This window comes from Prionailurus bengalensis, chromosome A3 (genome assembly GCF_016509475.1).
Source record: "Prionailurus bengalensis isolate Pbe53 chromosome A3, Fcat_Pben_1.1_paternal_pri, whole genome shotgun sequence".
Classification (NCBI taxonomy): Eukaryota; Metazoa; Chordata; class Mammalia; order Carnivora; family Felidae; genus Prionailurus; species Prionailurus bengalensis.
Genome location: NC_057354.1, coordinates 28362585 through 28422980, shown reverse-complemented (window position 1 = coordinate 28422980; position 60396 = coordinate 28362585). Strand labels below are relative to the sequence as shown.

The 60396-nt window shown below is 54.9% G+C and overlaps 2 protein-coding genes across 7 annotated transcripts; one reads left to right on the top strand and one right to left on the bottom strand.

Moving 5' to 3' along the window:
- The first annotated feature begins 4032 nt into the window (after nucleotides 1-4032).
- On the top strand, nucleotides 4033-22538 carry SDCBP2 (syndecan binding protein 2). 3 transcript variants are annotated; one of them, XM_043602709.1, is made up of 9 exons: nucleotides 4033-4218; nucleotides 11814-11886; nucleotides 12540-12594; nucleotides 13284-13384; nucleotides 18450-18608; nucleotides 19191-19366; nucleotides 19444-19585; nucleotides 21724-21815; nucleotides 22054-22538. In XM_043602709.1, exons 2-9 carry the CDS (start codon nucleotides 11833-11835, stop codon nucleotides 22106-22108), a joined length of 834 nt encoding a protein of 277 aa, XP_043458644.1. In that variant the 5' UTR covers nucleotides 4033-4218; nucleotides 11814-11832; the 3' UTR covers nucleotides 22109-22538. The 3 variants fall into 3 exon arrangements, with proteins under 3 accessions (XP_043458644.1, XP_043458642.1, XP_043458643.1); XM_043602707.1 differs by having other exon boundaries at nucleotides 4036-4218; nucleotides 19444-19615; XM_043602708.1 differs by lacking the exon at nucleotides 4033-4218 and adding an exon at nucleotides 8272-8637 and having other exon boundaries at nucleotides 19444-19615.
- Nucleotides 22539-23124: 586 nt separating this feature from the next.
- Nucleotides 23125-59410, bottom strand: SNPH (syntaphilin). Of its 4 annotated transcripts, none has more exons than XM_043602706.1 (6): nucleotides 59258-59410; nucleotides 58904-59011; nucleotides 34921-35017; nucleotides 34104-34214; nucleotides 30536-30685; nucleotides 23125-27502 (listed from the first exon to the last, which is right to left on the bottom strand). In XM_043602706.1, the coding sequence occupies exons 3-6, from the start codon at nucleotides 34968-34970 to the stop codon at nucleotides 26332-26334; spliced, it is 1482 nt and encodes a 493-aa protein (XP_043458641.1). In that variant the 5' UTR covers nucleotides 34971-35017; nucleotides 58904-59011; nucleotides 59258-59410; the 3' UTR covers nucleotides 23125-26331. The 4 variants fall into 4 exon arrangements, with proteins under 4 accessions (XP_043458641.1, XP_043458638.1, XP_043458639.1 ...); XM_043602703.1 differs by having other exon boundaries at nucleotides 34104-34313; nucleotides 34921-36354; nucleotides 59258-59387; XM_043602704.1 differs by having other exon boundaries at nucleotides 34921-36354; nucleotides 59258-59387.
- Nucleotides 59411-60396: the final 986 nt, after the last annotated feature.

Genomic DNA, 60396 nt, shown 5'->3' with positions numbered 1-60396 from the left:
CCAGAAAGGATGCAGGGAGTTTCTGCAGGGTTCATCTTTTTTTTTTTTTTTTTTAACGTTTATTTTTGGGACAGAGAGAGACAGAGCATGAACGGGGGAGGGGCAGAGAGAGAGGGAGACACAGAATCGGAAACAGGCTCCAGGCTCTGAGCCATCAGCCCAGAGCCCGACGTGGGGCTCGAACTCACGGACCGCGAGATCGTGACCTGGCTGAAGTCGGACGCTTAACCGACTGCGCCACCCAGGCGCCCCTCTGCAGGGTTCATCTTTGATCACATTTACAACAGTAATGGATCCTTTTCTCACTTCAGCAAGGCAGTAATCCGATAACATAGATACTAGAATAGTCCAAGTTTAGTTAGCCCTTCCCATGAGCCAGGCATTATGCAAGTACTTTATCTATGCTAATAAATACAAGGTGAAATTTTTCTCCTCATCTCTCAGGTGGGGAAACCGAGGCCCAGAGAGGTAAAGTCACTTGTGTAAGGTCACGTGGCCCGAGTAGGGATTTAAATCCAGGCAGAGTGGGATTCCGCATCCATACAATAAGATATCACCTTGGGGTATTGTGAGGGCGTTAGAGGTTGGGGTCTCCGGCAGGTGCCTGTGTTTCCAGGAAAGGGGCTGAAATGGTGGGTGGGACCAAGCGGGGTACAAGTGCGAGGGAGTGTGGGACATCAGCCTCCTGGACCTCTGACTCCCTAGGGCCGCCAGCTACCACCTCGAACATCTATGGCCAGTTGCGCAGGAATGGGAGACTCTGAGACCAGGCAGCTTTCTTCAGTTCACAGCCAAGGTCTGGCCTTACCACTCAGGCTGTGTGGCCCTGGGCAAGGTACTTCGCTCTCTAAATCTGGGGGCCGCTGGGAAGAATCGGAGATGCCCAACATGCAGAGGAGCTCCACAGACATCTCTGGCAGCCAGCATTCAGTGGCGTGGGTGCAGCGGCGGGGCGCCGCCATCCGGAGTCCACGCAGAGGGTAGGGGCCCACAGCTGGTGCTTCTGTCTGCTCAGCAGCCATTCCTCCTTCTTCCAGGAAGAGAGAGCGCCTGCCTTTTCACTTGAGCCAGATGACTTGTGTTCCGGTAACTTACAGCCAGACCGATCCCACGAGGAAGTCAGAAACTTAACATGTGCGGAGGGAGCTGGGTCTTAGGCTGGCAACATCTAACCTTCAGGATGAGCCTGTAAAGCAGGTACCGCTACTTTTATCGGTAGATGTGGAAACCGAAGCTGAGACAAGTGTACTACGTGCTCAACGTCACAGATCTGGGCCTCGGATCAGATGCCCCAAGGCAGCCCATCTGCTAAATAAGGGTGAGCCACTGCATTTGTAACTGATGGAGGGGGCATTCGTTCATTCGGCAAATACTTCAAAGAGCCTACCGTGCGCCAGGCCCAGTGCTGGGCCCTAGGGACAAGAGCCCCACAGGCCGGGCCCCTCCCCTCCCGGAGTGCCCATTCCAGACGGCACAGAGGTTTCACCCCACAGGCTAAATCCAGGTGGCAGTGGCTGTCTGCGACGTCTAGGCTCCGCGGAAACGGCCGGCAGGGCGCTGTTAGGGGGTTTCTGAGCATACAGCTGCATATTGGGATACCCGTGTCTTAGACTTTTGAAGACTGTTCACACGCATGTGTAACAGCAGAACTGTATCCTGGCCGGAGCACAAGTTCCCATTTTTATCCTGAAAACAGCCGCTATAGACCTAGTAACTAGGCCCTGTCCTCAGGGAGCTTTGGGTTCAACTGGCAGCCTGACGTACACAGGAAGAGTCTGACCTGGAGCTCAGAGGCTGGGAAGGCCCCACGGATGCGGGTGACCAGGGTGCCCTCCTGGAAGAGGAGTGGTCTGGTGGGGCAGGGGAGGCGTTCCAGAAGTAGCAGGCAGGCACAGGTACGGACGTGTGAAGTGCACGTGAGACGGGGGGGGGGGGGTGGGGGGTGGGGGGTGGGATTCCGCCTGAAAAGGCAGTAACGGGACAGGCTGTGGAAGCCCCATGTCCGGTCTGGGAGTTCAGTCTTGACCCTTTGGTAGGGAGCCACTGAAGACTGTGGGCAGGGGCATGACCCCGAGAGATCCTCCTGGGTAGCTGGATGTGGGGAGACGTGGGAAAGGGGGGTGGCCAGGACACCGCGGAGCGGAATGAAGCCCCTGCACGCAGGTGGGGGTGAGGGGACCCGAGTTCTTGCCCCAGCTCTGTGCTGACGTGCTGTGTGACCACAGGCAAGTCCCTTACCCTCTGGGTTGGCTTCCTCTCAAAGACCCTTTCAGACTGTGACCGACTGAACTGAGATGTGTGTGTGTGTGTTGGGGGGACGGTCACGTGGTTCATTTAGACTCGCTATTTCCTACTTTTCTTTGGCCTTGAAGACCTGGCCTGGTCCATCCCCCATGGCTTATTGCTTCAGACCCATATGGCTCAGCCCTCAGGTATGTCCACGCCTCAGCTTCAAGTGGCATTTGTCTCACTGAAGAGAAAACATGACCTTGGAGCCATTTTCCAGCTGTGTAACTTGAGAGGCACTTTGCCTGTCACACCTACCTAGCAGGGAGGATATGAGCCATTGAGACGATGCCTTTAAAACGCAGGGGGCAGTAAGTGCTTGATTAGCGGCAACTGCCTTTCTTGCTCCGGTTCCTGTTCTGTTTCCTGTGTAGGACTCTTGGCTGTAAGCCCCCCAGAGGCTGGTGGTGTCTCCTCCGTGGGGCTGAACACCAGCTGGGTCCCCAGTCAGGATGTGACGGACGCCCAAGGCTAGTGCAGCTCTGCCCAGGCCCGTCATGGGGACTGTGACGTGAGCCTGCCTGTCCTGTGAGCGGTCTCGATACTCACCCCACCCTGGGTGGGTGCCCTGCGTCATTCCTCACGGGACTGCCCAGCACGCAGGTCCCCAGGCCCTCTCCAGGCACCAAATGTGACAGGCACCTGTGTCCAACCAAACCCAATAGGACCTGAATTAATTTCCTCCCACTTTGCTATGTGATTTTATTTGACTGTTTGGGGGGATAGGTAATACAGTCGGATCTTTCCAAATTTAAGAGGTACCAAAGAATGTACTAGAAAAAAATCCCCTCCCACCCCAGCACACGGCTTTTGTTGCTCTTTCTGGAGACAACCTATCTAAATTCCTTTTTATTTTTATTATTTTGAAAAGTTTATTTATTGTTTAAAAATGTTTTTCTTATGTTTATTCAGTTTTGACAGAGACAGAGCGCGAGCGAGAGAGGGGCAGAGAGAGAGGGAGACACAGAATCCGAAGCAGGTTCCAGGCTCTGAGCTGCCAGCACAGAGCCCGACGCGGGGCTCGAACATATGAACCATGAGATCATGACCTGAGCTGAAGGTGGAGGCTTAACTGACTGAGCCACCCAGGCGTCCCTAAATACTTTAAAAACAAACTTAATTTGCTCCCCGCCTTACAAAAATCATGAGCATTCAAAGCAAAAACTAACTTTAAAAGCAAACCCACCCCACCCTTAGCACCTTGGAACACATACCCCGCCATCCAGACTTTCTAGAATTTTAGGACATGTCCTCCCAGACTGTTGGCAACGCATATCCGCTTTAAAAAAAAAAAACAAAAAAAACCCCGAAAACCAAACACATTGATTTCTCAATATCTTGCCAGTGTCTCAGGAACATTTCCTTGCTGTCTTCCCTTAAATGACATTAACAGTTTTGTGAGCTTCTGAAAGCATGGATGTGTTTAACCAGACCCCAGGGATGGGCATTTGGGATTTCCGAATTTCCCTGTGATAAGCAGTGTGGTGATGGGACCTCAATGCCTAGTTTATTATAACACATTCCTAGAGGGGAAACGCTGGGTCACAACTTATGGCCATTTTTTAAGACCCCGGATACCCATCAAACCGTCTTCATGTTCAGCAGGATGGGCGTCCAATCCGATTCCGATTTCCTCAAGGCCCAGAAGTCTTGGTTCCTACCCCTCCCAACAGCAGCTGTGTGCCCCTGACCCCGCCTCCACATCTGCACTAAGGCCCAAGCCGTGCTCTGGGCCTTGTGACCTGCCTGGTTCACAGGCTCATGGGGCTCTTACCTGGGTTCACCCGGCTGAGTCAGCTGACAGGGGGCGGGGCGGGCACCACCCTTCCCAGAGCCAGAACCTGGCTGGGACAAGGGCCACCACCCTCCAGGGAGGGGAACAGACTCTTGGCAGTAGCTGGAAAAGGACGTTCGGCAGCATCTGGCCGGCAGGTAAGAGCGGGGGGCCCGTACTGACTGGGACCGAGTCAGGCTTGCTCTCCCGCTATCCTGACCCTCCTGGGTTCCCAGGCAGCTTCCTTTCAAGGTGCCTCCCTCTGGGAGCACAGTGTGAATTGGCGTCTCCTTCTCTGACCCCAGCCCTGGGTCAGTTCGAGGGCCCAGTGATCTTTATCCAGACACGGTGAGGGCTGCGGGCTCCTTCTGACGGCCTGTGCCAGTGTTTGAGAGATGGGACACCCCCCCCCCCCGTTCCTTGAAGTGCGCTTTTGGAAGGCCAGGCAAAGAGTGGGTTTCCACAAGGCACTGGGAGTGCAGGCCTCGGTTTCTGTTACTTGTTTCCTCTGTCTGAAGCGGTTTCTAGCAACTTCCCTACCACGGCAAGGAAAAAGCTGCTGGGGAGCTAGGCCAGTGGCCTGACCTTCTCAGAACTGGTTTCTTCCTGTGGAGACTGGGAACCCCCCACCCCCCACACCGTCGGGAGAACTGAATGAGCTCATGGCCGGGAGGGGAGAGTCTGTGCCCTCCGCACAGCACAGTCTCAGAAAATGGTGCTTCAGGCGAGGCTGCCACACTGGCTCGTTACCTGGGGCGGCCCAAACTAAAACAATTCTTTTTTGTTTTTACCTAGTTTTTCTTTGTCTAAAAATGTTGATTTCCAAACCAGTAACGATTCTGACAGCACCATCGCTGCTTACCGGGGCTCCCTGCGTCCACCCCTGCCCCTCTGGTCTGTTCTCCAAACGTCGACAAGAGGGGGGCCTGTTAAAATTTAAGTTGGACCATGTCCCTCTGCTGCTCAACGTTTTCCAGTGGCTCCCATCTCAGCAGAGTAAATGGTAAATCCTGGGGAACTGGCCTGCTCACTCCTCCTGTGACCTCTTTCTTCATCACTGCTCCCCCTCCGAACAAGAACGAGGACTCCAGTCTCACCAGCCAGATGACCTCGAAACAACAGGCACGCCCACCTCAGGGCTGCTGCCGCAGTGGCCACGCCCTCCACCTCATCACTCTTCCTGCTCTTCCCTACCCCTTTAGGCTTTTACACAAGTCACTTGTCACCCCCACCTGGCAGTGAGGCCCTTCTGGACACTCCACCCTCCATCCTGCTTTATCTTTCTCCCCATCACTTCCTACCACAGCAAACACACTTATCCAGCTAGAAAGAAACCCTCCTCAAGGACAGATTTTCCTTTTGCTCCCTGCCTCAGTACCTAAAACAGCCCAAGGACGTAGCTACTCAGTAAAGGTCCCGAATGAATAGCTAATGATGACTGCATGCCCTTTACGTGCCAAGTTGCACTCTATACAGATCTCTCTTTTTAAGGATCTTTACTTTTTTTTTAACATTTATTTATTCTTGAGAGACAGAGTGCAAGCAGGGGAGGGGCAGAGAGAGAGAGGGAGACGCAGAATCCAAAGCAGGGTCCAGGCTCTGAGCTGTCAGCCCAGAGCCCGACGCGGGGCTCGAACTCACGGACAGCGAGATCATGACCTGAGCCGAAGTCGGACGCTTAACCGACTGAGCCACCCAGGCGCCCCTCTTTTTAAGGATCTTTACGTCCCCACGACAACTCTGTGATGCAAGTACTGTCACCCTGTTACCTGTACCACAAAAGGACACTCAAAAGGGACTTGTCCGTGCTTATTTGCACCAGCGAGAGGCAGCAGTCTGAATCCAGTCCTGCCTGCCTCCCAGGATTTGCTCCTGCTCTGCCTCTCCGGGGCCTGCATTCGGGAGCACCTGCATTCCCTGTAGACGTTCACAGCTTTTCTCCAGCATGCGGTACAGCCCTGAGGGGGAGGAGGGTACCTGCTGGTGGCCTAGCAACAGCCTCTTCCTTTCTAACTCCCCACATCCCTGGGCTAATCTGGCCTTCTAGGAGCTATTCCTCTGACACTAACCCACGCTTCCCTCCCGCACACACTGTCTTCTGAAGGGTGGATGAGCTGTCCACAGGAACAAGTAGGAGTCCTGTAGTTTCAGCTGGTTGGAACAAGGCGTGCCAAAGGAGTGTTCTCATCCCAAAGTCCAAAGATGGAAGCTGACGCCCTTGTCAGCCCTCTTGATCTCCAAGGACCTGACTGCTGGACTGTTGTGGGTGGTGGTATTGCTTATATCCAAAAAAAGCACAGAAACTCAGGGATGGAAATTCTGTGAAGCGCAGGGGGAAGGAAAATTCCTTTGAGAGAGATGGGTTATTTTCCTTTCAGAGGAGCCAATTAATTGCAGGAAGCCAGTACTGAACTGAGCACTGTCAGATCGTAGGAGGCAGCCTTTCAATCTACCTCATCAGGGCACTGGTTTGTTGTTTGTTTTTTTTTTTTTTTCCTCCCTTTCTAGGCCCAGGGTTTCTCTTCAAAGGACTTTTTTGGGCTTTCTCTTCCCCCTCTGTCTTTTCCATTCCTTTAAGAAACAGTAGCTGGATGCCTGCTGTGTGCCAGGCACTGGGGAGGGAGATAGGCAAATACAGCACAGCACAAATCCAATCCAGGAGGGAGGGAGGAAAGAGGGAAGGGAGGGAGGTAGGAAGTTGGTTCAAGAGGGTGGAAGTGGACTCCAGGGATAGGGAGGCTCAGACCTAAGGGTCCAGCTGCCTTCCAGATCTTTACTACCTCATTTTTTCCTAGCTTTGCTGCCCTCTACAGCTGGCTACCAAATCCACTTCATGGCCTGAGCCAGAAATCTGGTGTGAGTTCACCTCAGCTGCTGCGCTTGGGAGCCATACCCAACTCCTGCCCTCAGGATAAATCTCTAAATTTCAACGTGGAATTCACATCTCCATGACCTGACTCTTGGTACCATCTGTAGTCACCCCTCCTCACTTTCCACACTCACCCTGCATTTCATTCATTCCAGACTGCCTTCTGATACTAAAACTCACTCTGCTAGTTCATGCCTCCATGCCTTCTCAGGTGCTGTTCCTTGTCTTGAATGCCATTCATGCCTTCTCCCTGCCCCTTGTTCCTCTGGTGAACTTCAATTCTAAACTTTCTGTTCCCCCAATTCTAAGCTTTCCCCCAAATCCCCCCACACGCACAGAATTAGGCAAACCTCTCTTCTCTAGACCACAGAATCTCATATTCACCTATTCATCATTCATCCCAAACCATCGGGCTTTCCTGGTTGCCTTAGCCTTTTGTCCTGCATCCCATAAGCCAAACTGCCCGAATCCCTTATAAGAAGCAGTGGGTCCAATTCGGCAGTGGGAAGTGATCTGCCGGCCAAGCACAAACCCCTATCCTGGGTAGCGGGGCTCACTCAGCCACTATCGGGTGGGATCCCAAGGTGAATCTGCGTAGGGGTGGGGGGACACCTGCAGCTAAGCACCTGGTCAGAAGTCAGCGCCAGGCAAGGAAAAAACAAAACAAAACAAAACAAAACAAATAAACGGCGAGAGAAAGAGTGGGAGGGCCGACGATGTCACAACAGGTAGGAAATACTCGAGAACTGCTTCGGCAGCCTTGGCGAACAAGAGGGACCTTCTTCTCCAGCAACAGGCAGCGAGGAGCGGGGAGCGCGGAGCGCAGGAGTGTCTTTACCCTTTTCTCCCCTCCCACAGCTGCCTTAGAACAGAATCTTCTCAGCAGGAAACGGATCGACCGCCTCCTCCCTCCTCTGGAGGCCGTGAATGGCCCTTTGGGGTCAGCGGCGTGGGGTACGCGCGCTCCTTTTAAAAGCTCGATTTGAGCCGCGCAGCCTCCAGTCCAGTAAAGAGGGGTCAAGGGGCCCGATCGAGCCTTCCCATCCCTTCCTCTGCAGCTTTACCTGATTTCTTTTTGTGGGTGCTGGCGCCAGCCATGAGCACCTGGATAAGGCGAGAGGCCGGCTGGATTCTAGCAGCCCAGCCAGCTTACCACCCGCGCAGGGAGAGGAGGCCGCCATTTTCCACCCCGCTACCGCGGGGCAATCTGGGAGCCATCGCGAGCGGCGCGCGGGCCTGGGTGGGTGAGGCGCATGCGTTCTAGAAGCCGCAGCGAGCCTTCGCGGCCTGGCGGGGTCTCTGCGCAGGCGCGGTAGCCCACAGCGGCCGCGAGGCGTAGCTTCCGGCCCGGTTTGGAGCGAATGGTGCGGCCGCGTGGGAGTAGTTTGGAGATGTTTGAGCGGTGTGACAGATTGGGAAACTGAGGCTGGGGTGAAGAACAGTCCCTCGCGACCAGCGGGGCCTTCACCGGTCCCCAGTGCGTGGAGATTGTACCTACCTGCGGAAGTCGGGGAAATTGAGTCTGAGAGAGGAGGCGGATTCGTCCGGAACGGTGGTTCCCCGGGGGTGAAAAAAATGATGCCCCGTATTTGTTATAAAGGCGACACACGGGCAGTGAAAGTAATTTATAGTACAAGACTATGCACCTCACTTTGTAAAGGCTGGAACTGGATTACACCAGGTGATGTTTGTGCCTAACGTAAAAGGAGTAAGTTTGGACTTGAATTTTGCCGACAGTTTGTATTTGACTTCTCGAGTCAAAGGCTAGATACTTGTATACAAATGTGTAATTCGGATGACAGCCACAATGCAGACACACATGGGCGTGTTCTGGTGGCTCACCGGTGGTGAGAAGGACTGACCCTGATTTTCCAAAATGGTGAACAAAACAGAGTACGACCTCCCTTGATTAGCCTGGTGTATGCATTTCTGGATAACATATTGCATATTAAAACCAGGAAAAACTCACTGTATTTTTTTTTAAGTTTTTATTTTTGAGACAGCAAGTGGGGGAAGGGCAGAGAGAGAGAGGGAGAGAGAGAGAATCCCAAGCAGGCTCTGCACTGTCAGCGTAAAGCCTGATGTGGGGCTTGAACTCACAAACCCTGAGATCATGACCTGAGCCGAAATCAAGAGTCGGTCACCTAACCAACTGAGCCACTCGGGCACGCCAAAACTCATCTAAGATAGGTTGCAAGCAGGCTTTTTTGCCCACATGAAGGTTTGGAAGGACACTGGGAAAATTGTGCAGGACGGAGGACAGTTTTTTATGGTGAACCATTCTGTGCCTTACAAGAGGTCCAGGTGTCTGCTCGCTGTGTCTTAAATGTTATTAGTGTCCCCTCAGTCTTGTGACACCCCAAATCCCCACACAAATTTCCAATCTGTTCTTGGAAAACCACTGAGTTATTCAAATAACAGTTTTTGCCACCATGCATGTGTGGTGGGGAGGCACAGTGTGGTGAACAGACACAGCCCCTGCCCTCGTGAGGCGGGGTCTAGTATGAGAAAATACCCAGATGTTAATCGTGTTATATGATAAATAGCTTGACGATAGAGGCAGCACAGGTCAGGGTTAGGAACACATGGAGACCCAGCCAACTAGCAGGGGGTCCGATGGCCTGAAAAAGACGACCTAAGAAACAGCATTGGAGCTAAGCCTTTAAAGACCACCACGTAGGAAAGGGTGGTGTGCCAAGCAGAGGGACCAGGACGATTAAAACAGGCCCAGGGTCCCCGGCACGCCGTAGATACCCAAATGCTGTCAGTGGATAGAGGGATGATTGAATGAGACCCAGCCTATTTGCTGGCTAGGAGCCATTCCCCGCTGTATCATAAACTGTTAAAAGTTGGGGGAATAGCTGCTTCTCGGTTCTGCCCAGAGCCCAAAACTGAGGTGGGGCTCGTAGAAGGTGGCAGTGGCAAAGGTCCCAGACGCAGAGAGAGTGTTGTGTGGTCCTGGCCTGGGGGTGACTTCCAGGAAGTGGATCTCCAATTCTGCTCTCCCAGAGGGCAGCCGCTAAAAATATAACTGCTGTGCTGCTTCAGTGTTAGAAAAAGCAGGGCAGGGTTGGCCTCTTACTTTCATATCTGCTCTTCATGCATGATCCTGGAAACAGTGACTTGTTTTTGACAGATGGTACCTGCTGAGGACTGTCCCAAGATAAAAATCTCCCCGAGTGTGTGCAGGGGAAGGCCACAGACAAAGGGGTCTGTTCCCCCAGTGGGTCTAAAGGGGTGCAGAGCCACTCTCCCTCTCCCCCTGGGACAATCCCTGTTCCTTTTGAGGGTATCATTTCTGCTCCAAAGACTAGACTAGGGCAAGGGTCTGGAGCAGCCTGCCTTCAGGAGCCAAGCTGGAAGTGTAAATTGCCAGCTGGAAACTTTGGGAACCAAGAATACACAGGCAGCCCCGTCTAAGAGGCAGAGATTGCAATGCGGCCTGGACTGGGCGTTGCCATGCACGATCTCTGCTCTCACGTTGCCAGCTGTTTTTGATTTTTTTTTTTTCAATACAAATTAGAAGTGAAGAATCTTATTTTCCCAGACTTTAAAAGGTCGGCCCTAGCTCAAACTTGAAAAAACAAAAAACGAGACTGAGAGGTGAGCGAAACATATTTGGGACCCCTGGTCTTCATGTCCATCCTAGGAAGGTGGTGTCATCAGGACATCAGAACAGCTGTACACAGTAAAGGGGTGCCTGGGGTGGTCACAGGAACTGAGTGGGCTGTGTGCCAGGGGTGATGGGACACCAGTCCCGCCTGCCCGGGTGCAAATCCTCTGGGCATCTTCCCTGAGTGACCCACAGGGGCCAAGGTCATCCTCATGCATCACTGCTCCTTCTCTTTCTGCACCTGCTGCCTTGACCCTTCACGCACACCATTCCTTCTAATTTGGTATCAAATCCCTTCTCTCCCACATCCCACCCCTAAGCCCCAGGCTGTTGTGCAGACCTCCCCACCTTCCCGCCTCTCCCCAGGGGCTACAACATCTGCCAGTGGGCCTTGCCTCCTCTCTGGTTGTTCTCCACATAGCAGCCAATAGGCCTTCTGCGTGAGCCTGGGATGTCTTACCCCTGCTTCAAGCCCCCTGGTGGCTCCCCACTGCTCTCAGTATCTAGCCCACATTCCCTGAAGTGGCCCACATGGACTTCTGATTCCTCCAGAGGTTGGAACTGGTAGCTCACAGGCCAGATGCAAACAGATTTTATTTGACCTTGCAGAGTACTTCATACATTCAAATTGGGCTACTGCCTAAGTGCAAAACTCAAGACACTGCATTTCATGAGATCAGAGGTTTACAAGGAGAAGAGTGGAAGCCCAGGCTAAGATCAAGGCTGGAAATGGGTGGTATACAGTAGGAGCTCAACTACCTAGAGGTGAAGAGGGGTGTGGAGGGTGGGGGAGGGATTCTCAAGTACCCTGTTGCCTTTGTGTTGTAACTAAGACCCCACCTACTTTAACCCTGGACTGAATTCTGTGTAGCTGTGGGATGGTGTTGTGCACACCCCTAACAAAGGCCAGGTATGCAGAAGGTACTCGCTATGAACCTGCCAGATTGAACTTGGATCCTGAGTGATCAGACCTCATAAGCCCGCCTGACCTTTGAGACATGACTGGGAAGGACTTGGCCCCTAGTCCTCCTCTTCCTGGCCAATACAGCCCAGAGTCAGGTGAACATGGTGGGATGGAATTTTGCAAGGGCGGCGATCACGGGCTTGGGAACAAAACAGACTTGGGTTCAAACTCAGCTCCCCCATCTCTAAAACGGGGACAATGCCTTCCCGATCATCTTTCTCATCCTGAGAGTCCTGAGTGGTACACATGGATGGGAGGTAGATGCCCATGCTTCCTGTCACCCCTCCTCACCCTCTGTGCCCTGTAGAGTGTTCCAAGGAACAGCCATGTCCACGCTGTACCCATCTCTGGAGGACCTAAAGATGGACCAAGCCATTCAGGTAAAGCCACCGGGCGCGTGTTAGCCTAGGCTCCCTGATGGGGCCTTTGTGACTGCCCCAAGGTAAGTAAGGGAGGCTTGCTTGTCTTGGAAGGCGTTGTGTGTTGAGGGCCCCTGGGCATGCAGGTCGCCACTGTAGGGCCTGCTGGTGGACAGGTGTCCAGAGGTTAAGGGAATGGAGTTACAGCAGGAATGGAAGAGTCCAAGCAGCTGCAGCAGACAGGCCTCTCTTGTGCCCACTCTGTCCCAGTGCTTCCTCCGATTGGGTACAGGTAGACTCCATACTGTAGACAGGCTTCCAGAGTAAACCCCAGGGGTCTGGCATTTTGCCAGCTCATCCACAGAAGCTCCTTTCTATCCACCTGTGGTTCCAGTGGGTTTTGGGAATTTGGGACTTCTTGACTGAGAATTCGGTTGGGAGGGGCCTCAGTTGTTCTGGCTGTCCCAGGTAGTACGTGGGACCTGACAGTTGGCGGGTCACAGGCTGTGGGGAGAACCTCCCCCAGAAACAGGAACACCTAGAGAGACCGCATCTACATACCTCCCAGGTTCATGGACACCCCACCTTAGGCCCACCAGCATAACCAATGCCCTGACCCTCAGCCTCAGGGAGCCCCAGGCCACAGCTGACCAGTGCTCCCCACCTGTCCCCAGGCCCAGGCCAGAGCTGCGCCCAGGATGCCTGCCCTGCCAGTCTCCCAGCCTTCAGGTGAGTGAGCGGGGCAGGGGTGTTCCTGACTGACAGTGACCTCTTGTGGCCACTTCCAGGCACTTGCCTCTTGTCTGTCGCTGTGCTGTGGGCTTCCTGCACATTTACTCCCGCCACAACCCTTTGAGGGGGACCCATAGGCCACTAACTCCCCTGATTTGGGGCTACCTTCTGTGGCCGAGTGAGGAGACCAAGATGTTTGTGGTGGTCCTTTGAGTTGTTGGTGGAAGTCGTGATTTAGGTCCTGTAGCAGCGCAGTTGACTTCAGGCCACTCTCTCCCTCCTGGCCACCGTGCGGTTTCCCTGGAGCTGCCCTGGGGTCCCACACCGGCCTCCCACAGCCCCCACAGCCCGTGGATTTCCTAGAAGCTGGGGTGTCACAGCCCCAGCACCACCCCTGCGTCGGATGTCCAGCTAGTGCCAAAGGAAGTCCATTGAGTTGAACAGCAAAGTGATCTATGAGGGATTCTGTGTCCCAGGCTGCTCCTGGGGAGACCCCTGCCCCTCAGCCCTTCTGAGGGGAGAACCCACATCACCAGCAAGTGTTCTGTGCATTCTTGGAAGTAAAAAGCATCCCCAGGCCCTGTTTCTTAATACAAACGAGTGACCACATGGGAGCCAGGCAGGTGTGGCCAAGCTCACACTCTTGAGTAACACCTTTCCTCTTCCTTCCCTTCCTTTCCCGTCAGTTTTGTACCCAAGCCTGGCGGAATTGGAAAATTATATGGGTCTTTCCCTCTCCAGCCAAGAAGTCCAGCAGAACCTGCTTCAGATTCCAGAAGGTGCTAGTGTAGGTATTTGTCTCTTGCCTAATGTCGGCACAGAATCTCCCAACTCTTCCTCCTTGTTGGTCTGGCATTCAAACCAACTGGAATCTCCTCTTCCCCAGCATGCCTGTGGCTCTGTTTCTTGATAGCACTTTTCATTTTGAACCATTATTAAAAGTGCTGTGGGGTTTCCTGCAGACCTGGGTGCTAGAGGGCCACTGCCTGCCCTTTGACCTGTGGCTTCAGGCTGCTGGCCTGAGCCCGCTGGATGAGAAGGGAGGGCAGGGCATTAAACCCAGCCCAAGCCTGCAGGCTTCGAATGAAGGAGCTGCCTGTGCCTTGAGAGCAGGTGCATGGACGGCAGAGCCGAGGGACAAGTAGCTGGTCACCCAGCTCCGGTCCCCAAATAAACCATAATGCTTGCTTGATTCCTTCTCTCCATGGTTTTAGGGAGCAAGAGAAACCTTGACACAGAAATGTTCACTCCTGAAAATAGGTTCACTTAGAGACTCAGTCCTCACTGAAACCCCCTCCCAAGGAGCTCCAGCATCTCCTTGGGCCTTGGTCAGTGTGCTTGTCTGCCGTCCATCCCTGAACTGGTGAAAGTCAGTGGCAGAACCATGATGGGAACCGCTGCGGCCACACACACAGCCACTGGCGAATGAGGGCCCCATGGGAGAAAACCCATAAGGATGAGGGCGTGTGGGGCCCTGAGCAAAACTGGTGACACCTGGGTGTTTCTGCCCAGTGACCCTTGACAGTCATGCTGTGAAGTACAGACATGAAGCAAGGAAAGTCATGTTCTATAAACTTCAATTTGAAGCCTTTGATTTGATTCCTCTCTGTTACCAGTAATTAGGACACGAGTGTGTTTCACCTAAATATTGATAAAAATATGACAAATGAGGGGCGCCTGGGTGGCATAGTCGGTTAAGTGTCCGACTTCAGCCAGGTCACGATCTCGCGGTCCGTGAGTTCGAGCCCCGCGTCAGGCTCTGGGCTGATGGCTCAGAGCCTGGAGCCTGCTTCCGATTCTGTGTCTCCCTCTCTCTCTGCCCCTCCCTCGTTCATGCTCTGTCTCTCTCTGTCCCAAAAATAAATAAACGTTGAAAAAAAATTTTAAAAAATATGACAAATGAATTCATTCTTATAATTTTTTAAAACTTTTAATCTATTATTTTTATTTAAAAAGGTTTTTTTTTTTTAATTTTTTTTTTCAACGTTTATTTATTTTTGGGACAGAGAGAGACAGAGCATGAACGGGGGAGGGGCAGAGAGAGAGGGAGACACAGAATCGGAAGCAGGCTCCAGGCTCTGAGCCATCAGCCCAGAGCCTGACGCGGGGCTCGAACTCACGGACCGCGAGATTGTGACCTGGCTGAAGTCGGACGCTTAACCGACTGCGCCACCCAGGCGCCCCTAAAAAAGGTTTTTTTTAATGTCTTTATTTATTTTTGAGACAGAGAGAGACGGAGCATGAGCAGGGGAGGGGCAGAGAGAGGGGGAGACACAGAATCTGAAGCAGGCTCCAGGCCACAGAGCCCGACGTGGAGCTCGAACTCACAGACTGTGAGATCATGACCTGAGCCAAAGTCGGACGCCCAACTGACTGAGCCACCCAGGCGCCCCTAAAACTTTGTATCTTTAAATAATCATAGATTCATGGGAAGTCACAAAGATAGCACAGAGAAGGGTACAGAAGATTGTACCCTCCCTCCAGTTTTCCCAGTGGTTATGTGGGAAGTGGCTGCATAACTACAGGATAAAGAAAGGGGGTCTTTTGTGTTGCTACAGTGAGTGTCTGCAGTGGGATGTCACTGTTATCACCTGCATAGATAGACTCACGTAAGTACCAGTGCAGCCGAGGCACAGACTATTTCACAGACAAAGGTCTCCCTTGGGCTGACCCTTCATAATCATGCCCACCTTCTCCCCCTCACCATCCCTCATCCCTGGCTGCCACTAGTCTGTTTTCTGCCTCGATAATTTTGTTTCAGAATGTTATATAAATGGAATCCTTTCCAGATCGGTTTTTTCCACTCAGCATAATGCCCTTGAAATGTTTCCAGGTTATTGACTGTATTAATAGCTCATCCCATTTTACTTATTTGTTTTTATTTCTTTATTTCTTTTAATTTTTTTAATGTTTATTTATTTTTGAGAGACAAAGACAGAGCACAAGCAGGGGAGGGGCAGAAGGAGCGAGGGAGATACAGAATCTGAAGCAGGCTCCAGGCTCCGAGCTGTCAGCACAGATCCCAATGCCGAGCTCGAACCCATGAACTATGAGATCATGACCTGAGCCGAAGTCGGATGCTTAACCGACTGAGCCACCCAGACGCCCCTGTTTTTATTTTTTAAAATGTTTGTTTATTTTGAGAGAGAGAGAGAGCATGTATGTGTGTATGAGCAGAGGAGGGGCAGAGAGAGAGAGGGAGAGAGAGAATCTTAAGCAGGCTCTGAGTTGTCAGCATGGAGCCCCACATGGGGCTTGATCTCGCAAATCTGTGAGATCATGACCTGAGCGGAAGTCAAGAGATGCTTAACTGACTGAGCCACCCAGGCTCCCTGTTTGCTTTTATTTCATTTCATTTCATTTCATTTTAATTCCAGTGTAGTTAACTTACAGTGTGATATTAGTTCCAGGCATACAGTACAGTGATTCAGCAGGCAGTTCCATATACATCACCCTGTGTTCATCACGACAATTGTACTCCTTCTTCCCCATCACCTATACCCCTGCCCCCCACCCACCTCCCCTAGTTCACCCCATTTTGTTGCTGAGTAGTATTCCACGGTATGGAGGTACTGAGGTCTGTTTAACCCATTGAGGGTCGTTTTAGTGGTTTCCAGTTTGGGGCTATTACAGACTAAGTTATCGTGGGTGTTTGTATACAGTGTTTTGTGCAGACATACGTTTTCATTTCTCCGGGATAAATGTCCGGCAGTGCAGTTGCTAGGGTGTATAAGTGCATGTTTACATTAAAAAAAAATTTTTTTTTTTACTGTTTATTCATTTTTGAAAGACAGAGAGAGATAGAGCACAAGCAGGGGTGGGGTGGAGAGAGAGGGGGACACAGAATCCAAAGCAGGTTCCAGGCTCTGAGCTGTCAGCACAGAGCCCGACACGGGGCTTAGAACTCACGAGCTGTGAGATCATGACCTGAGCCGAAGCCGGACGCTTAGCCGACTGAGCCACCCAGGCGCCCCTATAAGTGCATGTTTACATTTTTATTTATTTATTTATTTTTATTTTTATTTTTATTTTGTTAACGTTTATTTATTTTTGAGACAGAGAGAGACAGAGCATGAACGGGGGAGGGTCAGAGAGAGAGGGAGACACAGAATCTGAAACAGGCTCTAGGCTCTGAGCTGTCAGCACAGAGCCCGACGTGGGGCTCGAACTCACGGACCACGAGATCATGACCTGAGCCGAAGTCAGCCGCTTAACCCACTGAGCCACCCAGGCGCCCCATGTTTACATTTTTAAAAGAAACTTCTGAACTATCTTGAGAGTGACCGTAGTGGCTGTACCATCTTATTTTCCTGCCAGCAACACGTGTCACTCTGGCTCTTCCTCACCAGCATCATCACTAATTTTAGCTGTTATGACAGGTGTGCAGTGATGTCTCATCACGGTCTTAGTTTGCATTTCCTTGATGGCTCGTGATGCTCAACATCTTTTCCTGTGCTGTTTACAAGCCATAAATTCTTTTCAGTAAAATGCTGTTCATAGGTTTTGTTCACTTTTCTCAAAGGATTGTTCGTTTTTTTAAGTCAAGTTTGGAGAGCGCTTTATTCTAGAGTCCTTCATCAGACATGTCTTTGTAACAATTTTCTCTCAAATGTAGCTTCTCTTTTCAAGCTATTAAAAGGATCTCTAGCAGAACAAAAGTTTTTTAATTTTGATGATGTTCAATTTATGGATTTTTTCTTTCGTTGATCAGGCCTTTCTGGTCTATCTAAATTTGAGTTAATTTTTGTGTAAGGTGTGAGGCTTAGGTCAGGGTTCATATTTTTGTTCTTCTGATCCATGAATAGAAAATACCTTTCCATTTATTTAGATCTGCTTTGATAGGTTTTATCAGTCATTTCTTGGTTTTTGTTTTCAGTATACAGTTCTTACATATGTTTTGTTGGATCTGCTCCTGTTTTTTATTTTTGAGTGCTTATAGTTGGTATTGTACTTTTTAAAAAGTTTTTATTTATTTTGAGAGAGAGACAGCATGAGTGGGGCAGGGGCAGGGAGAGAGGGAGATAGAGAGAAACCCAAGCCCTGATATGGGGCTTGAACTCATGAAACTGTGAGATCATGACCTGAGCCAAAACCAAGAGTTAGACGCTCAACCGACTGAACCACCTAGGCGCCCTGGTATTGAACTTTTAATTTGAGTTTCCATGCGTTCACTGCTGGTATATAAAAAATATAGTTGATTTTTGTGTGTTGATCTCGTATCCTGTGACTTTTCTGAACTCAGTGATGAGTTCTAGGAGTTTATTTGTAGATTCCTGGGAATTTCCTAGTAAACCAACATAGCATTTGCAAATAGGGACCATTTTATTTCTTTTCCAATCTGTATGCCTTCATTTCCTTTTCTTGCCTTATTCTTCTGGCCAGTTGTTCGAGTACCGTATTTAACAGTAGTGGTGAGAGTGGGCATCCGGCCTGGTTCTGGGCCTAGGGGGAAAGCGTTCATTTTTATACTTTTTGCTTAAATTTTTTTCAAGACAAAAACCAAATTGAGCCTTCCCCCCCCCCCACACCCCCAGTTGCTCACTATTTGCTGTGAAATTTTCTTTTATTTTTAGGTGGATTTTAAAGGGGTCCTCTCCTGATGCCAATGTACCTTGCAAAATGAGGGTCCCCTTTCTGTATACTCATCCTCTCTCTGTCTCTCATTTCCCTGGCTGTTTTTCAGCGGTGTAGACTTTGATGCCCCCTAGTGGCTTCATGGAGCCATGTCCCTTAGCGGCCCCCACAGAGGAGTGTGGTCTGGGGATAGGATAGGGCCCAGGGACCACTACATCTTCCTTTCCCCATCCTTATGAGGCCCCGGGGGCCGGCTGACCCCACCCTGGTGTGTGCAGATGGTGGGCTCTGGCCCCTTGCTGGGCCAGCTGGTGGCACCGGTGTCTGGGAACAGCCAAGGTGCGCGGCGTGCAGAGATCAAGCCTGGAATGCGTGAGATCCACCTGTGCAAGGACGAGCGTGGCAAGACGGGCCTGCGGCTCAGGGCCATCGACCAGGTAGGGTGGGGGCTGGGCAGGAGAGAAGGGGGCATCCCCGAATGCATCAGCCACCGGCCCAAGATGGGGCAGCACGGGGCCCTGTCCGCGGTAAGGAAGGTACAGAGCAGGCAGGGGAGCCGAGGCGCACCCAACCCCAAGCCCAGGCTCTTCCTTCTCAGTCTCCATCCTGCAAGGCCCTAGGGCTGACACTGGGTTCCAGCAGCAGGGACACTCGTCCCTCCTGGGCTCCTGCTGCTCAGAACCTCCAGCCCTCCCTCCCCTCCATCACAGGGATCTGGCTTCCAGGCAGCTGTCTGTACACAGTGGAAGCCAGGGGTGCCGATGCCATCACAAGAAGCCATGCGGTCCGGGGGTTGGGGGTAGAGCCTCCAGCCAGGGTTGAAAGCTGCTCCCTGGCTACGCGGCCTGGAGCGTTTCTTCCCCAGGAAAGTGTTTCCCCAGGAAAATTGCTGCCCTGCCCACGCAGAACTGTGGTCCCCGTGCCCCGTAGCTCCTAGGCGGTCGGGAGGAGAACAGCAGCACAGGGACCTGGGCACAGACTGGGCCAGGGAGCTGACTGTGGAGCCCCGCCTCCCCCAGGGGCTCTTTGTGCAGCTGGTGAAGGCCAACAGCCCTGCGTCTCTCGTGGGGCTGCGCTTTGGAGATCAGATCCTGCAGATTGACGGGTGTGACTGTGCCGGCTGGAGCACAGACAGAGCCCACCGGGTGTTGAAGAGGGCATCGGCCGAGAAGATCGTCATGGTCGTTCGGGACAGGTGAGTGGCCTGGCCCCCGGAGCCTCTCTGTCTGCCCCCAGCCACGTCCCAGGCAGCTCATTGTCTCTGCCCGCCAGGCCGTTCCAGCGGACCGTCACCATGCACAAGGACAGCACGGGCCACGTTGGCTTCGTCATCAAGAAGGGAAAGGTCGTCTCTGTGGTCAGAGGGAGCTCCGCAGCCCGCAACGGGCTCCTCACCAACCACTCCGTGTGCGAGGTGAACGGGCAGAACGTCATCGGGCTGAAGGTGGGCCACACGGGACTGGAGGGGCCGGGAGGTTGCCGGGTGGAGGGGAGGCTTGTGTCTGTGGGCAGGCTGCTGCCCCGTCCGAGCCTCCGTTTCCTCATCCTGAGGCTGCTGCGACGGTTCAGTAAGACAAGGAAGGTAGAGCTCTGAGCACAGTGCCAGGCACGGGCTAAGTGCTCAGTAAATATTCCTGTTGTCACTACCACGTGGAGGCCAGAGGAGAGGCCGAAGGAGGGGCGAGAGGGCAAGAGGGCACGTGCAGGACAGGACGCCGGGCTGGGCAGCTGCTTGCGTGGGCACCTCCCTCCTCGGCACTTGTGCTTGCACACTGGCTCACGGTCAGTTAATAGGAACGCTTTAGAAAATGACTGTTCGGAAATACACTCTGACCTCTGTTCATCTTTTGAGGGTGTGTGTGGGGAGTTTCATCTTTAAAAAGCAAGAAGGAGGGGTGCCTGGCTGCCTCTGTCGGTTAAGTGTCTGACTCTTGATTTCGGTTGAGGTCATGATCTCACGGTTTGCGGGATTGAGCCCGGGTTGGGCTCTGCACTGGCAGGATGGAGCCTGCTTGGGATGCGTTCTCGTTTTCTCTCTCTCTCTCTCTCCCCCCCCCTTCCCCCACTTGTACTCTCTTTCTCTCTCTAAAAAAAATCACTTTAAAAAGCAAGAAGGAGCAGGGGTCTAGGGTCTAGTGGACACGGACTGAGGGGTGGGCACCTTCAGGGAACAGAGCACAGAGATGGTGAGTCATGTGGCTTGAACAGGTCACCCTGAATAGTGGTTTGATCTTGACTCACTGCACCTCGAACCGAGAGCAGTTCTGTCGCAGGTGTGATTTAGAGTGAGGGTCCCTTCCTCACCCGAGGCCAGAGCTCCAACCTCCCCAAGCCCCCGCCCCCGGCAGAAGTGGCCTGAGCAGCGGCTTCTCACTCCACAGCGGGCACAAGCTTTTCAGCCCGTTCTTGGCCCCTGTCAAGGGCCGTTGTCTCAGGCCATCCCGTCCCTTATGTGCTTTCCACGCTTGACAGTCTCCCCCGTTCTTTGGAGGCTTGCTCTCTTGGCTCATAAGCATGTGGCCAGGAAGTTCTTCCTGATGTGGGTCTAAGATGCCCCCCACTGCATATTCTCCCCTCCCTTGGGGGTCAGGCCTTATGCCCCCAAAATTGACTACGCCAGTAAGGATTGCGAGTGGCCGTTGCTCTCGGGTCCGTTCCTTTCCAGGCCTTCCAGTTCTTTGATCTTCACTGTTCTGGAGAACAGTCAGTCTAAAATGTGCGGCAAATTCTTCCTCGCCAGAGGCTCAAGGCATCGTCATGAACTTGTTAGTTATCCTGGCAGACCATGGTGCTGGTTGCTCTGAGGACTGGGTCTGTCTGTTTCCTGAAGGGCCCCAGGTCTCTATGCTTTTTGAGATGGTTTGCTTCTCAAAGCTGAGCTAGTTCCACCCTGTGGCTGTCACCAGTCTGATCTCACATGTCTTCTCCACTTGTCCCGCGACAACTAAGTGCACAGCCAGGTTCGATGTATGTGAAAGGTCAGCGGTCTCAGAGTGAGAGCCGAAGCTCTTCTGTGGCCGTAGCTTTAGAGTTTGATCTATCTGGCCCACTTTGCATGGAGGCTTGTCCTTTCTTGTTCTCCATGGTCTGAATGGTATCTGTAGGCCTTTCTTTTTACTGGTCAACCGGATGTAAGAGGAAGAGGTCCCGCGAGGGCTCGGCTCAGCTGGCTGGCCACCAGGAGCCCACTGGGTGGACGGGTGCACCTAGTGGTCCCCGCGCGTGGTAATTTTCCTTGTGCCTTGGGGCCAGAACCTGAGTGTGACTGAGTCAGGGAGATGGGATAGAAAATGTGGGCTCTGGGAGCTCTCTGGTGGGAGGGGCGAGCAGTGCTGACACCCCGGTATGTTCAGGCCCACAGGACTGGCCTTCAGGGTGAGGGTGGGCAGGGGTCCTCAGGTCAGCGGGCCTGAGGTCAGCAGGCCTCAGTCACCGGGCCTGTCCTGGGTGTCTGCCTGGGAGTCTCACCTAGAGGCAGCAGGTCCTCTGGCTGGGGCCGCGCTGACCCCTCCTCTGCCCCCGGGGGTGACTGCTCACTCACCTCCTCCCCAGGACAAAGAGGTCACAGAGATTCTGGCCACGGCCGGGAGCGTTGTCACCTTGACCATCATCCCCACCGTGATCTACGAGCACATGGTCAAAAAGTAAGGCTGCCCCCCTCATGCCTGCCCCCTCACCCCCCTGCCCACAGCCACACCAACCTCCTCAGCCTCCTCAAGGCTCCCGGCCTGCCCTCCCCTGCCCTCCCTTCCAGGGGCTGGTGGCTTCTGGCGATTTGAAAGTCTCAGAAATGGAAATGAAGGACCCCATGGGGGATGTATGGGCTAGTGGGGAGGAGAAGGTGCTGCCGGTTTGGGCGACTGTCATTGTTGCTGTATCTAGGCTGTCCCCGACCCTGCTCCACCACACCATGGACCACTCGATCCCAGATGCCTGACGCCAAGAGAGAGCAGCGCAGCCCTCCCACCCTCCTGCAGAGGAGAGCAGCGTCCTGCGTCCTCCGGGTTCCAGGGGCCTGCTGCCGGGGGCGGGGCCGTCTGGAGGGGGCGTGTTCCACGCAGGGTCACGTGGGGCGGACACCGATACTCGAGGCCTCCGTGAGCTGGACTGAGGCCCACAGGCGGGGATCCTCTGTGCGGGTTTAGATGCCGGACACGTAGGCAGGTCGGCGCAACACTTCTTAAAGTTGCAGCTGGGGCCCTTGCAAGATTTTCAACTCCACCAGAGACACAGTTCCACGTTTTGAGAGAACAGAACTACATTCTTTGAGAGGATTTTTTCTTTTTCCTGTACTTGCCGTGTGTCACAAACTGGCCAGAGTCCTAATCCTTCACTTCTTTTGAATAAAGATTTGATTTTAAACAGAAGCCCTTCTTCAAAAGTAATTGAAAATTCCAGAATCCTTGGTCCCGTGACCCACCAGGCCCGGTTTTCTTCTAAGCAGTGGTGAGACCGCCGCTTTTTCAAGACACACAGTTCTCTGAGAGCCTGCCACCGTCACGTGCTGCCTGCGGGCCGAGGCAGGGGTGACTGGAGCCAGGGAGCGGTGCGCGGCTCTGGAGGAGGGGCACCGGCTTCGGAGCACCCCTGCTCAGCCTGTGTCTGCATCTGCCGAGCAGGTGCGAGATCCACTTTGGGAGGGGCCGCAGGGGAGGGGACGGGGTGCATTTACAGGCCCCACCAAGTCTGACCCTGAGGCAGGCTGGGGGACGCCCGTCTGGATCCTTCACCTGACCCGGGAGGGGAGTGATCCCAGCTGCCGCGACAGATGCGTGGCTGCACTGAACCTGCACGCAGCTCTCTGCTTCCCTCCAGCTCAGAAAGGATCTCTTTCTGCTCAGCTTTTCCCAGCATGCACCCTGGGACTCCCAGGTTGGCAGGGACGGTTTGAGTCCCCTTCAACCCTCCTCAGAAAACAGACACGACATAAAGAAAACAGGCCGAGGGTCTTGCTGCGTTTTCATGCTTTAATTCAGAGCTGTCTGCTGCAGGTACAACTCTGTCTGAACATGACAAAGGAGACAAAGTGAAGACCCTCCCCACCTCCCCCCTTCCCGTGTCCCCTAAATTCTCTGTCGAGGGGATGGCCGAATGGAAGAGTACGCCGTGACATGTTTGCACTGTCCCCCTAGGTCAGAGTGGGGGTCATGAGTTCCCTGGGCTCAGGCCCTCAGTGGGCCCTGGTCCCAGAACTTTGTCAATGCCTGCCCCTCCCCAGGGCGCTGTCAGTTCCCCGGTGCTAGTGACGACTGGGAAGGGTGTTCAGTGAAAAGCTTAAGTTATCCCCTTGGGAGATGCTCGGAATAAACTCCGCCGGAGGCCAGCTCTCTGTGCAGAGTCCCAGCCCCAGCTCTGATTCCTGCCTGAGCCTGGACCAGAAGGGCAGCAGGGAGGCCCAGGCCCGGGCCCTCCAACTAAGCTGAAGCCACTTCCGGCTACTGGGCTCTAAGGGACCAGCAGTTCCAGGAGGTGGTTCCTGGGAAAATGTCCCTTAGGATCCAATCGGCTCCAGCTGGAGGCTGGGGAGAGGGGAGGCCCCCACGATTTCTGCTCCAGAAGCCGAGGGTAGGAGGGGAAGGCCACAGCCCAGCAGGAGGAGGTATTAAGCAAGAAGGAAAAGGGGAGCTTTGGAGGAGGAGCACTGTGCGGGCGGCCCGGGCCCCTGGCCTTGCCCTCCGGCCCCACGCTCTGTGCCCTGCGTCACCAGGGCTGGGAGCCCGAGCCGGCAGGCCGCTGTGCCTCCGGCGCCCGGAGCCGCACACGCAGCGCTGCCCCTCTTGCATAGATGCGGACACTGAGCACACACACGCACACACGGAGGGCCGGGCCCGGGCCGCCAGCCAGGGGTCCCCCCAGGGTCCGTCCCAGGGCCGCCGCCTCCGCTGACACGGAGAAGTAAAGCCCCTCAGGGGCCCCAAAAGAGAAGACCCTCAACGCTGTGGGCGGGGGCCCGGCAACCCGGAGCAGCAACAGATGGGGGCAGCGGCCCCACTCACCTCATGCGCCGCCCTTGGCGAGGGCCTTCTCCAGCAGCACAGAGCGGGCTCCGGCCCCAGCCCGGACCACGTCCACCAAAACACAAGACACGACAGGAAGGCCACAGAGAGCAAGACACAGACGAGAGCAGAGGGGCTACGCGGCTCGACTAGATTCCAGTGGTGAAAAATATATAGATTTTATGTTGTCAAATATAGTCATACATTTATTTTCTCGGCAAAGCTTTGTTTCTAAGGAGACGCTACGCAGCTTCGTGAGTACACGGCACAGGAGGCTGGGTCCACGGCCAGTCCCGGCTTGGCTTTGGATTGGGTTTGTCCACTGCCCCTCCATGTCACGACCCCAGTGTCTGTGGGGCAGCCCCAGCCGGGCCCCAGGAGTTCAGGTGCGGCTTGGCTGGGGTAAGGGTGCTCCACAAAGGATGGCTGGTCTGAGGCCCCCAACCGGTGGGGGGAGCTTTGGAGGCACAAAGCATGTGGCAGAGGGGGCTGTCGCCCCCATGGCTAGGCTGGCTGCCCACGTCCAGTGCATGCAGGTGCCCCCCCCCACCCCGCCCCCGAGTGGAGGGTGCAGAGAGGAAAGGCGGAGCCCATAAGTCAGGCAACGGCTGTCGGAGCGGCTGGGGTGGGCAAGCAGCCTTGGCAGAGAACCAGAGGGGCCCCTGGGCCGGAGGGACGAGTAAGACACAGGGTCCCACCAACCCCTCCCAAATGCGGGGCCCAACCTCTGAAGGAGGGGCGACCAGATGGGTGTAAGCCCCACCAGGGAGAAGGAGCGGTTTACTTTGTAAAATAACAGTGGTGGTAAAAGGTCAGCAGCTTTGCCGGGGGACCAGATGTCCCAGGGAAGGAGGGGGGCAGGCCAGGGAAGCTCCCAGGCCAACTGGCCTCAGGCTGTGAGTGGGGAGGCTCAGGGCACCCCCGCTTGCCCCGCCCCATCCCTGCCTGGGAGACATCCCAGGGCACCCTGCTTTGGCCTGGACGAACATCATGGCTTCAGTATCCCATCTTGCCATCCATCCTACTGGAATTCCTTCCAGAGGCAGATAGGTCTTTTAGGAACCCTCGCCCTCGAAGGCAAACAGCCCCTCAGTGGAGACGCTGGGGTGCATGAGAACCGAGCCCCAAAGTGAACATAGTGCAAAGCAGAAGTTGGGCCTGAAGCCCCCAGAGCAAGTCGGGGTGAGCTCCAGGGGCGGTCGTGGCCTGTGGCTTCTCAAACCAGCTGAGGACTGCCCCCACGGTGGCGGGGCCTCATCTCGGAAGGCTGGAGGAGCCCCCTGGAGCCGCCGGCCCCTGCCTCCTCCTCGCGTGCTGGCAGAGGCTCGGGACGGGACGGGAGCTGGGCTCAGGTGCGCGCTCCGGGCCCCGGCGCTGGCCTGTCTGGCTCGGCTGTCGTGGGAGGAATGATCTGCGCCGAGAGGGGACCGGATCCCGGGGAAGGTCTAGGACGAACAAACACAGAGAACCCACGCTGCGCTCTGCCACCTCCTGCCCGTTGCGGTCTCTCCTCCGGCCCGTGCCCACGGCCTGGACGACGCTTCTGAATCCCAGCGCCGGGAGCGGCCTGAAGACGCCAGACCCGGTGGCTGCAGACACGGCTCCGAGCCCGGGCCAGCTGCCTATACTCTGGGAGGCGGCTGCCTCCGCGTGAGGAGATGATGCTGGCCCAGGAGGCTGGACCCAGGGCAAGGGGCGGCCTGAGAGAGAAGGCGTGGGCGGGAGGCCACCAGACAGGACGTGGGGGTGGGGGGCAGGGAGGCTCCGGGCATCTCAGGCCCAGCCTCCCCAGATCAACACACCAGAGACACTGTGGGCCGGGGCCGCCCCGCGGGAAGGTCCAGGAGGACAGGGCCGGGCCGGGGGGACCTCGCTACCTCCTCTGTCTGCAGTTCGTACAATCGGCGTGCCTCCCTGCCTTCGGTCTCTCTTCCCTTGTCTCCCGTCAAAGTTTTGGGACGCCTTCCCCCCACCCCGACTCTCAGCCCCCTGACACGGTTCACATCCTGAAAAAAAAAAAAAAAAAAAAAAAAAAAACAAAACCACTTCCAAACCCGAGACCAAACAAGTAAGATGCTGCCCTCCGGGAACGAGCGAGAGGGAGAGCGGCACCCCTACAATCAGTGGTCGGGCCGCTGGAGCCGCTGGCGGGGACGCGGACCCCTCACAGCTGGGAGCCGCCACCCGGCCCGCCCGGGCCCTGCTGGCTCAGCGAGCGGCAGCTGATCCTGCGGATGGAGTGCAAGGCCACCGTGCAGCAGCCCCGCAGCAGGGAGCTGATGTTGTAAATGGGCTGGCCCTGGCGTCGCTGCGAGCGGCACAGCCAGGCCACCGTGGGCACGGCCGGCACCACCACGGCCAGCAGATCCACGATGTAGTGGCGGCTCCAGTAGCTCTTGGGCTCCTTCTCGGCCGCGGCCACCTCCTCCTCGTCTTCCACGGGGCACGCCACGCTCACCGACGGGCTGGGGTCGGCACCGGGCCGGTGCGGGCTCGGCCCTCGGGTGACGGGCTCGGGGGCCTCGAGCTCGTCACCCACCGTCACCACCACGGCCGAGTCGGGGTCTTTGGGCCCCGGGGGGCGGGGCTCCGGCTCCGGGCACCCGTGCCCCGATTCGGGGACCGCCCCGCAGACCTGGGCCCTGGTCACTTTCTCCAGGATGGTGTCCAGGTCCGGCTGGTACTGCACGAAGTCTGTCTGGATGGCACGCTCCTGCACGCAGCTGGCCTGCACGCCGGCCTCCGTGCCACACAGCAGCTTCTCGTAGGTGTTGCTGGCAGGGAAGCGGGGGCCCAGGCTGAAGCCGCCGTGCAGCGAGCCCTCCTCGGGGCCGCAGTCCACGCCCGACGACAGCAGGCTGCTGGCCTCCAGCGCGTCCGTCCGGCTCAGCGTGTCGTCGGTCACCGCGAAGCCGCTGTCAGCCCCGTCCTCGCCCGAAGCCCCGGGCTGCTCGCCGGGGGGCCGGTCCCCGCACACGGCCGGGTCACTCAGCTTGGTGTAGGTGGAGCTGCGGGTGAGGGAGCGGGCGGGGGACCCGCCGGCCGACTCCCCGGCGCCATCCTCCTTGGCCGTGCCGTCCTGGGCCACCTCCATGCTGTGCAGCAGCGTCTCCAGCTTCTTGTTCTGGATGTTGATGTCCACGAAGTACTTCTGCAGCCCCTTGTCCTTGTCAATGAGGTTGTTTTTGACCGTGTCAATGACCTGCTTGAGCTGCTTGATCTCCTTGCGGGCCTCCTTCAAGGCCAGCTGGGCCTCCACGCGGTGGCACTCCTCCTCGATCCAGTCCTCCTGCATGCGCGACAGCTGTGTCTTCAGGTCATCAATCTCCGTGTCCCTGCGAGCAGATGACACACACACGCTCACTGCCTGGCTCGTCACCACCACCAAGGGCAAGCAAGGAAGGGGCTGTCACTAAGGACAGAGGGCCGGAACACACAAGGCCTGACTCAGTGCCTCCTCCTTGCTCCACAGGGGGGAAGGGGGCGGCCAAGGGGGCCTCCTCTTGGGGGGGAGAAGACACGTTCGGGCCCCTCTGCATCCCCAGCCCTGGAGGCCGTAATGCAGACGACTGTCCCCATTTAAATCCATCACCTACAGAAGAGATTAGACAAGAAAAATGCTCAGTGTATACATATATGCTGCTGCTATAAAAACCAAACACATCCACTTTAAAATCTTAACGCGCGACAATAAAAACTAAACCTAAAATCTCCGCTCTAGGGGAAGGAACACGGCCCCCTATGAAATCCGGTGCTGAAAACTGTCCGCGGAGGGACACCCGGCCGGGGACGCGGGGGCAGGCCGTGGGCCGCTTTGCTTTGCTGAGGGATGTTCCAGTCGCCATGTGGGGGGAGGCTGCCGATTTCACACCTTCCCTCAAGTGGGGGGATGAAGAGTGGTGGGTGGAACAGAGGAAAGTGATGACAACAGATGGCCCTCTTTTAGTCACATTCAATGTCTCTGCTGTGTATCTACTATGAAGAGGGTGGGCCCAAAAGATGGACAAAAACGCACGGGCCACTCCCAAGAGGCGAGGCACGTGCCAGGCACACCAGACACAGGCGTCTGAAACCCCCGAGTCACAGATGAATCCGGGGTGCGGGGGACGGAGGCGAGTTAGGCAAACATCCTATCAAGCCTGGAGGTAAAGGCAGCGCGAGATCGGACAGGACGCAGTGAAAGCGGTGAGGATGGAGGAAAGCCATTCCTGAGACGGGAAGTCCTGTCGGGGGGTGCCCACCGCAGCATCCCTCCCAGCCATGCAGCCCACGTGCCCCGAATTCACGGAAATGCAATCCACGCATGGCTAGACCATCACTCTGAGGGTGAGGAGTCCACCAGGGACATCATTCCAGATCAAGCGCCACGCGCTTTTCAGAGTCAGATGGAATGTGCAGTTCAGGAAATGAGGCCAGGACTCATGGTCACAGGACTGGGATGAGGGGCTGTGGTGGCCGTGAAGGTCGGCAATGGCATTATCTGGAAAGCAGCGGACTGGACCACCCAAAAGGAAACAACTCCGTGATGGAGCTACTCAGAGTGGCAATACTAGATGTACCAGCAGGCACGGGGACCCTAACTGGGACTCACTCTACGGATACCCTCTGCACTGGCGCTGTGTCCTGGGAGGGAGAGTGAGCTTGGAGGAAGGGACTGGGCATGCTCAGTGTGGCCGGGCCCTTCCCCTCTCTCCTTGGAGCCGGTAGGACCCCAGGCCAGGGAGCTGTGGCTTCCCCACCCCGACTAGGACGTTACATTTGAACCGAGCCTCGAAGGAGGAGTTCGCCAAGGAAGCAGGACGGGGGCAAGGCCATCTCGGGATGTGGGGTCACGGCTCTGTGGGAAGCACAGAGTCTAGAAGCTTCTTTAAGGAGAAGGTAGGTGACTGCAGGAGGCAGGTATCAAAGCGAACACACGGAGAGCGGGCCGTGTGGCAGGGGGGCAAGCAAAGAGCCGCTGCAGGTTCCCGCAAGCGTGGCCAGGGATTTGAGGTGTCGGCACGTCCATGCCAGGGCGTCGTGCCCAAACCACACAGGGCAGACGTCTGCTCCAGCCGCTGGACCAGCCCCAGAAAGGAAGCGACGTGATGGGCTGTCTGCTTCCTGAGGACATTAGTGCAAATGGCCAGGCAGAGCCAGGGCATCACTGAGAAGATGATGGGAGCTAAAAATAGAAATCCCAACTCTACAGACAAGGAGGCCCACAGAATGCCACCTGTAACTTTCTGTGGTTCAAAACCACAACAAACCCAAACCGGATTGGCTACTTGGCAGAGCACTGGTCACGGAAGGGGTGCTCACGCATGGCGTATGCTTCTCTTTATATGCCGTGTCCAGGATAGACAAATCCAGAAAGACAGAAAAGATTAGCGGTAACCGGGAGCCTGGGCCGTGGCTGCGGTTGTGAATGGTGTTTGTTTCTGGGGTGATGGGAATAGTCTGGAATTAGATACCAGTGATGGGGGCACGATTCTGTGACTGTACTAACCATCACTGAATTGTACACTTTGGATAGGGAAACTGTAGGGTTTTTTAAAAAGAGGAAAGAAGCCATGCTCGCGGTGGCCTGCCCCGGCCCTCAGTGCCCGGCACAGCGTGGGATCCAGCTCCCAGCGGCTGCGGATTTGAACTGACACAGCGCAGAGGAAATGATTAAGGTGATGAAGAGATCAGAGGGCAGTCCTGAAGCTTCAGTCATAAAGATTGAAGCCGCTGGCCCAGAAAGGTAGCAGCTGAGAGGGTCACGATCTGCCCTCAGGTCTGGAGAATGAGTTCAGATGGGACCATGGGGGGCGGGGGGGCGGGGGGGCTGGGGTCCCCTGGGCTGGGTAGGAGCTCAGGAAAGGTTTCTCAGGATCTCACATCGTCTGTAAGTAGATGAGCAGAAAGGCTTATGGGGCCTGAACTGGTGGGCCCAGAGCCCCCACGCCCCCACTGGTGACTCCTTGGGTGGAAACAAATAGGGGCTGAGGGGGTGTCCCCCCCTCCCCCAACAGGGAAGGTGAGCCAGGAAGGATGCCCTGTGGCCCTGCTCCCCAGGTGGAAAGGAGCCAGGGGTAAGAAGTGGCCAAATGGGGCTGCCAGGCCCAAAGTGGGAGAGCACCACCTTGGGGTGTGGGGAGGACTGGCCGGCTGTCAGGGGAAGCTGCCTGCAGTCAGGAAGAGCAGCTGAGGGGAGCATAGGGGCGGCTGAGGGCTCTGGAAAGGGGCTCCCCCAGGGATTTGCCGGAAGGAAAGGGCAGGCCGGGTGCCGGGAAGCCCTCAGCGGCTCCTTCCTCCCGGAAGTGCCCCAGGGCCCTGGGTCTCCAGGCCAGCGGGTCTCCAGGGCTGCCCAGGGCTGCCCACCCAGCCCTCCGCCAGCGGCTCACCGGTCCTGGAGCCGGTCCTGTGTGTCCTTCAGTCGCGCCTTCAGGTGCCGGATGCATACCTCCTTCTGCTGCAGTGGGGTCAGGTACTGCTCTGGGGTGGGGGGCTTGACGCCGTGGTTGTCGCTGCACAGCGTGTACTTCATGGAGCGCCTGCGAGGGGACACATGTCAGCACGGAGGGAGGAAGAGGTCCCCAACCATCACCAGACAGCTCTGGGCCAGGCTTTCCCCCAGGAGCCCGGGTGGGCATGAGAATACCCAGACCTTCCGGAAGGTAGATTCTGTTAAAGCTCTTCTGGGGGCACCTGGGTGGCTCAGCCGGTGAAGCATCTGACTTCCGCTTAGGTCGTGATCTTGCGGCTGGCAAGTCTGAGCCCCGTGTCGGGCTCTGGGCTGACAGCTCGGAGCCTGGAGCCTGCTTCGGATTCTGTGTCTCCCTCTCTCTCTCTCTGCCCCTCCCCTGCCCACGCTTTGTCTTTCTCGGTCTCTCAAAAATGAATAAACGTTAAAAAAATAAAAACTCTTCTGCGTGAAGACCACAGTGGGGAGCTCGGGGGTCCTCTAGTTGGGGTGGGGACACACGACAGCACGCACACAGCCTGGCACCGTGTTCTGTGCCCTCCTGACGCTATCGGTCAGCTCAGTCCCAGTGGTGATCCCAGAACTCATGTGTCCAGGCTCCTAACCCAGAGAATGCGTTTGGGGGCCAGAGGCCGGCGTGGTCCCCCTCCCTGTGTCATTCCCCCAGGGCCTGCGTGGTGGCAAGGACTCCCTCCCCCCCCCCCCAGTGTAGGAGCAAACACCCCCCAGAGCCGAGAGCCGTCACCGCCTGGCCTGCAGGACCGTGGGGGAAACAGCAGGCGCAGACATGTGTGTATGCACAGCGGTCTCCAAACACACTCTGACGCCCTGCTTGCCATCCTCACGGACACACGAGTTTGCACGGCCATGCACACGTATTTCCTTGGAGTACACATCTGAGTACGATTACCCCGGTCCATCTGTGTCTGCGCGCCCACCTGTGTGTGCGCACACCCGTGCCCATGCGTCCTGCCACCCTGCAGCCACCCTCAGGGGCCACTCACGCGTACTAGGACGCCAGCCCACACGCGGGTTCACACAGATGCACGCAGACCCTTGCCACCCGCATATGAGCTCGTGCTCTGAGGGCACACGCAAACGCACGTGTGATCGCTCACCGGCTCGGGGCTTCTCCTCATTAACGGCTGAACCCTGAGCTGGCAGCAAGCCGGGTGCCACATGCAACCTGGCCCCGGGTGGCACAGATATGTGTGTGTGTGTGTGTGTCTGTGTGTGTGTGTGTGTGTGTGTGTGTGTGTGTGGTGAGCACGCCCTGGACCCAGCTCAGCAAAGGTGGAGGGATTTCCACCCAGTGGAGGACGGAGGGCCAAGGCTTGCACCCAGCGGAGAGCACCCGACTTCACCAACACACACGGCCCAGCCGCCTCGACTCACAGCTTCCTGCCTGCGGGTTGTTCTGTTCACGAGGAAACCTCCTTGGGTCTTGTCTTAAAAGCCTGGGCACGTTCTCACACAGCCTGGCAGAGGCCTTGTGGCCGTCCGACTCCTGCTCCTTTAGGGGCCGGCCACCCCCGCGTCTAGGGAGGGGCAATGACATCGCCAGGTCTGACCCTGGTTCGCAGAAGCAGCCACCTCAGAGGGAGTGTGAACGGCTCTGTGGGAGCCGGTTAATGTTTATGGAGGAAAGAAGTCTTTCTAAACCATCAGCCATCGAAGAGAATGTGTAGACAGAGGCGGAGAGAAAGAGAAATGATTCTCCTCTACTTCCTCACCTCGTGGTCCCTAGGTTTAACTCAGGTCACATCACACGCTGGCCTGTTTTTCCGCGTGACAAGGGGCAGAGGGGTGGCGTGGGTCGCGAGCAGGGGACTCCCCCTCTGCGGACTCTAAGAATCTCCTTCCGAGAGAGAAGCCAGCCAGCGGGGGCCAGGGCCCCACGCTGCAGACATCCCGGCAGCTGCCACGCAGGGACTCCACCTAGAGGGGCACCGGTCTGTGCCGAGTGACAAGGGGCTTCTCACGGGGCCCTGGGCTCCAGGATCAGTTAAGCCAGTGCAGTTGAGCCATTCTCCCGCTTCCTATGTGCTTTCATGGGTTTTTCTCTAATGTGCTTTTTTGCTCTAATGTAACACTTAACACTCATACGTTCTTAGTCACTAGCTCTATCCTTGAAGGGGAAAAAATATGTTTACATACAACCGAGAAGAATACACCGTGATTCATGGCTCTCCACTATTCACGCCCCGGAACACCTGGCTGTTTGCACCGAGGCCACAGCCAAGGCCCTGCTGCTCACCCACAGCTGACACTGTCCACATGGGCAAGGAGACCCTCTGACGGGATTTCTCAGCCTCGGGGCTGGGGCCGCCCCTGAGGACTGCCGTGATGACACGCGTTGCAAAAATCGGCTGTGAAGAAGTATTAAAGTTGCCCGTCATATACTTTTCGAAGTGAACACATCCATCAGTGCCACTCACACCTGCTGCGCGCCACCCCGAGCTGGGGTGGCAGCCAGGAGGCTGAGGCGTGGGTCCTGCACACGCGTGTCACCCGTCACGTGTGTCGTGGCGGAAAACTCTGAGAACAGCCGTCTCGGCCTGATCTGAGCATCACTTCGCACCAATGACACCGTCTCTGCCGGAAGGCCAAGGCCAGCCTTCGCCAGCCTGGTGGCCCAGGACCCCCAGGTAGGACCAAAGTCCTCACGAGGGCAGCGGCCAGTATGGGCCACCAGACATCAACCCACAGAGACCTGTGGGATGTTGGCCCCTCTTTACAGATAAGGGAATGGAGACTCAGAGACGGGAAGTATGAACACCAAGGCCGCGCTCCCCCGGCTCCACTGGGGAACGAGGATGGGCCGCCATTACGGCTGTCCCTCCCTGGTTTTCAAGGACGCACAGCTTCCCTTCACCTGTCTCCCCGGCCGATCCTGCTTTTCCCGTTACATTCCGCTATTCCCTGAGGGCACAGCCTGGCAGGTGCCATGCTGTGACACACTCCGCTCTCCTGACCAGCTCCACCTCGGTCTCTCTCACAGGGGCCCCTCAGGAGAGCGGGATGGCAGATGCCGCGAGTGGCTTGTCCCTACCTATCTTGCCCGGCACCACCTGCCCTGCAGCCACGGCCAGTGCCAGCTGGCAAGGCGGAGACAGAGGTCCCGGGGAAGGTGCCCCTTCTCAGGAGGCAGGAGCCCCTTGCACTGGGTCCTTGTTCCTTCTGGACCCGATGCTGGCCTGATGCCTGGAGGGGTAGGAGCCTCTTGGAACGGCAAGGACAAAACCATACCCCAAGGACGGCGGGGCAGGAAGACGGGACGGGGTCCCGGACACTTCCGGGCCCTCGCTCTGAGAGCATCACAGGGTGATGTGCGGCTGGCGGTGTCACATCCCTCCCTCAAACAGGAGGAGCTGAGGCTCTGGGACAGTGACCCTCACAGCCAGTGACGCTGGAGTCCTACAGCCCCGGCCTGCCCAGGGCGCCCAAGTGTGCAGCCAGCAGGAGACCAGGCACAGGGGAGGCCTTACCTGGGCGTGGGGCTGCTGTCGCTGCCCTTGCAGGAGCCCGAGTTGCTGCTGCTGCTGCTGAGAGAGGAGGTGCCGTAGGCGTCCCGCACGCTCACTGGCGGAGAGGTGCGCCTGGAGGCAGGGAGAAGAGGCAGGTGCTCGTTCTGGCTGGCGGGCAGCTGCGGACACTGGGCGAACACCGCCAGGCCGCTGCGGCCCAAAGGGCCCCCGCTGCGGGGTCGGCACCAGGGAGAGAAGCAGAGGGGAGAGGGGGACGCACAGACAGGGGTGACAGAACAGACAGCGCAAATCAAGATGGAAAACCAGGAGCAGGCCGGTCCTCCTGGCTCCCCAGGACAGGAATGGAGGCTGGGCAGGGCCAAGGGCGGTGGGGGGGGGGGGGGGTCCCATCTGTCTCGCCAGGGGTCCTCAACTTTCAGGGTCCCCCAACCCCAGAGGAGGGCCCTGAGTGGGCCGAGACAGGTGGGGCAGAGCAGGGCAGGCCGGGGTAGGGACAAAGGTCAAAGTCAAGGGGGCAGGGGGGTCCGAGTGAGCCAGAGTGGATGACGGCGTGAGTCCCCTCCGGTAACTGTGAAGCGTAACAACAGCATTGGTGATGGTAGGAATCCAGTGGTTTGATTCTTCAGAGAACTTTTATATCCACTGTGTCATTTGAGCCCTTAAATAGTTCCAGGAGGAGGTGAGTGTTGGCGAGCCCAGTTTTAAAGCTGGGGAAACTGGGGAAATGACTTGCTCACGGACACCCTGCATGTTGGTGGCAGAGTGGGGACGGAGACCCTCCTTCCTCCCGCCCTCTGAGGCCAAGGGGGAGACTCACCTGCGGGATCCAGCAGAGGCCCGTCTACTGCCCGGCAGGGACATGGCCATGAGGCTGCGGGTCCGGGTGAGGGGCGGGATGGGCGGTGTCCCCGGGGCTGAGGAGAGAGGGCGCGTTGGGGGGGCCGCGGGGAGGGCCGGACCAGGCCATGTCATCCTCTCGTTGGGGCCGCTGCCTGGCATGGCTCTCCTCTTGCCCTTCAGCAGGACACCCCAGGACCGAGCGAGGGCCCGGCCGCCAGGCTCTGGCCACAGCTCCCTCCACCAACGAAGTTAGCACACTCCTGCCACCTGACTTAAAATCTCGAACGTCAGGGCCTCGGGGGCAGCCGGAAATCAGAGATCCGACCCTGTGTTCTCCAGATGATCGAATGTGGACAGCGAGCTCGAAGGCCTGGCCCAAGGTCACACGGGCTTCGGGGCAGGGCTCCTGACTCAGCACAGCACTGAGTTCTCTACACTACAAGCCGGGACCCCCGATCCCTGACTCGGACCCCACCCCACGGTAGACAGTCCTCCCTCCTCGGCGGGGGCTGCAGGCTGGAGGACTCCTGGAGCAGGACCAGGAACCCCAAATTAGGCTGGGCTAGTCGTGACGTCACCTTCCCAGGGCGCCCGCTGGCGTGTGGCTCAGGGCTTCCTGTCTATAGGGGAGACAAGACAGACCAACATACCAGCACACGTGTAGAAAGACATACGGATACACACGAATGTGAGAAGGTACTAGGTCCCTGCCATTCTAAGGCAGGCCACACACATCTCAGTGGACATGCTCGGGGCCCGCCCACAATGCAGCACGTGCAGCCAGGCCACCCCCCCCGCCCTCCCCCCCACGCATGCTACACACAGGCAGGCCTGCACCCATTCATGCAATCACGCATGCTGATTCGGGCATGCGTCAGGACCTCAGAGCACAGGCTCAAAGCAGATGAGGAAGGGGGGTGAATGGGTACAGAAGCCCTCCTCTGGCGGGGGTGGGGGGTGCTTGGCGGGCTGGACCTAGTAGGAAGTGACCAGGCCTGTAGGGACCCTTCCTTGGCACTCTTGACAAGTGGGTAGGGGCTTAGGCTCCAAGGGCAGCCCTAGAAGGGTCTAAGGAGGGGAGAAGCCCCATGGCAGGCTGAGCGTTGGCTGTTGTCGGAAGGCCTCCGGCACTGGGCGTCACCCCAGACCCCTGGAGTCCGAGGCAGGCGGGCCTGGGCTCTTTGCGCCAACCTGCTAGTCCTAGGCCAGCTCCAGAGACCCCAGTTCCCTCCTTCTTCCGTGCTCAGAGCAGGGACTGAGGCCAGCAGCCTGGGTTCCTGGAGACCTGGCCAAGGACACCATGCCCCAACCTTCCCCCATGCTGGAGAGCAGCTTCCACCGAGCCCCGCTGCGCGCAGACCCCGTGCCAAGCACGTTACGTACAGTGTGCCATTGACTCCTCCCAAAAACCCTATGAGGAAGTGCTGTGATTAGTCCCCTCACAGATGAGGAATCCGTGCCTCCCAGAGGAGGGACTTGCCCCAGTCACGCCCCCAGAGTGTGGGCAGGGCCAACATCGGAACCAGGCCAACACCAGGCGCCCGAGGGCCTGGGTCTCAGACTCCGGAGTCCCCTGGCTGGCCCCACCCCTGGTCACACGGGCCTCCCACGTCCACGTCCTCCCGGGAGCCTGGTCAACCTGCCTGGTGGCGGGGCTGCCTCCTGAGAGGACAAAGGCGCTGCTCAGGTGGCCTGTTTCCTGGCCGTGACACAGAACGTGGCCTGTCCCCCCGGAGGGCCTGGACACAGCCAGCATTGTCTGCCCGGAGGTGTCGGGTGCCGGAGCTGCTGACACCATGCCCGTCACCTGAGCTGCTCGCCCCAGCTCCCACCCATCATGCCCCAATCAGGCAGGGCCTCCAGGCAATGTAGGGCCAACCCCTGAAGGAGGAGCCACGGGACCGAAGACAGTGCTCCCCACACTTGTCAGGAAGGCTACCAAGGGCTCCATGCCTCCTGGGCACAGCTTGGGGCCGACAGGGGGGTGACGCGTTATCACATGTGGGCCCCAGCTCGCAGAGCCGCAGGGCCCGGCAGACCCTGGCTTCTCGTCCCAGGCAGCCGGCTGCCCCAGCCACCCTCCCGGCCTCACCCCCTTCCCTTGTCGCTTTTGGGGGGATGCCCTGAAGAGGCTGTGCCTTCAGGAGGACTTTTCAGCAGAGGCAGGACTCAGCAGGACTCAGATCCGAGGACAGGCCTCACTCTCCCAGGCCAGCTTGGGTAAAGGTTGCTAAGGAGCGAGGAAAGTCCAGGCGGAGTCCCGGGCCTCTGTCCTGGGAGGCAGGCAAGTTGCCTGGTTTGCCTTGGAGCTGAGTGTGGCCTCAGTACAATGACAGCTTTGTCTCCTCTGTCCCTGCTCCTACCTGCTCGGCAACCCCACACCTCCCTCCTCCTGTGCTCCCTCTTCCTTCCTCCCTGGCCCAGGGGGCGGGAAAAAGACAGTGTTTGTACCTGGATGGACCTGCTGGTCTCCTGGGAGGCCAGAGCCAGCGATTCATTCAGGACAGGGGTGGAAGAGGCATTTCCCCTGCTGGGACAGGACCTTGCAGGCGGCGGGGGACGGGGTATCCCTCAGGGGAGGGCAGAAGCCACCCAGGCCCAAAGGGAGCCACCTCTCCAGGATCCTACTCAGAAGCCTCGGTGCGCCCCGTGTGCTCTCTCAGGTCCTTCCTCCCCCTCCAGGCCCCAGAGAGGAGGCGGGTTGCCATGGCGTCTGTCTCCATGCTGCCTGCCAGCTCCCCGGAGTCCCACAGCCCTGTCCCCTGGCAGCCAGAGGCTGCCACTTGTAATGAAAGGTGGAAAGGAAACCCTTCACCGTGGGGCGCCGGACTGAGAGTCTCTTCTCGCCTCAACACCAGAGTAAACCCAGGCCCTCACTCCGGCGTCCCTCCACGTCCCCATCCTGCCCACATCATGACCACGCTGCTGCGCCCCCCGCTTTGATCCGTCCCTCCCACACCCAACGGTCTCCCAAAGGCCTACAATGGGGGTCCAGGGAACACAGCAGGATCCAGGGAACAGGAGACAGAAGGACGTAGAAACAGAGTCAGACAGATCTGGGCTCAAATCCCAGCTCTGTCAGCCTCCACACGCATGCCTTGGGTGAGCCACACCACCTCTCTGAGCCTTTGCTTCCTCATCTGTGAGTGGGGCCGTCGTGGGGTGCACCTCACGTGGTTACTGTGGCAGGATAATGCATGCCCGGGGCTCAGCCCAGTGCCCGCCACACAACACACGCTTGAAAGTGGGAACTGCCAGTATAGATAAGTGCAACGCAGTGCGGGCTTCAAAACAGAGACCCATTCGAGGCATCACATGGCCTCACGAGGGTCAGAGACAGCTCCTCCAAGAGGAAATTTACGCTGGGTCTTGAAGGATGAATAGGAGTTCGGCAGCAGGAGAAAGCGGGTGGGAAGGAAGGAGAAGGCTGGGCAAAGGCAGTGAGTTGTTCAACTGCATGGCATGGCTGGAGAGCTGCTGAGGAAACTAGGGGGTCTGGTGAGGTCAGAGGCCCAGTTTAGACTTGCAGTTTAGAAAGCTCCCCGGGGTAGGGGGCCTTTGTGGAGCGTGGCTGGGAAGGGACAGGAATATAGGCAGAGGACCAGTCAGGAGGTTATCATGAACTTCCAAGTGGGAAATCAGAAGAGTCTGGGTCAGGGCTGCAGGAGCAATGGAGAAGAGCATCTGGACCCTTGAGAGGCATCAGGGGCCCCCGATTAAGTAAAAACTGGGCACAGCTCTTGATTCTGGCATTCAAGGCCCGCTTATCTATACCCTTGCCAACATTCAAGGCCCGCTCACCCATACCCTTGCCAAAGTGCTGTCAGCGGCCTGCTGACCCCCAGGAAAGCCCCATCAGTCACTCTGGCACCTCCACATGGGCTGTTGGTCCAGCCTGCAGCACCCTCCCTGCCCTGTTCTCATGCACGCATCACATACCTCCTGCAAGGCTCTGACCTGCATGGCTTTCCCCCTGGACTTTCCCATCACTTACTGTCATGACCACTTAGCATGCCATGCCTTGGGTTGAAACTCAGGGACCACCACCCTCTGGGGGACTTCATAAAAAACAAACACAACCAATGCACAACTGTTAGCAACACAATGGTCTGAGCATGTCTGGTAGGCCAAGGGGTTGGCTTAGATGGTCTCTAAGACACTTCTGGATCCAACCTTCCGTGATCCTGAGCTGTTAAGGAAATGACGGACTTACAATGAAAGCCTCATTCTCCCTCAATGACTAGGGCTCCTGGGTTTCAGTTTCCACCTCGGTAACACGAGGAAGCTGCATTTCTCCGAAGAGACACTATGGCAGTTTACTCAATCAGTGAGTCGTGGCGGGGAGAGACCAGGCACTTGGGTTAATCCAATATTCTGGCTAAGTGAAAGTCCCTGTATGTACTATCAATGAGTTTTTGCAACGACTCGGCCATCAGTAAGAGAAGAAAGCCATCCTAAAACCCCAGGGAACAGAACAATCTGTCTCTGATGACTCAGGCCTCCGACAGCTGCGGAAAGCAGAGGACGCAACCGACAGAACAGAGCTTGGGAGGGGTCCTCTCTCTGCCAAGGCAACACGAGAGTGCCGAACAGTGCTCCCAGCAAACAGCAGAGCGTCTGGTGCTCCTCGAATGCCAGTGTGGTGCAAGCCTGGGCTGGGAGCATGCCAGCAGCCGTACTCCGAGTCCCAGAGGATTAGTGCTCCGGGGGCTATCCGCGGCCGGGGAGCTCGGTAAACCTTCCACTGGCTTCGTGACCCCGGCTACTGTGGGTGCCCAGCCCCCGAGAAACGGATGGCCTTTCTTCCTGAACCTGGGAAGGCATTTCTCCAGCTCACTTCCTCTGTCCTGCGCAAGCCGCCCTCAGCGCTGGAGCCACAGGTGGGGGCCATCGGACTCCTTCTTCTCGCTGCGACAGCCCCAGCACAGCGGCTGGACGGACCCCCAACCCAGACGCAAGGGGTGGGAGAGGGGTGCTGCCCCAGGCAAGCAGGCCGGCGCTGGGGGCTGCGACGGCCGCCACGCCACAATCTTCAGCGACTAGACTCAGATTCCGGACCTGGATGAGCGTGGAGCCCGGGTTGGTCTTCAGACCCCCCAGAGGATTTGCCTCTGGGCCTGCTGAGCGGTGGGCTCAGGCCTCCTCATCACCTGCAGAGGCTCCCCTTGTATCTGTTCCACATACGGAAGGCCCTGCCGTGAGACTGCTTCTCTGAGAAAGGTTTTGCAGGCTTAACCGCGTACTATGTATTTTCCACAATGAGCTACTTCGCGTCTAGTGGGATGGCTATCATCAGACAGACCAAGACGAGCGTGGGCGAGGCTGTGGAGGAACTGGAGTTCTCACGCACTGCTGGTGGGAAGGTAAAGTGGTGCAGCCGCCGGGGAAAGCAGCACGGCAGCTCCTTGGAACGTTAAGCGTAGGGTTAACGTGTGACCTGTCAATTTCCCTGCTAGGTCAATATCACCCGGAGCATAGGAAACCGGGGTGCAAACAAGAACTCGTTCGGCAATGTTCGTAGCCACAGCGTTCGGCACGGAGGGAAACAACCCAAATGCCTGCCAGTGTCCAACGAAAGCATAAATAACATGAGGGATAGGTAGGTAACAGAATATCACTGAGTCAAAAAAAAAAAAAAAAGGCAGGAGGTACGGACACCTGCTACAACATGGATGAACCTCGGAAGATGCTAACCGAAAGAAGCCAGTTGCAAAAGGCCACACGTTATATGATTTCATTTATAGGAAATGTCCTTGGCAGGCAAATCTATAGAGACCGAAAGCAGACGAGGGGTTGCCAAGGGCTGGGGGAAGGAGGAGCAGGCGAGGACCGCTGGCAGGAGTCTCTTTTGGGGATGATGACAATGTTCTGGAATTAGACAGTGGTGATGGCTACACGCCTCTCTGGGTATACTAACCCTCCCTGGACTGTACATTTTAAAAGGGGGGATTTTATGGTGTGTGAATTATTATCACAATAAAAAGCGCATTTTTAAACTGCCATAATATATATTTGAAGCTATTTTTTTAATGCCTGTTTTTGAGGGAGCGAGCGTGAGCGGGGGGAGGGGCAGAGAGAGAGGGGGACAGAGGATCCCAAGCTGGCTCTGTGCTGACAGTGCAGAGCCCCGAACTCACGAACCGTGAGATGGCCTGAGCTGAAGGCAGATGCTCAACCGACTGAGCCACCCTGGCACCGCCACATAATATATATTTTACGTGAACAGTTGTAAAAGGACGAGGATGGTCCAAAGAGGGGAAGGGAATCACTGAGATGGCTCAGCCAGTTGCTGTGGGGTGGGAATAGAAGCGGCCCTCCGCCCTCCACCTGACTCAGGCAGCCGGGCCCGGGGGGGGGGGGGGCTCCCTGGTGCTCCTGACCCTGGGTCAGCCCAGAGGAGACAGGAGACCGTGGCCGCCCCTTTGGAAGCTTTGCATATCCACCAGCCCGTCTGCGCCTCACCAGTCCCCTGCGCAGGGAGGCCCGGTGGAGACGGTTCCTACTGACACATGGGAAACCTGAAGCCGCAAAGGTGGCAAGATTGCCCAAGGTCACACCTTGGCCTTCCAGGTCGTAGGCGCCTGCATTTCTACCGCATCACGAAGGTCTCGTCACACAATAGAACTGGGGTTATGCTGCAGAAAACCACTTTCCCAGGAGACCCTGAGGCCGTGGTGTTGATGAGGGGGACACCACCGAAACGGGAGGCAAGCAGAGCAAGGATGAGCGTTGGAAAAGAAATTCTTCCTGTGCCTCTCCCCAGCCAGCACCTCCAAGACCCCAGGCCATGTGCCCTCCTGTATGGGGAGGGGGTGGCAGGGGAACACTGGGTTCCATCCCCTCTGCCTGCCTGCACACACCCATGGGGAGGCGGGGGAACTGAGGGGCTCTGGTGCTGGCCCCAGCTCGGTGGCTGCCTGGCAAGGGGACTCTGGCAGATGGAGACCCTCAGCGACCTTGGCCACAGCATATGCTTTCCTGGGCTTCCTGGCTGATAAAGCTGTCAAGCCTGAGCCTGGCTCCTCTCCCTGCCTCCTCCTCCTCCTGAACTTCCAGCTCTCCAGCACCAGAGGAAGAAAAGATGGTGGGGCCGCCACGTCTAGGGACTCTGCCTTTTGTCCAGGTCCCTGCCTTGCCCCCTCCCCCACTCCCACATTTGTCCCCAGGTACCAACAAGGCCAACCCACTCTCAGAATTCCAGGATGGAAGGGGTCTTGGCCAGACTTCGTCACAACCCATCATTATACGGAGAGAAAACGAAACCCAGAGGCTGTGATCTCCAGTGATGAGGCTTCTGCACTGCGGCCCATCGCCCCCCCTTCCCCATCCTCCTTTGAATCCAGGCAGAAGTTCTATAAAATAAGATCAAGAGGGGCAGCTTAAGTAAAACAGTCATGGAAGGAAGCCTAGGGGTGAGACAGAACAAGTCCCACCCCCCACCCCGAGAGCAGCTCACAAATGACCTGTAGTAAAATAGACACCAAAAGCGAGGCCGGGGAAGAAGGGAACGAACACAGCCTGACCACGAACAGCAAACACGGCGGCAATAACGAGGCTCAGAGTCAACTCTGGGCCTCCTGGCTGCCATTGCGATAAAGGAAACCATGCCCAGTGTTCTTGTTCTCATGGTTAAGGGAGGGCAAGAGGCAGACCAGGTCTTCCGGGAGAAATAAAGATCTTAAAACAGAGGCTACAAGAGACATTGTTGCATGGGATTTGCTGTTGGGGGAGGAAGACCAGGGAACCAGCAGGGAGAGTCCTAAGACAGAGGAGAGCTAGTGTCCTCTTACCCAAGGTGCCCTGTGTGTGTTGTGCCTTGCTGATGAGAGACTGAAGGACACGAGGAGCGCAAGGACCAGAGGCCTAAAGGGATGTAGACATGTCCTCCGATCTGCCTGGGACCACAGTCCCTTTCTGCGGGGACAGCGCCCTCCTAATCTGAGATCAGAGCGCTTCCTGGGAGGCACATAAACTCATGCTGCCTCTGGCTCCCCCTCCCTCCCTCTCTTCCCCTCTCTTCCAACACTACACGGCATGACAATCTAGTCTAGTCCATGACAATCTAGCCCTCCCTGGAGGAGCTGCCCAACCCCTTCATTTACTGAAAATGAGGCTTTAAAAACACTTTGAAAAGGAACTTCTGCAAACATCTATGTTCTATTTTAAAAGTCCTTCGGAAGAGGTTAAGAGGCTTAATCTAAACGAAAGAAACCATGGCTTTGGGCTCAAATATACCTGGATTTGAATTCCAAACTCCACCATCCGCTATATGACAGTAGGGCTTTACTTCTCTGAGCCTTAGTCTATCTGTAAAATGGGGCTACTTACAGTGTGCATGAGTACGGTTATGGTTAGCAATGACGCAAGCAAAATGCCTAGCAAGAATCCAGCATACAGAAAGCATTCCACACACAGTGGAAATTATTTACTAACCGAAATCTATTCTCGCTTTTAATCATATATATTAAACCTTTATCCCAGTCCAGAATCTAATCTGAAGTGCTATATAATAGCTGGTATCTCCAGGGTGCCTGACCACAGAATCATTTACACACACTTAGGTCTAATGGCCAAAATAAAGAAGGAAAAGGAAAAAAAAAAATCACAAACCAATCATTGCCTACCAAATGGCAGAATTTCAGGACATCGTCACTTTGATCCGACAGAATGTCTTAAAAATGAACGTGTCCGAAGTAGGAGTTCCTGATGGGAATGTGACGCCTCTGAGGGCCTCCCTGCTCCCTCTCTGGCCCCAGCCACCATCTCTTCCGGGGGGCTGCAACAGTCTCAGCCCTACAACCTCAGCACAGCGGCCAGAGTATCCTTTTAGAGTGTGAAAGCTGGTCATGTCTCTCCTCCGCTCAAAACCTTTCCTGATGGTCCCATCTTGGAATAGAAGCTTTGGATTCTCTTACTTACTCTGGCTGAGGCTGAGCCCTGCATCCCGCCCCACCCTCCACCTCTCTTTGACCTCACCTCTTGCTCCCCTCACGCATGGCTGTTCTGTCCACACTCGCACTCAGGGCCTTTGCACACGCTGTTCCCTCCCAGCTCTCTCCCCCCTGCAGGTCTTTACTCCAAGGTCACCTTCTCAGTGAACCTGCCTTGACCCCTTTATTTAAAATACAACTGGGGCATCTGGGTGGCTCAGTCGGTTAAGCATCCGACTTTGGCTCAGGTCATGATCTCATGGTTTATGGGTTTGAGCCCTGCGTCGGGCTCTGTGCTGACAGAACCTGGAGCCTGTTTCAGATTCTGTGTCTCCTTCTCTCTCTCTCTCTCTCAAGAATAAACATTAAATTTCTTTTTAAATACAACCCTCCCTCCCCTCTTTTCTGTTCATGCTCTATTTTCTCCACAGTCCTTATGTGAAGACATTTATGCATTTACTTTGTTATCTTTGGAATAGAAGCTGCAGGGAGGTAAGGATATTTGTGCATTTTATTCTTTATCTAATTTGAAGCACCTAGACCAGTACACCTAGTACATCATAGGCCCTCGATAAATATTTGCTGAATAAGAGTGTCTGCGTGCACTTGGGTTGAGGTCACCACCCAAGTAAGTGCAGGTTTCTGAGCAAATGAAAACGGGCAAAAAAAAAAAAAAAAAAAAAAAAGCTCTATGGCACTTTGTTTGTATCATGACAGTCCTTTCTACACACGGTGTCTTCTTTAGGGGCTGGTCTCTTCTACTAGAATCATCTGAATCTTCAGTAGGTAGCAGGGACTGGAGTGCAACCCACTTAGTAACTGCATCTTCGGGGAAAGGATGAAAGCTGTTATTTAACTGGCATCTTGCCAGGCACCCAGGATTATTCTCTCAATTCATGCGTATGTGTCCCCCACAGGTTGGGGTGCGTTCCCTCCATTTTACCACCAGGGACGCTTAGGTTCCGGGGGCCAACTCACATGTATGAGAAAAGTGTGACAAAGTTAGGACTCAGGACTGGTTGCAGCTGCCCCTCCAAATCACATCCCCACACCACAAAATCCAGTTCGTTGTCCCAACTACTCCTAATCCTGACAGCAGCCCCCGGAGAAAGATGAAGGAAACAGGACTATAGTTGATCCTCATTATCTGCGGATTCTGTATTTGCAAATTCACCTACTCGCTAAAAATGATTTGTAACACCCACAGTCAACACCCACAGTTCTTTTACGGGAGGGGTGGAAAATGTCAGTTTCCTTGATGTGTAACTTCCCAGCTGGGGTGGAAGGCAACCTTGTTTCACTTCTTATACTGCAAACAAGTGTCCTCTTTGTGCCACGTTTTTCACATTTTGGGGCTTTTTGTTGGTGACTTTGCTGTTTAAAATGACAACAGTGTAAGTGCTGAAAAACCGTCTAGTGTTCCTGGGCACAAGAAGGCTGTGATGTGCCTTTTGGGAAAATACGTGTGTCAGATGAGCTTTGATCAGTATGAATTACAGCGCTGTCCGCATGAGTTCGATGGGCATGAAATCAACAGCTGACACTAAAGAAGGTGTCTTTAGACAGAAACACACACAAAATGAGGTTCAGTATTGATCTGTTGATGAAAACGGTGTGACCGGAGGCTCGCAGGAGCCTCGCCCTGTGTTCTCCCTCAGGAACAATGGTTCAGTATTCACTAATTCAGGGTTTGCAGTGGCTTCACAGAACATACTACTGCAAATAACAAGAGTTGACTATACTAAGCCCAGCCATCCAGTGCACAGTTCTGCACACAATAGGTCTAGCTGTGGCTATGCACAAGCATGTACACGCAGACCCACTCGTGTGTGTGTGCTCTGTTCCATGTACTAAACACTGCCATTAGCACCAGCACTGGCAGGTCCCCTCCGAGGAGTGTAATGACCGCATTCAGGAGCTCGGGAGGTAGAACCAGATGCTCCCGGATCCAAATCCCAGGGCAGCTGGGAGTTGTGTGCCTTCATGCTGGTCACACCCAACTTCCTTGTAGATGATACGGGAGGTTAATCAGTGTCCTGATGATAAAGAGAGGTTGTGCGGGACAACTGCCAAGCACATAAGCCACAGCTGGGATACAGTATCCAGCAGGCAGCAGGGCAGAGCCTTTTAAAGCCCATGTATTTGCCTAGGGCAGGTAAGGGGGCCCAGGAGAGCCACTTAGGGCCACCTCCTCCTGAGCAGACTGGCCTTCCTCCTCTTACAGACCTGGACATCATTCTGCCTAGTATGATCTCCAGGAGCATTTGTAGACTAGGAGTCCAGGAGTCAGAGGGTCAAAGCCAGAAGGTACCCAGGGGCAGGGGACTCCAGAGGTCCCAGACTGGCAGCCCAAAGGCCATATCATGCCTATAGACCACTTTCCCTCAGCCTGCACGTGTATGTATTTTAATGAGTCAACATTAATAAATCAAGACATTTCGTATTTTAAAAAATCCGGATCTCTGTCTTGTCTTATGCCACCCAAAAGATCTTGCCTCTCTGTGTCTGCATTCCTGCACGGCACTGACCGGCTGAGGCTGGGAGGTGGCAACTTTTCGCTAGTGTTCGTATCAGTGCCTTTGTACTTACACCTGGACTGTTTTTTGCTTGTTAGCTGCCTAGCCCTGGAGTTTGGAACCTCTGGTCTAGTCCAATCTCACTTGACAGGATCTGAACTCAAGGGTGGGTGGTACTTGCCCAAGCCCCCAGGTAAATCAGTGGTGGTGCTAGGACTTGAACCCTAGACATGCAGCTCTGAATCCAGGGCACTGAGATGCCCAAGGAGGCTGGGGACATGGAACGGGGAACTGGGGTGAGGGGGAAAGGAAAAGGCTGCTGGGGCCAGAGGGGTAAGGCAGAGAACACCAGCTCTGGCTGCAGTCGGCAGAAAATTCTCTTCTTCCCACCTGCTGGCAAACACTGACCTTCCTTACCCTGTAAGATAAACTCCTGTACGGGCTCTGTTGACACAGTGTTCTCAGGTGTCCCTCTACCTGTCCTGTCCCACCCCCCAGCTCTCCCACCCCTGCCTCAAAGGCAAAGATTTTCATAATCATGGGGGGGGGGGTGGCGGGGGGGCATGTGGAGCCAGAGGTGGGTGGGGGGAGTGCTTTGTCCTAGGGCAAAACCTAGTTCTTAGCAAAGGACTGACCGCGAGCTTTAGCTTCCTTATCTGTAAAATGGGGGTTTCAATTGTGAAGGTTTCATTAGATAATGCACAGGAAGAGTCTGGCGCATACCTCCCAGTGAACATTCGCTTCTTTCCCCTATTTTATTTTATTTTATTTTTTTTAATTTTTTTTAACGTTTATTTATTTTTGAGACAGAGAGAGACAGAGCATGAACGGGGGAGGGGCAGAGAGAGAGGGAGACACAGAATCAGAAACAGGCTCCAGGCTCTGAGCCATTAGCCCAGAGCCCGATGCGGGGCTCGAACTCACGGACCGCGAGATCGTGACCTGGCTGAAGTCGGACGCTTAACCGACTGCGCCACCCAGGCGCCCCTCTTTCCCCTATTTTATAAACCAAGGGCCTGGAGACAAGTGAATGATTCGTTCCAAGAAGGTCACAAAATGAAAAGGGACTCCCTTAGCTCCCATGGGGTAATTTTAAAAGGTTAGATATAGTTACATTTGTGAAAATATTTATTATAGCTATAAAAGTAGCACACACTTAAAAAAAAAAACCCTCCAGTTTTGTTGTTCAAAGACGAGCCCCTGATTAGTTTCACTGCTGCTTCTTCCAGTCTTTTTCTTTTTTTCTTTTTAAAAAAATTTTTTTAACATTTATCTATTTTTGAGACAGAGAGAGAGCATGAACAGGGGAGAGTCAGAGAGAGAGGGAGACACAGAATCGGAAACAGGCTCCAGGCTCTGAGCTGTCAGCACAGAGCCCGACGCGGGGCTCGAACCCACGGACTGCGAGATCATGACCTGAGCCAGAGTTGGACGCTTAACCAACTGAGCCACCCAGGTGCCCCTCTTCTAGTCTTTTTCTAAGCAGAGGGGAAAAATGTCTTTTAGGGGAGGTGGGGGTTATTTTTATGTAGTTATAACCCTGGTGTGTATGCACCTTTGTATCTTTTAAAAATTTAACATAGCTTAAGAATTGCCTGTGCCATGGCATATTCTTAATAAAAAGTTCTGTTTTTAAAATATTTTCTTTTTTTTAAAGTAATCTCTACACTCAATGTGGGGCTCAAACTCACAACCCTGAGATTAAAAGTCGCACACTCCCCCCACTGAGCCCGCTGGGTGCCCCTATAAAGAGTATTTTATGGGCTGCATGATTTTCCATTTCATGGGTCATCATGGTTAACTTCTTCCCTTGTTGAATATTTAGTCTTTCTCACTACCAAAAAGAATGCTCCAACGGATACCTTTGTGCATAATTGTTTTTCTGTATTTTGAACTACTTCCTCAGGATAGATCCCCAGTGGTGGGTTTATAGCGTCAACGGATACCCTGCCAAACTGCTTTCCTAACGGGCTGAGTTACCAGATGATTCTCCCACCCATAACACATGCACATTGGCTGTGCTTCCCGTTTGACAAAACCACTGGCACTGAGCTCTGTCTCCTAAAAGGCAAGGCGTTCAAGCTCAAACACGGGAATTATCCAGGGTGATTCTTCTGAGTCTCTTCGGCTTTGGGGCCAGTAGGGTCACCCCCAGTGGCAAGGGGGTGGGGTTAACTCCCGGAGAGACGTAGCTCAAAAGTAGCCTAGCTCCAAGCAGGACTGAAAGCAAGTCCCCCAGAGCCTCTCCCATGTCCCAAGCACAGCACCCCTTACCCGTGTGGAAGCTCTGGCAGGCCCCTTTAGTCAGTGTCCACCTAGCACCTGCCTGCTGTGTGCTGGGTCCTTGAATGGTCCCAGCACTCAGATCCTGTCGGTGAAGGGCTGGGCTCAGGAGGGAGTAAGTCCCTCTCCAGAACTCAGGAGGAGGTAGCTGTGAGCAGGGCTCTGAAGGATGAGCTGCCTGTGCAGGAGCATTCCGGATGCAGTGCGAGGTGGGGGCCAGCATTATGGAGGCGTGGAGGAGGTGGTGGTGAAGGAGGAGATAATGGTAGAGGAGGGGGAAGAGGAGGAGAGGGGAGAGGAGGAGGGAGATGGGAAGGAGGAAGAGGAGGAGAAGAGCTACAGGGGTAGGGGCCCAGGGGAGTAGAGAGGGAGGCTGGGTGCTGGGGGAGGGCCTTTCACACCTCTGGGTTCTGAGCAGAGGAATGACAAGGCTGGGATTATCTTATGGAAGCTAATGCTGTACCAGCTCTGCGGGGAATGGGCTAGAAAGAGGAGGAGAGGCACCAGGAGACCCTAGATGGACGCAGGGGAGAGGGAATGAGAGAGGCAAAGATGGCTTCCAGAGAAACTGAGGACAGAGGCTCCTCGAGGCCCAGAAGGGAGGGGCTGTGGGGAAGGAGGGCGAGGGGAGAAAAGTGATGGCGCCCAGGCATCTGGGAAGGTCAGGGGCGATAGACACTAATCCTGCCTACCCAGTGGTCAGTCTCCCCCTTAGTCACAGAACCCTGTTGTGGTTCCGGGGTGGTGGTACACCCAACTTAACCCGCACAAGCCTGGAGGGTGGCAGGGGCAGTTCTGGGAGCGGCAGCACCCGGCCTGGGCTTGCGAATGTGGCTGCGGTCGCTTAGCCCTCAAGGGCCCAGAGACAAGCGGGCATCATGCCTCCAGTGGCTCGGGTCTTCCCAGATGCCAGGAGCAGAGTGGACTCCGAATCGAGGCCTAGCAGACACGTGCTGAAGGAAGTCAGGCCAGGCCACCAAATAGATGACCCAGAAGTCCTGAGAGCCCCATGAGGTTGGTCAGTCTGGGTACAGGAAAAATGGCCCTGAGAGGGCTCCACGGTCCATCTCTTCTGGGACACAGCCTGGCACAGAGTCGGGAGCCAGGACATGCAGCTCTGCCACCGACTGAGTCACAAACCTAAGGGCACGGCTCTCTTGACCCGTTGGGACCTCAGTCTCCCCATCCACAAAATGGCGATAATACCCCCTCTCTGATGGAGCTGCTGTGATGTCCCAGGATCTGCCTTCCTTGTCGGCCTGCTTCCCATCACATCTTCTTCCTAACCATCTCCCCTGAGCTCACCCTGTGGGCTCATGCTTTCGCTTATGCAGTGCCCTCTGCCTAGAAAACCCTTCCAAGCTCTCCACCTACTTGTCTTCCAAGTTCAATTCAAGCATGGATGTCTGTGTGTAACTTCATGGGAGACAGGGTTCATGCTCCCTCCTGGGTGGTCCCTTGCACACGCTCCCTTCAGAGCCCTTCTTCCACCAACAGGACACAGGCTATTTGCACACATGGTCACCTGTGGACCACAATCTTCTGTTTTTTGAGGGTTTCTAAGAGCCCCCCCCCCCCCCCCCCCCCACCCAGCCACAGGCATCTGGCATAAGCAGCATGTGGGCTGCCGGCTAGTGGTCAGAGGGCTCTGGCACAAGAGGCGACAATGCCCTCAACCAGGCACCACTCAGCCCCGAGCAGAGCAGGAAAGGTCGTCCAGCACAGCTCCAGCCCGCACATGCCCACACCTGGCCCAGTGTGAGGTCAGCAAACCTTCCTCCTCCTCTGTCTCCCAAAGGCCTTTGGATGGCAACAGACGGTGCTAACACTGCTCTGTGTCCTTGGAGTTGGGACGGTCAGCTAGAGAACTCAACTGGCCTCTTGCTCACGAGCTGTGTCCACCTTATAGACAGCTGAGGGATGCTCAGAATTACCTGACTTGCCTAGGGTCAAGGAACAAGAGGCATAAAGTACCGCACCGTGGGCCCTCTTCCTCTTGAGATCAGATGCCACGCCCCATGGGCGTCCCTCAGGGACTGAGAAGCTGTTGAGATGTGTGACCTTTAAGAACCTCTAGGAGCCGTCCTTCTGGATTCTCCATACAGTGCAGAAGAATCCCTCAGAAGTAGGGGACCCACAGGAAGCCAGTCTCCCTGTGAGTCTCTCTCTCTCTCTCTCTCTCTCTCTATCTCTCTCACCCACACGTGCACATGCACACCGAGTCTGAAACCCCCACTGGGCCCTCTAGGGCAAGACACAAATTGGGAGAAAATATTTGCAGAATATGTATTTGACAAAGAACTTGCATCCAGAACGGATGAAGAACTCTCACAGCTCAGTAATAAGACCAACAACCAAATGATTAAATCTTTAACCGTGGGCCAAATGTCTGAACAGAAACTTCACCAAAGAAGATGCCCGGATGGCAGATAAGCACACAAAAAGGTGTTCAACATCATTGGTCATTAGGAAAATGCAAATTAAATCCATAAAGAGAGACCACTGCACACCTGTTAGAATGGTTAAAATTTAAAAGACTGATCATACCAGGGTGCCTGGGTGGCTCAGTTGGTTAAGTGTCCAACTTCGGCTCAGGTCATGATCTCACAGTTCATGGGTTCGAGCCCTGCGTCGGGCTCTGTGCCGACAGCTCAGAGCCTGGAGCCTGCTTCGGATTCTGTGTCTCCCTCTCTCTCTGCCCCTCCCCTGCTCACACTCTGTCTCTCCATCTCTCTCTCAAAAATAAATAAACAGTAAAAAAAATTGTTTTTAAAGACTGATCATACCAAGTGCTGGCGAGAATGTGGAACTGGAACTTTCATACACTGATGGTGGGATTGTAAACCCAGAGTGGGGGTATAACCACTCTGGAAACACTTGGGAAGTTTCTTAAAGAGTTAAATATATATTTGCCAAACGATCCAGCCATTCTACTTCACTCCTAGGCATTATCCATACAAAGACTTACATGCAAATGTTCACAGCAGCTTTGTTTGTAATAGTAAAAAACTGGGGAAAAAAACCCAAACAATTGTCCATCAGCAGATGAAGGGATACACTAATCGTGTTTTTTCCTTTATCCATATACTTGAATACTACTCAGCAATAAAAAGGAATATATTGATATGCAAAACATCATGAATCCTAAAATAATTATGCTGAGTGAAAAAGTCAGACCCCTCCCCCCACAAAATCACATACTGTATGATCCCATTTATATAAAATTCTAGAAAATGCAAAGTCATCTATAGTGATAGAAAGCATATCAGGGGTTGTTGGGGGATGGGGGAGGTATGAGAGGGAGGAATATTACAAAGGGGCAGGAGGAACCTTTTCAAGATGATGGGTTTATTCATTATGTTAATTGCGATGATGATTTTAGGGGTTACACGATGTCAAAACCTACCAAATTGTAGACTTTAAATACATGCAGTTTGGGGCTCTATGCTGACAGCTCAGAGCCTGGAGCCTCCTTCAGATTCTGTGTCTCCCCCTCTCTCTGCCCCTCCCCTGCTCATGCTCTGTCTCTCAATAATAAATAAACGTTAAAAAAAATTTTTTTTTAAATATGTGCAGTTCGTTGCATGCTGCCTTCAATAAAGTTGGAAGAAGGAGAGAGGGGAAGGGGCCGGGGAAAGAGGAGGAGCACACGGGAGTCTTTCTTAGGATGCCAGGCACACGCACGGACACACACATGCAGACACTGAGTATGAAACTGCTGCTTGGCCTCTAAGAGTCTCTCAACCCAGGATTCCATCTAAAAGCTACTTGTCATTTGCTCAATGCTTTTCCAGAGTCCTCCCCGTGTGCCTGGCTTGAGCTGGGCACCAGGGGTTCAGAGATGAAGCAAACCCAGTACTTGCTCTAGGAAGTTCATTCTTTGCTCGAGGAAGTCCATTCTGGAGCAGATTTCCCAGAATTCAACCCACACACTTAGCCACACGCCTCAAGCACACCAGCCGGGTTCCCTTCACACCTCCCCTGAGGTCTTTCTCTGCTCTAGGCTTCCTCCACAAGCAGAGGCCAGCTTTTCCTCTGTGCTGGCCAGGCGGCAGGGCTGTCTGTGGAGACACCGCTCGCTGTCTAGACCTCAGCACAGCCCAAGCAGAAAGCGGCGGACCTGGGCTGCAGGGCTGGCGTGACTTCCGCAGAACGGTACCTGCCCCTCCCTCTGAGGGGCTGCCAGAAACGTCTCCTGACGCCTGTCTCTCTAGGGTGGCTTCTGTGCCAGGCCTCACAGGCCGTCAGCCAAGTCCCCTCCTTCTGAGGCTGCAGACCAAGCTTCCAGAGACCCTGTGGCTGGGAGGCCCGGCCAGCGCCAGCTTCAAGGGGGCAGTCTGGAGGCCTCAGGCCCTAGAGACGCGATCCTGACAGAGCTGCTGAAAGGGACACAGTTATGGCCTTTGAAGCTGTGGGCCCAGAAGCAGATCACAAACTGCCAAAGTTAAGGACGCCATATGCCCTGACCCAGGCCTGCTGTTCCAGCCTTGTTTCCCTTCTTTGCCCTCACTCTGGAACTTTACATGAGAGGCACAGAGGGACAGCCTGCCGCAGACACATTTTAATATGCGCACTTAAAAATGTTGCCTGGTTGGCCACATTCTAAAAACAAGGGAGATCACAAACATCCCATTTCTAGCTTATAAATCAGAAGGCCTGCAAACACCAGACCCACTCTCTTGCCTGGGAAGGGTGGCAGGAGCAGGCCAGCAGCCACCCTCTTCCAAACAAGCACTTTCCAGTTTGCTGCAGTCCCTGAACAGCCCAACGGACCTGTTTTGCCTCTGTCGATAACTGCCCTCGAGGCCCCTTGCCTCACACATTTGATTCTGGCATACAGACCTCCTAATGACCTTACGAGGTAGACGGCATCATGTCCCCATTTTACAGAATAGGAAACAGAGCAGCGTGGCTCCAAAGCCAAACACAAGAACACTGGTCGGTGACTAAATGAGTGAACCGTGGACCGTACTCTTTTTAATAAAGCAAAATGTATTTACTTTGAAGGCATACCTTTTTTTCCCCCCTGATATTATATAGTCTCCTTACTCTGGGGACAGAGGTGTTAAAATGTTCCTCCTTTCACTCTACGGCAGCGATAGTAAACAGAAATCTCTTTAAGTGTCACTTGAACGGCCTTGATCTTTGAAATCTAAGTGTGAGAAGCACTGCTCTGCTATATAGCCTGCTTCTGCCATTTCTCCTGGTTCAAAAGAAGAAGAAGAAGAAGAAGAAGAAGAAGAAGAAGAAGAAGAAGAAGAAGAAGAAGAAGAAGAAGAAAGAAAGAAAAAGCAAAAACCCCACCTCTATCGGCATCTCATCCTATCTTTGAAGAGTTGGCTTTCGAACTAAGCATTCCCCAAACCTTCTCTGTCCAGCAAACCCACAGAGCATTTGTTCATGCCTCTTGTTATATTTATCTCATTCTTCCTCAAGTTACGGTTATCTATATCCTACCCACTCTTGCACCCCCTAAAGCAGTGACAGAACAGAAGAAACTGCTGAATTGTTGGCCAGTCAGCGCTTCAAGAGAACCCCACCTCTGCCTGGCATTTTGTAGGTGGGGAAGAGCAAAGGGCCTGGCCTCAGGCCACCCAGGGAGTTGACAGCAGAGCCGAGGTGAGGACGGGAGTCTCCCGATGCCTCGGTGCTGGCTTTCTTTCCACTTCTTTCCACTTCACCAGGCTGCTTCCCAGAAATTCCCTTCTGCTTGGCTCAGCACCTCAATTCAGAGGACAGTGCTGAGCATGTGACAAACACTTCATGAATCTCTGTCCATTAGGAGGTGCAAAGCAGCCAGGAGAACACAGGCCTCCTCCTCTCCAAGGGCTCTCAGCTCTAGCTTCATATCACCTGCATCAAGCCTTCACTCAGCGTGAGCTGCCCATCAAATGAAGAAATGGCCCTCTGGCCCCTGGTGACCTGGATGTAGAAAGACCCCATATGGCTCAGGAATACAGTCCCAATTAGGCCAGAGTTATGATCCCAGCCCTGCTGAGTAACCTTGGGGAAATCCTTCACCTCTCCAGGTGTCAGGTGCTCCAGACAGGTGGAAAGCTGAGAATAGATATGAAGAATTCCCCAAGCCTACTGGCTTGGTTATTCAGCACTAGACAGGCTTTCCAAGAGGAATTTCAGAGTCCTTTCTCTAGAGTGTCTTAAGGACAGGAAAGGTTCTCGTCCACCTGGGACAAATGGATTATTCCATTAGAGCTGTGCCAGAGTGAGCTTGAATGGCTCCCCCCTGCCCCCAGACTCTGTGGCCACTTTTTGTGTTGCTGGGGTCAAAAGACAACATATCTTTTTCTTTTTTTATGTTTTATTTATTTTTGAGAGCAAGAGAGCATGAGCAGGGAGGGGCAGAGAGAGAGAGAGAGAGAGAGAGAGAAAGAGAGAGACAGAATCCCAAGCAGGCTCCAGGCTCCGAGCTGTCAGCACAGAGCCTGATGAGGGGCTCGAACTCACAGACTGCGAGATCATGGCCCGAGCTGCAGTCGGATGCTTAACTGACTGAGTCACCCAGGCGCCCCAAAAGCCAACATATCTTTAAAGCAGTTTGGAACTGCCCTAAGCTGGATGGATGAGGATGATGCTGATTCACAAACTCAATTCAGAAAACAAGGACACGACAATGGCATCATCTCTATAAAGCCTTCCTGATCCACTGAACAGGAAAGATCATCTCCCCTCTCTGACACCCCACTATATACCATTATCAGTCCACAACCCAGCTCCTAGATGGTTTATCACACCTACATGTTTAGATGTTTGTCTCCTACTTAGACATCGGTTTCTTGAAATGAGGGATCACCTCTTCCTCTTTCCTGTACCCCATGCACTTAGCCCAGGGCCTGGCTAAGAAACCATAAACGAACGCTGAGCCATGTTTAGCTAGGCAAGGAAGCCCTCCCACCTCTATTCTGGGACAAGGTGGCATTTAGTTCTTTTAGAGCCCACAGATGCATCCAGTCCATCTGCAGGATGGGAACGCCGATTTTCAGAGGGACACTGGCTTACCCAAAGTTATTCAGTTGACGAGAGGGCTCAGACTCGAAGCAACCCTTTTGACTCTCAGTACGGTGTGCTTCCAGCTCTTTCTCAGCCTCTCCAACACATTAGCTGTGTAACTCTGGGCAAGGCTCTTTGTCTCTCTGCCCTGGCTTTCTCTTTGTGAAATGGGTAAAAACCATAATGGGATTGTCTCAGGGATAAAACAGAGCACAGCACACAGGGAGCACTCAAAAAGCGTGTCTGTTGTGACTGTCATTCATGATCAGCCCTTCTCCTCAGGGAAAGGGCACCCACCACCCATCAGCAGAGCAGGGCTCAAGGTGAAAGGAAGTCTTCCCAGCCCCGACCTATACACAAGTTCAAGCAGCAAGTTCCCTGCAGTCATCAGTTTGGGGAAGGGCCTGATCTCCGCCCAAGAGCACACACAACTCACAGGGATGGCGGCAAGGTATGTATGCGGAGGCAGCGAAACCTTTGGAAGAGCATGCTCTTCCGGGTCAGACAGACCTGGTGTCAGGTAACACGCTGCCCTTCCTGGCTGTGCCATCTTGGCAGCCACTCTCTCTGAGCCTTGGGCTCCTCGTCCTTCAAATAGGTATAATTTGTTATGAGGATCACCTGAGGTAGGTAATGGCCTGGTACTCCATAGATGATACTAAGAGTAATAATACTTGTCCCATTTTTATTTAACCAAATGCACGCGATAAAATGTCCAAACCGGAAAGGGCCTTAAGGATCCAGGAGCCCAGTCCTGTCACGTTATAGCCGAGGACCCAGAGGTCGTGGTTGGCCAAGGTCACACAATGGGGCGGTGGTGGAGTGAGAGCCAGGACTGGGGTCTCCGGATTTTCTACCGCATGTCCATTTTGGCCCACTCGATTCTCCTCATCTGTTCCTCCCATCCCTCCCGCCCCCCACCCCCCAGCACAGCGAGGGAAGAGTCACGTTCTTTCCAACCCTCTTCCTTTCACACTCATCTGAAACCAGCCAGCGGTATCTGTTTGCCAACGTCACAGTTCTCCCAGGCACACGGGGCCCCTTCCAGCCTTGAGGAGAAGGTAAAACAATTGCTGGCTACTGGCAATAGCAATAATAACAGTATTAGTAATTAACAGTGATAATAATGGCAACCAACAACCTGCACAGTGCCCTGTGCTTAACAGTGTTTTTCCTACAAACGTCAGCACATTCCACAGTTTCTCCCTAACCTCGTTGGCTTAGGGGCATAACTGCCTCAAACTTATTCAACACTTCCTGAGCACCTACTTTGTACCTAGCCACAGGCTAGAGGTTAGAGACGGAGAGGACAAAGATGAGGCCTCTGTTGGGAGGAGTTCACGATCTAACGGGGATTTAGGGCAGGTGGGGACATAACTTCACTTGGCCCAAATGATGCAGCCACAAAATGCCCTGCCCCAGCCTATGGGGAGCCTTCTTTATCACGATGCCAAGGGGCACAGTGTATCTGTGGAATAAATGGGAGCAAGAAAGGGCGAGGCCTAGGCTGGAAAGGACAGCAGGAGGAAAAACAAAGAATAGAAAGTCCAGACACCAAACACTCGATTGCCTGTCTCAGAGAGGTTCTAGTGGGAGACTCCAGGGAGGGCAAGAGAGCAGCAATAGGACCCGTATGGAATCAGGAGGCCTCGGCCCCTGACCCCTGCCAGCACACAAGATTCTGATGCTTCTTGTCCCTTAGGGACTTTGCCCTCAGATGCCAAGATTTTCCAAACCCAGTGCTGGGGTATATATGTCTCCTTGGGACCATCATTCGCTAGAATGATGTCACAGCCCTTGCAGTGGAAATGTTTGTACCTCCTGGTTGCTTCCTAGGCCCTCAGCCCAACACACTCCAGCATTCATTATCCCCTGGCAGGGACGCCATCCGCAGGGATGTGGAAGAGATTGTCAGGGTGGGGGAAGGGGAGAGAAGAGGCTAAAAGCAGCCACCCCTCCCCTCTTCCTCCAGTCTATCTCTCAAGTCCTGAGTCCCTGAAAACCTACTATGTGCCAGGCACAGGCACTATTTTAGGTGCTTTCATATACATCTCATTTCATCATCCCATCGACCTACTCAGGCATGTATGCCTCTTCCCAGATGTGCAGATGAGGAAACTGAAGCTTGGGGGTGGGAAGTAACTCGAGGAAGGTCACGCCAGTGACAGCGTAGGGATATCAATATAGGACTGTCTGATGCCTCCGGTTCCACGAGGCTCACAAGGTCATGTTTCACTGGAGAAGTCCACAGTTGAAAGAGACCAATTGAGGAAACCCCAGTTATTTCATAAACCCAAGTTTAAATTCTGGGTTGCTCTGGTAGAGAGATCCCTGACATGTCAGAGCTACCTGAGTGGCACGTGACAACCACACAGACCATCTAATCCAACTCCTGCATTTAACAGATGAACAGACAGACACCCACGCCTAAAGAATTTTAAGATGGCTACTGGTGGCCTACTAGCAAGCTAAGGGACTACAACCCGAATCTCTGGCACTTTCCCTACACCACCCTGCCTGCAGAGATCACCTTTTCCTGATAAGCTCCTGCAGCCCATCCCACACCGCCAGATGGGCAGAGAAGGCAGAGGAAACAGGCAGCTGTGTGACCAGGCCTCTCCTCAGTCTGTCTGCAGGGTTGAGGAAGAGAATCTGGGGCTTACCAGGCTAGTAGGTGTTCTGCTGAGCGGAAGGAGAGAGCATCCTACCCCATGGAGGGTCCAGAGAGACAGACTCAGATCTCCTGCTTCAGGGGTCATGGGCATGTTTTCCAGACCTACTGCAGGGCCCTGACGCTTCTCAGGGGGGAATGTGGTAAAGAAGCAGTCGTTGGCACTTGACCTTGGGTTGGGTGTGGGGTTCCACCCGTCTCCCACCCCTAGGTACCCTTGCTCCTCCTCAAAAAAGGAAAGGGGCTTAAATATTTGCCAAATGCTGAAAGAGGAAGACATTTAGGAACGGGGCGGTCCCTAGACCTCTCCTAATCGCCCACCTTGGGCATCTTCCCCGCTGCAACCAGCATCCTGTAATTAGTGATTTTCACGGGTTTGGGGCGGGGTGGTGGTGGGGGGGAATGAAGGGAGGGTAAGAATGAGTCACAGTTAACCCCTCCTCGGCCGATGCCCTCTGAGGGATTCTACCGCAGCGGCGGTCGCCAGCGGCCCCCGCCCGCCCGCCGGGTGCAGCGAAGGGCCCCCTCCGGGCTCGGCCGCGGCCTCCTCACCTGAGTCCGCTGGCGCTCCGCAGCCCCCGCCGGCTCGCACCGCTCCGGCCCCGCTTGGCGCAGCGCCTCTGCAGTCGCGGCTGCAGCTGTCTGGCCCGGATCAGCAACCTGCGGCGGAGGGGGGAAAACGCACAGACAGGGGCGGGTGAACGCGGGCGGGGACACCCGAGCCCCCCGCAGCTGACAGCTGGGCCGCCGCAGCCAGAAAGCCTGGAGGGCAGGCTGCCTGCCGGGCGCTCGGTCCTGTCTTGCTCCCCGGCGCGGCCCGCGCCTCCCCTCCCCCCACCCGCACTCGGCACTCGGTGGGAGCAGCTGGGCGGTGGGCCCCGAGGTCCCCGGGGTCGCTGTCATCACCTGCCGAGGCTTCCATGGCTTCGGCTGCCCTGCCCAGGCCGCCGACCTGCTCTCCGGAGCCCCTGCTGGAGGCGGCTCGCCAGGGCTGGGGCTGCCGGGAGGGAGGAAAGGGGAGGGTGAGGTGGATGGAAGGGACCAGCCAGTGGGCGGCTCGCTGGCAGCTGCGTAAGCGGCCCGTCTTCACTTTCCTTCTTAAAGAGATAGTTTGCATCTTGCCTCAGAGGGTGCGGGAGTGGGGGCGCGAGCACGCACGGGGTGGGGTCCTGTCCCACCTACTGTGTACAGCCAGCCTGTGTTTAGAGTCGGGCATTGCGGCCGAGAGGAAAGCACATTGTCTGTCCACTGACAGGCTGTGCGATCCTGGGCAAGTCCCTGCACGTCCCTGGTCCTCAGTTTCCTCACCTGCAACATGGATTGATGATACCGATCTCACTTCCTGGCACGCTGCCGGCTTATGCTAAATAGTAATGGCATCTGGATTCCATTCGGAACATTTTTCACTCCCTCATTTTTCACATCTGAGTACCAGGTTGCTTATTTAATGCGAATAGCATTTGGGCTATGAAGAAAAATGATGGCAAGAATCTTAAGTCTCTGAAAAGTCACGTTTGTCTTTGAAGTATTAAGATGGCGAATCTTTGAAAACATGGAAAGATCATCACAACCTAAATTAAACGTTCATTATACACCTTGTCCCTCTGTGTTCCATCTACTATTGTAAGGGAGACAAGGGGACCACAGGAGACAAAGGCACCTTGAGCACCCTACATGACATAGTGATTTCCTCCTCTCCTACTCCCTTTGCCCTAGTTTTGCTGTATTTCCAGCTAACATATTATATACATACCATTTGTCATTGTCACCCCCGCTAGAACGTACGTGCCATGATGGAAGGAACCCTGCTATATTCCCAGTGCCTAAAGTAGTGACTAACACATAATCAGGTGCTCAGTAAATATGGACTAAGAGAGAGCAAGCATACATTGTGCCAGGGCCCCGTCTTCCCTAAGAACACTAGGCCTGTTGCCATCCTGGTCTCCTAAAACTCTTTTATCCTTAAATCTCTGTCTACTCTTGGTGAGGCTGAACTTGGTACCCTCTACCTAAGCTGATGGAGAAGCATTTGTATAGTGATTTTA

Excerpts from the sequence above, each read along its gene's own strand:
- SDCBP2 (XM_043602707.1), top strand. The coding sequence starts at position 11,833 with ATGTCCACGCTGTACCCATCTCTGGAGGACCTAAAGATGGACCAAGCC. Across the intron at positions 13,385-18,449 it reads AGATTCCAGAAGGTGCTAGT|ATGGTGGGCTCTGGCCCCTT; the intron begins GTAGGTATTTGT and ends TGGTGTGTGCAG. Across the intron at positions 19,616-21,723 it reads AGAACGTCATCGGGCTGAAG|GACAAAGAGGTCACAGAGAT; the intron begins GTGGGCCACACG and ends CCTCCTCCCCAG.
- SNPH (XM_043602703.1), bottom strand. The coding sequence starts at position 35,102 with ATGCCAGGCAGCGGCCCCAACGAGAGGATGACATGGCCTGGTCCGGCC. Across the intron at positions 34,314-34,920 it reads GCCTCTGCTGGATCCCGCAG|CGGGGGCCCTTTGGGCCGCA; the intron begins GTGAGTCTCCCC and ends CCGACCCCGCAG. Across the intron at positions 30,686-34,103 it reads GACAGCAGCCCCACGCCCAG|GCGCTCCATGAAGTACACGC; the intron begins GTAAGGCCTCCC and ends GTCCCCTCGCAG.